This window comes from Gracilinanus agilis, chromosome 2 (assembly GCF_016433145.1).
Source record: "Gracilinanus agilis isolate LMUSP501 chromosome 2, AgileGrace, whole genome shotgun sequence".
Taxonomy (NCBI): domain Eukaryota; kingdom Metazoa; phylum Chordata; class Mammalia; order Didelphimorphia; family Didelphidae; genus Gracilinanus; species Gracilinanus agilis.
In genome coordinates this window covers 435,447,742-435,512,497 of record NC_058131.1, presented here as the reverse complement: position 1 = coordinate 435,512,497, position 64,756 = coordinate 435,447,742, and the positions used below count along the sequence as shown (strand labels likewise).

The 64,756-nt window shown below is 36.5% G+C and overlaps 1 pseudogene and 3 gene segments (V, D, J or C); 1 reads left to right on the top strand and 3 right to left on the bottom strand.

Annotated features, from left to right (window-relative positions):
- Window positions 1-9,678: 9,678 nt before the first annotated feature.
- LOC123233935 lies at window positions 9,679-10,202 on the bottom strand. The segment is given in 2 exon segments: window positions 9,679-10,048; window positions 10,159-10,202. Coding segments are annotated over 2 exon segments (414 nt in total).
- A 10,694-nt stretch (window positions 10,203-20,896) lies between these two features.
- LOC123233934 lies at window positions 20,897-21,422 on the bottom strand. The segment is given in 2 exon segments: window positions 20,897-21,288; window positions 21,377-21,422. Coding segments are annotated over 2 exon segments (438 nt in total).
- Window positions 21,423-45,156: 23,734 nt separating this feature from the next.
- LOC123235733 lies at window positions 45,157-47,256 on the top strand (annotated as a pseudogene).
- A 578-nt stretch (window positions 47,257-47,834) lies between these two features.
- On the bottom strand, window positions 47,835-48,417 carry LOC123233933. The segment is given in 2 exon segments: window positions 47,835-48,232; window positions 48,344-48,417. Coding segments are annotated over 2 exon segments (444 nt in total).
- Between the last annotated feature and the right edge of the window lie 16,339 nt (window positions 48,418-64,756).

Here is a 64,756-nt window from a genome sequence, read left to right as displayed (position 1 = left end):
TTGATACTGTCAATTTGGTTTTCTTCTTTCCTTTTTTTTATTGGATTGACCAGTACTTTGTCTATTTTATCTGTTTTTTCAAAATACCAGCTTCTAGTCTTATTTATTAAATCAATAGTTCTTTTACTTTTGATTTTATTATTTTCTCCCTTGATTTTTTAGTATTTCTAATTTAGTTTTCATCTGGGCATTTTTAATTTGCTCACTTTCTAATTTTTTGAGTTGCATGCCCAATTCATTAATCTCTGCCTTTCCTAATTTGTTAATATATGCATTCAAGGATATAAATTTCCCCCTGAGTACTGCCTTGGCCGCATCCCACAGAGTTTGGTAGGATGTCTCATCATTGTCATTCTCTTCAATGAAATTATTGATTGTTTCTATGATTTCTTCTTTGACTAGCTGGTTTTGGAGGATCATATTATTTAATTTCCAATTAGTTTTTGATTTGCCTTTCCAGGTGCCCTTACTAATTATTATATTTATTGCATTATGTTCTGAGAAGGTTACATTTATTATTTCTGCTCTTTTGAATTTTTTTTTTTTTTTTTTTTTTTTTTTTTACATGGTCAATCTTAGTGAATGTACCATGTGCAGCTGAAAAGAAAGTGTATTCCTTTTTGTTCCTATTTATTTTTCTACACATTAAATATAATTTTTCTAGGACTTCATTCATATTTCTTACCTCTTTCTTATTTACTTTTTGGTTTGATTTATCTTGATCTGAAAGAGGGATATTTAGATCTCCCACTAGTATGGTTTTACTATCTATTTCCTTCTTGAGATCTGCCAGTTTCTCCTTTACGAATCTGGTTGCTATGCCATTTGGTGTATACATATTGAGCAATGTTGTTTCCTCATTATTTATACTGTCTTTAATCAGGATGTAATGACCTTCCCTGTCTTTTTTAATTATATCTATTTTTACTTTGGCTTTGTCAGAAATCACAATTACCACTCCTGCCTTCTTTTTCTCATTTGAGGCCCAAAGGATTTTGCTGAAGCCCTTTACCTTAAACCTGTGTATGTCCACTTGCCTCATATGTGTTTCTTGTAGACAACATACGGTAGGATTTTGGTTTCTAATCCACTCTGCTATTTGCTTCCTTTTTATGGGTGAGTTCATACCATCACATTCAGAGTTATAATTATCAGTTGTGTATTCATCAACATTTTGGTATCCTCTCCTAGTTCTACCCCTTCTTCTTACACTATTTCATTTTAAACCAGTGGTTTGCTTCATCCCAGGAATCCTTGTCCCCTCCCTTAATTTACTTCCCTTTCTACCCCCTCCCTCATTATTCTTCTCTATTTTTTTAAGGCATAATGAATTTCCTCCCCCTTTTTCTCCACTTCCTTTTATATCCTCCCCCCTCCCCTGCTCCCCTTGGTTTATCCCTTCTGAATTTATCAGTAGGGTTAAATAGAGTTTTATATCCCAATGGATCATATAGCTATTCTTCCCTTTCAGGGTTAATTACACTGAGAATAAAGTTTAAATATTACCTCTTAATGCTCTCTTCCTCTCCTTATAATAACATTCATCCCTTCCCCTTCCCATGCCCTCTTTGTGTGTAATAGAATATCCTATTTTTCTTATTCATTCAAGTTTCTCTTGGTGTCCTCTCTATTCATCCCCCTCTTTCCCACCCCCATATCATCTTAGACCATTTAGTATTCCATCCTCTCCCTATGAATAATTCTTCTATTTACTATAATAGTGAATACTATAATAGTGAATTGAGTTCCTTACAGAGAATTATACATAACATTTCTCCACATAGGAATGCCAATAGTTAGATCATATCGAAGCCCTTAAAGAGGCAAATTTTAAAAATACGAGTTTTCTTTCTTTCCCCTCTGTTTCTTATTTACCTTTTCATGTTTCTCTTGATTTTTGTGGTTGGATATTGAATTTTCCATTTAGTCCTGGTCTTTTCTGTGCAAATACTTGGAAATCTTCTATCTTGTTGAATACCCAAACTTTCCCCTGGAAGTATATAGTTAGTTTTGATGGGTTGGTGATCCTTGGTTGTAGACCCAGTTCTCTTGCCTTTCTGAATATCATATTCCAAGCCTTGCGGGCTTTTAGTGTGGAGGCTGCCAGATCCTGTGTGATCCTGATTGGTGCTCCTTGATATTTGAATTGTCTCTTTCTGGCTTCTTGCAAAATTTTTTCTTTCTGGTGATTTAGCACCAATTAAGACTTCTTATTTAAACATCATAAGGTTTTTTTTTCAGACTAAAGTCATTTTTATTAATATGCAACCTTCTGGGTTTTTGTTCGTTTTACAAGGGAAGTACAGAGTCTAAACAATAGCAACAGAGAATAAAATATCTTTAAAGAAGTTAGACAAAATTGCACCCAATCTGCCTCATTCTGAAAATGGTCCCTTGTATTATTTCCTCCTATATAACTTCAGTTCAAACTAGAATCACCTCTGACTAAGGTCAGATTAGTTTCCAAGATTAAATTTTCATAACTGTAAAAGGGTGAATTATGATAGAATGAAGTGTCAGTTGTACACGTGCACCATATAACTATCTGCTCACTTAAAAAAAGGTTAAAAAATGAGATGGTGAACTTGTGGCTCAGAGTACCTAGGGCTAGGTCCATATACTACACACACAACAAAGAACTGGTCAAATTTATTTTAAATCGTCATTAACAATTCCAAACAATTATTAAAATACAATGATTCAATAGAAAGGCTGGAACTAATAATATCTTCGATTATTCCATACATGACCCCAGTGCTCAAAGAAATAAAGCAAACTATAATGAAATGGAGCAAAATAGAGTAATATTTCATAAAATAATTACTTGCCCACCCAAAGAAAAACTTTTTCACAGAACTTTCACTGTATTCTTATTTTACATAAGACAAACAAAAGGGTACAGAAAAACTTTTTTTTTACATATTTAACATTTTTTTCTTTTTAATAGCCTCAGTAACCAAGATGACTCTCTCTTGTCCTCTTTTAGAAACCGATTTCCAATGGCTCGTTACTATCTCTCCTCCTTATACTTTCAGATTGAACATGACAATGAATGGGTTTTGGCACATGTCCAACAAAAGTGACCAGCATTTTACACATGTACATTAACAATATTATTTGGTGTAGTTTACCAAAGACACATGAATACAGAATCCATTTGAGATTTACTCACAAATAACTGCCAATTATTCTTGAAGTATAAAGTTTCTACTACTACAGCTGTTAACAGTCTGATGAATAATACAAATATCAACTTCAAGTGATGAAATTCTAACTCATTTTTAAATTACTTAAATGTTTCTCACTTGATTCCTGCAAAAAAGCCTGCTTACATTTCATATTGTCTTCATCACAAGATGGTAAACAATTGTATACATCATATTTCATAGAAAAGTGTAAAAGGAAGCAGTCAAGTAGATGGTCAATTTTTTTAGATTAGAAAAGAAGATACTATTTTATGACTTTATTTTTTGATAAGGCTTTTAACTCCCTCCACATTGACAGGGATCATGTAGCTGTGAAAATTAAATCCAACTTAAATTCCAAAGAAATTGGAATTTTAACACCCCCCCTAACACACAAAAAAGGTACTTTACTGCATTTCCCAGTGGAATGCTAACTACTAAGGTTAATTAAAGGCCATTGTTGCTTCAGTGGGAGCACACAGAATTTGATGAATGTTTTAATTATTAAAAGCTTGCACAATAGTTGGTTGTAATTGGCATTTAGAGTTCATTCAACTCAGTAATGCCCATTACAAATAACTTAACTGTACAAAATGGATAATAAAAATAATTGGCTAACTTAAAAAATAAAACACCTTGTTTAATAACTGACATAAATATCTTAGAATGAACAACATGACTGGGATAGTGTAGAAACTGCTTAAGGTAGTTATAATATATCATAAGGTTTTACAAAGATCGAGGCCTTTGTTAAATGTTGATCTTTAGAGTGTATGGTTTATGGTATGTCATAGGTTCCATTCATCATTGCAGTTTGAAAGTTACAGTAACAGGAATGAGAATATGAGAGCGAATCTGATCAAGGTACAATTTTCAGTCATCTTTCACTGATGCTAAAAATAATAGACTGACATAATCAGACTTAACTCACTATATTGACTCTCTGGGTTCAGTCAAGCTGGGGCTCTTAACATTCCAAAACTGATTTTTAAAAAAAAGCTCTTAATTTTATTGGTAGTTGTATTCTTTTAATACTCCACACTATGTCTATCTTTTTTTCTACTATGGCTAATATTATATTATTATTATATTTGATATCTTAATTTATGTATATATGTTCTATATATACATACATATGTATATATATGATAGTATTGTGGCATCCCAGGTATATTCTAATTTTGAAAGTATTATTGATGTATTAATATTGTAACCTATGTGCTCACCCACCAGACTCATTGTCATATTATTTCTTGATCATTGTATTTAATTGGTATTCTCTTAATTCTGACCACTCTCCAAATGTACAATCCAAAGGTCAGGAGAATTCCTGGGTAGGACATTAGCTGCCACAGGGTCCTAGCTCCTACCTTCACAGATCAGATTCCCTACCAGGTCACATGTTTGATTAACCTCCTCCTCTTTGATCTCGTGGTTGTAAAGTCAATGTTGAATGATATGCCATATCACAAGTTCATTAGCTAACTCCCATTCCCCATTCCTTGATTCTCCAATAAAAGACTGGGGACATGTGTGGCACTCTCTCTCTTTTCCACCATCTGTTATGAGGAAAATTAGGGTTTTAGACATTCTAAATGTCTTTTAGAATGTCTAAAACTCTAATTTTCCTTATAATACATCAGAGGAGCATACACACTGGAGTCCATGTTTTTGAACTTTTCCTCTCTCGGGATTTCTTCCTTTATTGTGTTCCCTCTCTCTCTATTCCCTTCACCCATTTTCTCTTGGTTTATAATGTCCCTTCTCAGGTGTCAACCCACAAATATATATATATATATATATATATATACATATATATGCAAAATGTATGTATATAAATAAACAAATATATTTAGGATTAGAATAAATTTAAGGCAGAAAGAAAAGGACTGGGCAAAGGAGTTAAGTGACTTGACCAGGGTCACACAGCTAGAAAGTATCTGAGGACAGATTTTAATTAACTGAGGTCCTCTAGATTCCAGGTCTGGGGCTGAACAACTTAGCTGCCCTGCTTGAGACTCCTTTTGAACACAGGTATTTCTAATTCCTGATCCACTGTACCATTAGCTATGTCTAGAAAACTATTTCAGTGGAAAATGAATTTTCATTAATGCTTACCTTTTTATGTTTCTCTTAATTTTCCATGTTTAAAGTTCAATGTATCTACATGGCTCTAGTCATTTTATCAGGAATATTGAAATTCTGCTATTAAATCAAAGTGCTATTTTCAGGTTTTTATTCCATTTTGATGAGTAAGTTATTCTTAACGGCAAGCCTTTTTATAATACTGTAATCCTAGCTTCCTTTTTTTTTTTTTACAGTGGTGGCTGATAAATTGTTTAGGATTCTGACTAACTACTCAGTACTTGAATTTTTTCTTGCTGCTTCTAGAAATATTCTTCCCCCCCCCTCTTTTTTTACTTAGACTATTTTACATGGTTACATGATTCATGACTTCCTCTCTCTCTCTATTGCTTCCGCTCCTCACAGAGCTGACAAGCAGGTCAACTCTGGATTATACATATATCACTGTTCAAAACATATTCAAAACCCTAATCACATCCATATCAAACTACATGAATCAATTATATGTTTTTCTTCTGTGTTTCTACTCCCACAGTTCTTTCTCTGGATGTGGATACCGTTCTTTTTCATAAGTTCCTTTGGATTGTCCTGGGTCATTGCATTGCTGCTAGTAGTCTATTACATTCAATTGTGCCACAATGTATTTTATCTTCTTGTTCAAGGGTCTCTGGGAAGTTACCATTGATTTTTCGTAATATGATATTCAAGTTTTTTTCTTCATCATGGTCTTCAGGTAATCCAATAATTCTCAAATTGTGGCTCCTAGATCTATTTTTCTAGGTCAGTCATTTTTAAATAACATAAAAAACATTTCATGTTTTCCTCTTTTTTCCCATTCCTTTAATTCTTCTTTATTGTTTCTTGATTTCTCTCAAAGTCCAAAAAAAAGCAAGAATAAATGAAAGCAATACAAGAAGAAATGGGTCCATTTCTTCTTGCATCACTTTCATTTCTCTTCCCCACTTTTCCTCTGCCCCTCTTACTTGGTTATTTAAGTCTTTTTTGAGCTTGGTGTCCAATTCATATTTTTCTTTTGGACTTTAGGTGTGTTTCCTTTGCTTTCACTGTCCCCTTCTGTGTCTGTACCTTGCTCTTTGTCTCCATAAAAATTCTTTAGAGTTAGGTGCTTTTTTGATTGTTTGCTCATTTTTCCTTTCTAATTATAGATAGGTTCTGTTTTCTGGGAAGTTGGGGTACCCTCTTAAACTTCAGCCCTTCCTTGATGCTATTTTTAGCTTATTTTCTGGATTGTTATTAGTTTATCAGATGTTCTGAGGACTGAGAGCTCTGAGATCCCCCTCCCCCTAATGATTCAATTGACACTTGAGATGCTGATAGCTTAAAGATTTTCGTCAGACTTAGGTGTAAGCTTTTGATCTCAATCTGAACTTGATCAGGTCAGAGGCTCATCAAATTCTAACCCCAGGTTTAGACTTAAGTGTTTTGTCTCATGGTGTACTTTATTCAAGCAGGCACATCCTTGATTGACCTGTCCTGGAGCTCTACCCTTACTTTTGGGCAAAAAGTTTTTTGAGAGATGGGGACTCACCCTGAGAACTGTGTCTTCAGCCCAAACCCTCATCTCAACCCCAGACTGGGATTCCTGGCTTCACTTTGGGCCCACACAAATCAGTCCCTTTCAGTCCAGATTGCCCTGGGCTGGGACTCTAGACTTCTTCATACTTTTGAAAGTTCAAGGGGTGTGGGTTGGCTTGGACCACTATTTGCCCAGGCAGGATGTCAGGGTCTGACTATTATCTAGGGCTTAAGTTTGAAACATGTGACAGCAGATGTGGGCTGGGGGTGAAGTTATGGAGTTGTGGTTTGCTCTTGAATTGTTCTTCATTCCCTGATATAGCCTCATGCTTACCTCTATTCCCCTCTCACCTCAGTTCCCCAGATGGTTGCTGACTACATTTTCAGTTTTTCTTTCTTGAAGGTTGTTTCACTCTGTCTCCTTATTGGTTCTTTCATTCATGTATTCATTTTGTGGTGATATTTTAATCTTGGTTGGAGAGAATTTTTGTTGTGAAATGACACTGCTGCTCTAGTTACTCCTCCATCTTGGCTCTTTAGGAATCTATTCTTGACCCAGAAGTTCTAGATTTTAGTTAGAATATTTCTGGCAGCTTTAATTTTGAGTTTCCTTTCAAGAAATGACTGATGTATTTTTTCTATTTTTATTTCACCCTCTGACTAAGAAATAAGAGCAATTTTGATTTGAGATTCCCTGAAATATGGTTTTTAGGTCCTTAAATTATATCTCTTCAGTCTATTTTCCAGGTCAGTTGTATTTTGCATTGATATTTCTTCAATTTTTGATATTTTTATTTTATTTTAATATTTCTTGTTTTTTATTGTCATTGGCTTCTATTTGGTCCATTCTAACTTTTAGATATTTATTGCTTGAGCTAGGTTTAATAACTTTTACTCCAAGTTATTAATTCCATTTCTAAATCTTTCTTTTATCTTTCCCATCTCTATTCCAGGATTCTAGTTGAATTTGTTCTCCAAGTTCAGTTTCTCTTCCAAGTCTGAGGCCATGCTTGTAGATGATTTGCAATCATTTTCTTCAAGATTTTTGTCTTGAACAACTCTTTCCCCTTACTGACTTTTTATTGTGTTTCTTTTTTCATTTACCCTTTCTTCCAACTGTCCCTATGTATTCACCTTGATGTTATGACCTAGCTGGTCATTTTTCTGTTTTCTTTGTGAATTGACTATTGTCTTTTTGTAAGATCTTTGGAATTACTAAGACTGCATGCTTTCAGTGCTTCTGAAATAGTCTGATAAAGGTAAAGTCTGATGGTTCAAGTAGTCTCAAGCAGAAAATCAAAACCATCTCTAACTGAGATCTGTCAAACCACTCCTAGACTTTGACAAAGAAGGTCAATGACAGGAGAGCAATCCCCTGGGGAGAAGATCAGTCTAGCATGTTTCTTTGTTTATAGAAAGGGTCTTTGGTTAAACTGATTAAGTAGCAGATATCCTTGGAGCTAGAAGTGATACACTTTATTCATCCATTCCTTTAATTCTGACTGAGAGGGACTGTCTTTTGAGCTAGAGTGAGAAATGGGGTTTGACTACATTACAAAAGAATAATATTATTTAATATGCAAAAAGCATAATATTAATTTTCAGAACACAGTGTATATAAGAAGGCTACAGGAGGCATATGGTGAATGTTGAATCATTCCTGAATTGTCATGTGCCATGTTTCACAAGTTCAGGGAAATCAGAGTCATCATGTACAAAATATGTAAATGATGGAAAGAACATATCTCTCCTTTTCTGGAAGGGAAAAAGACATAACTGGAGAATTTACAATGATTTCCTGAGCTTCTATTATAGTTCCTTTATGATATCACTAGAAGTCCAGACCCCCAACCTTCTCCAATAACCTGAATTGAATAGAAAAATTTGGATAATAACCTCTGGTTCCTCATATTCCTGATAACCTGGTAACCTTTGGACCCCAGACCTCCTCATTTGCTTGACTGAAAAATTACTCTGACAAGCTCCTAAACCACATAATAGGTATCCTATAAAAGAAGAATGTTTTGTAACATACATCAGATCTCACTCCTTTTGCAAGTTCTCATCTCTCTTGGGAAATCTCACAAGTCCTTAATTTAATCTGAGGTGACCCAAACCCTCTTAGTCTTCCTCCCTATGGAAGTGACAATGACAACAGAAATGAATCTCACCAGGATATATATTTTATATCTTTAATTGATCCTATCACTAACAGTCTGATATAATCAAAATTAAGAGCTACTTATATTGATTATAAGACCTGAGATGCCTATTGTGGATATAAATCGTATACAAGAGTAAATACCACTTTGGCAGTGAAAGAAACCCCTGATCTTACAAATGACACCAAGGGTCCCTGTTATCTTATCAGGACTAAGTTCTGAATACTGTTAAACAATCCATGTAGTGTACATCACATTCCAAATGGACAATGAACATTCCTGTTGTAGGAATTATAACTCCTCTAGATTATTATATAAACTTAAGTTTTGTCTAATTAGTAAGCTCATTTTTTTTATCTGGAGTCCCACATATGTAATTGGGAATTCTTTTTCTCTAAGGAAATAAACATGACTGCTATGGAAATGGTTTTCTCTCTGAATATATTTCAAAGGTTAAAATGACTATACTGTCTTAAATAAAACTCAGATTGCTGTGACATCTCTCAGTGAGGGGCTTCATGTTTCTCTGAGACATGCACACCCCTTTCTGCCTATGTGTATCAGAAAAAGCAAAGACTCTGAGACAGTAAAAAGATAAGAAAATGATTATTGGAATTTGGAGGAAACTATAGACCTGAAATCTGTCCGTCTCAATCTTCACCTGTTAATGTAACTGGTCTCCTTGTATTCAATATGCTTGACTCTCTCAGTCATTCTCCATAAGAACTCTCTGAAGTAGGAGGTTTATGTCTGCTCTCACTCCTCTCCCTCACTGTGTCTCTTGCACAGTAATACATGGCTGTGTCCTCAGCTTTCAGGGAATTCATCTGCAGGTGCAGCAGGTTGTTGCCATTGTCCCTGGAGATGGTGAATTGGCCTTTCACAGAGTCTGCATAGTATGTATCACTTGTACCAATTGCTGAGACCCACTCCATCCACTTTTCTGGAGCCTGGTGAACCCAGTTCATCAAATAGTGACTAAAGGTGAATCCAGAAGCTTTGCAGGAGAGTTTCAAGGATCCTCCAGGCTGTCTCATGTCTTCCCCAGACTCCACCAGCTGAATATCACAATGGACACCTGCAAGCAAAGAGTCATTAGAGAAAATAGTCACCAAAATCTATCACTTCAAAGACTGTTTCCTCCTTCAAAAAACAAAGAAACAAAAAACAAAACTTGTAAAAACCTATCTTGCAAAACAGTCAGAATCAAAATTCCATTGAGTCCAAATCCCATGGTTCAGGCTCTGCAGTATCAGTCCTTAGGAGGGAAAGGCCATACAAGCTCCTCTCCCAGAGCAGCAGACACAGGTTTTGCACAGGTTTCATGGCTAGAGGGAGGAGCCTCATTTGCATGTCTTTCTCTGTTTAATGGGAGGAAGAGCAGCTGCCTTCCTTTGTGATGAGTGCCCTCCCTGAGCTGCAGAGAGAAGGATTCTCTAAAATCGGTTCTAAATTTCTGGGAAAGGTTGATAACACAGAAAAACCAAGTATCACTGGTATGATCCAGTCTCTATCCTTTTCCATCTCTCTAATTAGTCCACTCTTAATACCAAGAGAACACTCATTAACTTTTTCTTTGTTCCTGACATTTTCTGAGTTGATGCCCATATCATTTCTGATTAGGAAGCCACCCCAACCTTTTTATCAATTTTTTTTTCTTTAGTAGAGACTGAATTTACCTTATAAGTTCATTTCTTTTTCTTTCCTTTCTTTGTTTCTTTCTTTGTTTCTCTCTTTGTTTCTTTCTTTGTTTCTTTCTTTGATTCTTTGTTTCTTTCTTTGTTTGTTTGTTTGTTTCTTTGTTTCTTTAAAAGAATTTCTGGTTCTGCTCCTAGGTTCCTCTGCTTACTTATGGGGCTATTTTTTGCTCATTCTCCTTGTGATATGGGAGTATAGGCTTGCCCTAGATATTCCAAAACTCCAGATTTTATCCCTGGTCAGAGAATACACAAAAGACTCATTTTGCCTTGCATTCCTGAAATGCTAGGGAAGGTGATTTTGATCTAAGAGGAAGATCCCCTCTGGCCTCTCCCCTCATTCTTGGTGGACATAGATAGGCACCTCCCATTTTATACCTGATAAACATCTATTTTATATCCCAGATATCTGATTATCCTCTAAACTGAACAGTTCACCCCCTTTTGATTTTGAGGCATAGGACATAACAACATGACCTATGTCAGGTTCCAGAGACCCAGTTAACATGCCATAATCATCCTATCTCTATTCACGTAGGCCCTGCTGTTGAAAGGATATAAAAAACCCAGAACACATCTCCTCTAGGAGACAGCATTCCATCCACTCCGCCTCCCTTAGCTGTCCCGTTTAACTTAACCATTTGACTTACATTCAGATTAATAAATCTCTCACTTTTAAGCTAGCTATTGGAGTCTGTCATCCTTGATAAGGGTAACCTTTCCAGAGACAGGGTTTTACTTCAAAGCTTTCCCACAACAGTTGCAACTGGATTTCATGTGGATTATTTACCACCAGTTTCAGTCATGTTTCCTCATATCTAGGGTATGCTGGAGCCAGCTTCATGCTGGCTTGAGGGAGATGATTGTTAAAACTGTGGAAAGCCAATAAGAGAGTAGATAAAAATCTGAGACCCCTCTTTTGACACCTCTTATGATCCATACCTTTTCTTATTGGAAAAACATTATAGACTTATTGAAAAGCTTTGAGTTCTTAGCAGACCAATAACTACTGAATTAAAAATTTCTCTCCTTGATAATTAAGAAGCCTGAATCCTAACAAACATTACTTAGATAAGACTGCATTACTTAGATAAGACTGGAGCCTGACAATTTAGTCCAGACTTTATTTGACCAGGTGCAAAACCTGTAAATCAGGTAGACAGGACTCAATCTTCTGAAGTATCTGGTGACAGGTACAGACTGAGACTCAGAACCTCCTTCTCAGAGCAGCCATGTCTGCAACCACCTATTCTGTAATTCACAGTGGTCTCATGACAGAGAGAGCTCTTTTCTTACTTATGTCCACTTGACATTAATTCTTACTCAGCAGGAAAAGTGCATTCTCATCATCTTGGGGAACACAGGGTCCCTCATAGGGTCCCTATTGTGATAATTAGATTAAGTCTTCATTGCTCATCTTTAGATTTAATCACCAAAGGTGAGAGCATCTCTAATTCTGGGAGGTCCTAACCCACGTGTGCTAGAGTGAGTAATGAATCAGAATCAATGGCCTGCCCCCTACGCTTTCTATGAGAAAGTATCTATTTTGATTGTACACGCAGGTTAGGGGAAGGCACTGGAAGTGATGTATATGTGACCCCTTTAAAAAGAGGGAGTTGAGTGAGTGAAAGTCTTCTGGTTTGGTGAAGGGGACCTGAGGGAGCTTTGCTGGTTCATGACGGAGACTGTTCCACGTGGTGAGTTTAAAGACTGAATCTTCCTAAACTTCTATTAAGAAACTTTTTTTTATAGACTCTGTGAATGAAGTTTGCTCCGTTCACCTCCAGGTCTCAGGCCCTTTAACCCTTGGCTGAGGGTTAAGATCTCCCTGGACTAATTAGTGGGATAGATTCTTATTTCCTTACTTTCTCCCTCTCTTCTCATGTAAATAAATTTCCATAAAAGTCAATTTTGATTTGAGATTATTCTTAATTGAGGATTGATAATAGTTCAATCCTCTGGTGACCATCTTAATATATTGAACCCATAAAACCCCTTTTTTACCCTTACACCACCCAAAATATAAGTTACTTTTGAATTAGCATTTTTAATTTTAGGACAAACCTTGGGATACATCCACAGTTAATGTGCAACATATGTCTGAAGGACCAGACAAATTGACTAAAATGTATGATCAAACTGATTGTAGAAAAAAGCAAGAAAATACAGATATGGGCAATGTACAAATGGTGGAGAAACATAATGTTTATTGTAAAGGGATACAGGTAGGTACAAGGGCAGAGGATTATTTTTAATTTTAGGACAAAGCCTTGGGGTACAATCCACAGTTAATGAGCAATATATTTCTGAAGGACCAGATAAATTGACTAAACTGTATGGTCAAACAGATTGTAGAAAAAGCAAGAAAGTACAGATATGGGCAATGTACAAATGGTGGAGAAACATAATGTTTCTTGTAAAGGGATACAGGTAGGTACAATTCCAGAGGATTATGGGGGATTCCCTGAAAGAATGCTGAAAAGGCTATGGGAAAGAGCAAGAGTCTGGTTCACCAGTATATTCTAATTGAAACTAAGTCTTTGAGAGACTTTGAAAGAGCAGATCATTGAGGGTATAAAAATCAGTTTTGCATTCTACTTTTGTGCCAAAGTATGCTCAGATAATACATGTATAATCCAGTGGAATTGCTTGTCAGTTCTGGGAGGGGGGAGGGTAGAGGGAAGGAAAAAAAATGAGTCATGTAACCATAGTAAAATATTTTTAAAAGAAATAACAATATTAGGTTTTTTTAAACATGCTCACTGTTTGCAAATAACCAACCATAAAGGAATGTGACTAGCCTTGCTTACAAATACCATCAAATAATGTACAGAAATATTCTCATACAAGTAGAGGAAGAGTAGGTTGGTGAGGAACAGAATGACTGACTGTAAGATGGGCCACAGAAATGAACCAGTCTAACTCCAAAAGGCTTCCTATAAGAAGCCCAACCAGGAGATTTCAATAAGCTCAGATATCTAAGATTGAACAAGATCCAATTCATGTTCTTCCACCAAGAAGATTTATACTCTCCTTTGAGTGTCAATAAGGACATCTAATGTCCATATTAGTGTTGGTATTTTTTGTTATGGCAGATATCTGGGTCATGGAGACAGAGAGAAAGATGCTGGGAAATGAAGATAATGTAACAATAAAAAATAATAATTTAACAATAAAAACCAAGCACATAAACAAACAAAAAATATTTCGTTCACATCTCTTACCTTTTCTTATTTATTTTTTGGTTTGATTTATCTAGATCTGATAGAGGAAGGTTCAAGTCTCCCACTAGTATAGTTTTATTATCTATTTTCTCCTTAAGCTCCACCAATTTCTCCATTAGAAATTTGGATGCTATACGTTTTGGTGCATACGTGTTGAGTACTGATATTTCCTCATTATCTATACTGCCTTTTATCAGGATGTAATTACCTTCCCTATCTCTTTTAACTAGATCTATTTTTACTTTGGCTTTGTCAGATATCATGATTGTGACTCTTGCCTTCTTTTTCTCAGTTGATGCCCAATAGATTTTCCTCTAGCCTTTTACCTTTATTCTGTGTGTGTGTCTACCTGCCTCATGTGTGTTTCTTGTAGACAACATATGGTAGGATTTTGGTTTCTAATCTTCTCTGCTATTTGCTTCCATTTTATGGGTGAGTTCATCCCATTCACATTCAAAGTTATGATTACCAGCTCTGTATTCCCCAACATTTTGATTTCTTCTCCTTATCCTGCCCTTTCTTCTTTCACTATTTCCTTCTACACCAGTGTTTTGTTTTTAATCAGTCCCCCTAATCCCCAAGCTTATTTTACTTCCCTTTCTCCCCCCTCCCTTCTTATTCTCATCTTATTTTTCTTTAGGGTCTTTCTGAGTTACCCCCCACACTCTCCCTCCCTAATATTGCTTCCCTCCGCTCCAGTCTGTTTGTTACCCTTCTACTTCTCTATAGGGCATGAGTCAGTTCTCTGCCCCAATGGATCTGATTGTTCTTCCCTCTTTGAGTCAATTTCAATGCACATAAGAATTAAGTATTTCCTGTCTCCAATGTCTTTACCTTTCTGTATATTGGTCTTCTCCCCTGCTCTCACCATGCACTTCTTTATGAAATATAAATTTACCGCATTTTGTCTCTTTTCCCATTTCTCTTAATATTATCCTCTTTTTACCTCTAGTTTTATATATATTTATACATGCATGTATATATCTTGACATTTCATCCTATACAGTTTGTCACTGTTCCCTCTAAGTATACTTCTAGCTGTTCTGATGATAACAACAAATTTTAAGAGTTACCAATATCATCTTTTCTTATAGAAATACAAATCGTTTGAACTTATTGGGTCCTTTAAAAAAAGTTTTGATCTTTTTGTTTTTTCCCCCTCTCTTAATTACCTTTTGGTGATTCTCTTGAGTTCTTTGTTTGGACATCAAATTTTCTGTTTAATTCCAGTCTTTTCTTTATTAATGCTTAGAAGTCTTCAATTTTATTAAATGACCATACTTTCCCCTGTAAGAATATAATCACTTTTGCTGGGTAGTTGATTCTTGGTTGTAGACCCAGTTCCCTTGCTTTTCAGAACTTTTGGTCCTTCAGTGTAGATGTAGTCAGATCCTGTGTTATCCTAACTGTGTTTCCCTGGTATCTGGATGACTTCTGTAATGCAAGGTGGCTAACAGAAAATTTTTGCTTCTGTAATTTCTAACGGTCACAAAAAGTCGGTTAAACATCTTAGAATGTTCAGAAAGTCAGTTAGAATTTAATGCTATAAATAGAGGTGAAGTTTGAACTGACGGGGCTTTTGCCTTCTGGCTTTTGTTTGTGGTTGGAGGTTTTTGCTTTGGCCTTTCAGCTTTGGCCTAATTGCTTCGGCCTTGGCCTGTGCTTATTTTGTTTTGGGGAAATTTGGACCTATCTCATTTCTCTGGACCTCTCCTAGATCTCCCATCTCTATCCCTCCCCTTCCCTGATTTTCCTTTGGGTTCTGGTTGGAAGGGAGTGATTGGTGATTGAACATTGTGGCTTTTAGTTTCTTTAGATAATTGGAGTATCCCCAAATAAGTTACCCCTAGATTTGATAAAGACTTTACTTAAAAGGCAGTCAAATCTTCCTGACTGGGAGAGCCAGGCTCTCTCTCTGTCTAAACCTCTCTGTGACCCACACCCCACCCTCACCCCTCTCCCTAGCAGCAGTTAGAAAATCCTGAACCCCTCTGCCCTTCTGACTGACCCTGGTATTAATAAATCCCCTTGTTACCTATTCAAACCCTGTGATGAGTCATTGTGTCAAAAATTAAGACAAGTGCTCAAGAGGAAGGAATCATTTTTCTTTTATTTCTTGAGAAAACTTGGGCATCCATCTTGACAGGAAGTACCTCCCCGAGACTTCCTCCAGCCATCATTTTGACTGGCAGGGAGGGGCCTCTTGAATCCTCCCAAAAGAGACTGGAGAAACTAACAAGAGAAACCCTCCAGTAAAACCTAAACATTTCTTCTGGCCCTAGTTTCCTCCCTGTATCCTATGTCTCAAGCCTCTGAGAATAAACCTATTTGAGTTGCCCTCTCCTACATACCCCATTTCCTTTATCTCCTAAATACCTTCCCTTACCTTCTTTCCTCCCCAAATCACCTTATAATCCCATATTCCCCTTTATCCTTCCTCACACCCAAATTGCATTTTGTTTGTCCTACTCAGATTATTTACTATATTTTTGATAACACTTCTTCTTAGCAGCTTGTAATATTTTTTTAAACCAGAGCTTTTCTGTTTTTAATATTTTGTATTTGCCAATTTATTTTTATTTTATCTATTTATTTGTTTGTTTTTAAACCCTTTTAGGCAGAAGGGCTAGGCAATAGGGGTTAAGTGACTTGCCCAGGGTCACACAGCTGGGAAGTATCTGAGGCCACATTTGAAACTAGGACAGCTTGTAATATTTTTAACTTGGTCTGGTAGTTTTTTAACTTGGCTATAATATTCCTGGAAGTTGTCAGTTGTGGATTAATTGTAGAAGGTTATTTGTGGATTCTTTCAATCTCCACTTTTTCCTCTTGTTCAAGAATGTTGGGGCAGTTTTCTTGGATAATTTCCTATAGGATGATCTCCAGGCTTTTTCTTTTGTCATGATGTTCTGGTAGACCAATAATTCTTAAATTGTCTCTTCACAATCTCTTTTCCAGATCTGAGGTTCTGTCAATGAGGTGTTTCATATTTTCCTCATTTTCTCTTTCTTTTGATTTCATTTTATAGATTCTTGCTGCATTGTTAAGTCATTTGCTTCTAGTTGTTGGATTCTAATTTTTAAAGTCTGAATTTCATCCCCTGCTTATTGGTCAAGCTTCTGGTCTGATTTTCTTTGTAGGTCACCTTTCACCTTCTTTGCCTTGTTTTCAAGCTGGTCAATTTTGGCTTTCAAGTTATGATTTTCTTGTTTTAGTTCATATATTTTCTTTACCCAATTGTCTTTAGCCTCCCTTGATTGTTTTTTGAGTTCTTGAGTTAATTGAATTTTGAGTTCTTGAGTTAATTGAATTTTGAGTTCTTCCAAAGCCTCTGTCCAATTCACTGGAGTTTCTGTGTTTTGGTCTGGTGTTCCTTGGTCCTCCTCTGTTCCATTTGCTTTTTGTTCACTTCCTGGGTAGAAGCTGTAGATTGTAATTTCTTTTTTCTTTTTCTGTTGTTTACTCATATTTTTTCCTTCTTCCCCCTACCCGCTGCAATTGACTGTAATCTTGCTCCTCTGATTATTTTCTGGATTTGTGGGTTTGGGCTATTCTGTCCTGAAGGGGCTTCTTCTCTGCTCTGTTGATTGACTAGGTTAATGAGCCCTTAGGCCAGATCTTCCCTAGTTTGAAGTAGAAGCTGAAGGTATGATTACAGCTGCTTTCATTGCAGTCTATGGGGAGAGGTGTTAGAACTTCCCTGCCCTCTGAAGACTTCTTATCTACCTTATTGATAAAATTAAGGTAGGGCAGAGTTGATATGCAAAACTGGATGTGCCCTGAGGCCAAAACCTTGAGAAATGGGGGATGGGGCAAGATGGAGTGTTTTGGCTATGACTAGGCTGCCCTCTCTGACCTTCTCCTCTATCTGCCTCCCTGCTGCCTGTGTTCAATGCCCTGAGCCTGGCACAGCTTGCCAGTAAGGCACTCCCTCTGGATTAGCAACCTTGCCCTCCCAAAGATTCCAATCCACTGGAGACTCAGCACAGTAGGTGGGGGAGGGGATATGGAATCTTCCTTCTTCCTTTCCCTCTAACCCTACAGTTCAACAATTCAGACTTTTTCTTTCTCATACCTTTTTAAGTTGGGTCCAGCAGGAGGATCTCCCAGCTCTATCCTGTTGTTAGATTTTGTTTTTTGTACCTTCAAAGCACTTTGTATTTGACTGCTGTGGAAGGATTTTCAGAGGTCTGGAGTTTTGCTGCTCCTAAGCCAGAATCTTCCCAGAATCCTCCGTTGCTTTTTTTTTTAAACAAAATCTTTTTTCATTTCATGGAATCAAAAAAAGCCATTTTACTTCCTATGATCCTCTCCATCTTTTATTTGGTCATAAACTGTTCCTTTATCCATAGCTCTGATGCTACATTTTTCTGTGTTCCTTGAATTAACTTATGAATCATCTAATGTCTAAATCCTTTATCCATTTTGATCTTATTCTTTATACAGTGTGAGATATTGGTCTATGACTAGCTTTTGCCAAACTACTTTTCAATCTTCTCAACAATTTTGACCAAATATAAGTTTTTGACACTTAAACATTGTTCTTTGGGTTTATAAAACACTAAATTGCTATAGTCACTTACTGTTTTTTGTGTCCCTAATCTATTCCACTCATGCACCATTCTATTCCTTGACCAGTACCAGATAGTTTAATGATTACCACTTTGTAATATAATTTGAAATCTAGTACTATAAAGCCACTTTCCTTCACTTTTTTATTGACTCTCTTGATTCTTGACTTTTTGTTATTACAAATACATTTTGTTATTATGTTTTTGAGGTCAACAATATAATTCTTTGTTATATTTTCATTGGTATGGTGAATAAGTAAATTAGTTTAGGTATAATAGTCATTTTTATTATATCAGTTTTGCCTACCCATAACCAATTAATAATTCTCTGATTGTTTAGATTTGTCTTTATTTCTGGGAAAAATGTTTTGTAATTGTGTTTTTATAAACTTTATGTTTGTCTTGAAAGGAGATTCCCATGTATTTTCTAGGGTTTTCAATTAATTTAAATGGAATTTTTCTTTTTTGTCTTCTGTTAGTTTTTGTTGGAAATATATAGAAATCCTGATGATTTTAGTTGGTTTATTTTATATCTTGCAATCACTAAAGCTTTTAATTCTTTCAATTAGTTTTTTAGTTGATTATCTATGGTTCTCTAAATATAATATCATCCTCAAAGATTAAGTTTTTTTCTCCATTCCATATTCTAATTCCTTAATTTCTTTTTCAGTTCTTAGTATAATGAGTAGCATTTCCAGTGAGACATAGAATAATAGTGGTAATAATGAACATTCTTATTTCACCCCTGATCTCATTGGAAATGTAATCTGTAACCTTCATTCCAGATAGTATTTGCTTTTAGTTTTAGGTAGGTATTCCTTATTGTTTTTAAAAGGTTCCATTTATTCCAATGCTTTCTGGTGCTTTTATTCAGGTAGGTGTTACATTTTGTCTGAAGTTTTTTTCTTTATCTACTGATATAATTGTATGATTTTTGTTCTTGTAATAGATATGATCAATTATGGCTATATTTTATTTAATATTGAATCATCCTTACATATGTATCCCTGGTATAAATCCCACCTGGTCATTCTATCATCTTTGAGATATATTACAGTAATCTTCTTGCTATTATTCTATTTAAAAATATTGCATTGGAGCAGCTAGGTGGCTCAGTGGATTGAGAGCCAGGCCTAGAGATGGGAGGTCCTAGGTTCAAATCTGGCCTCAGACACTTCCTAGCTGTGTAACCCTGTGCAAGTCACTTAACCATCATTGCCTAGCCCTTACCACTCTTCTACATAGTGTTGATTCTAAGATGGAAGGTAAGGGATTTTTAAAAAAATTAGAAAAATTAAATATTGTTAGGGAAATTAGACTATGATTTTCTTTCTCTGGTTTCGCTCTACTTGATCAAAACCACATTGATGTCACAAAAGGAATTTAGCAGGACTACTTTATTTTCCAAGGTTTTAGGGTATCAGGGTACTTTCTCTTTTTAATTTCTTGTGATATTGCATATATGTTTAAAAAATCCTTGCTTTTAGGTAGTTTAATAATTCTAAAATCATTTCCCCTTAACCTAAATCCTTTTGTAAAAATTTTCTTTTCTTTTTTCCCCTTTTTTATTGTCATACAAAACACATTTGCATACTGGCCATTGTTTTAAAAGCACACTCATACATAACCAAAACCCCCAAATAAAACCAAAGACACACTGATGTGAAAGACTTAACCTATATATTCTTTTTTGTTTTTGTTTTTTTTTATATTTTTAAACCCTTAACTTCTGTGTATTAGTTCCTTGGTGGAAGAATGGTAAGGGTAGGCAATGGGGGTCAAGTGACTTGCCCAAGGTCACATAGCTGGGAAGTGTCTGAGGTCAGATTTGAGCCTAGGACCTCCCGTCTCTAGGCCTGGCTCTCAATCCACTGAGCTACCCAGCTGCCCCTTAACCTATATATTCTTAAGTAAATTCTTGAGTTGATAGGAAGCTTCTTGAGATTATTTATTAATGAGATAACATGGTGCTACCTGTGCTTGAGGTATATGACACAAGAATCATTGCAGAGGTGAAGAGAATCTTTTTTTTAATGAGAGAAACTTTTTAGTGACAATATGACAAGTCTGGTTAAAGCTTCCTTTCCCCCCCTGATTCAAGTTCTGTAATACTCCTATATATTATATGTTTGAATGTATCTGAGCACGCAATGCAAATAAAAAAGTCTACATGTACAAAGTATATATAAAATAGCTCATGATGCTTCATATAATTTCTCTGCCTCATTTGAAATTTCAGAGAAATTATAATGACTATGTAGAAAACATAAATGAAGAAAAAAGTCTTTTGATTGCTGAAAGTAGTCAGAAATAGGAAAAAGTCTCAGAGACAGGAAATAGATAAGAGTCTCTGGAGTCCATACTCATAAGTAATTGTTAGGAAATCATGGACCTTGAAACAGAAACTGTTTGGCATCCTTTATCCTGTTACTATTACTAGCCTTCTTGTGCTCTGTTCTGGAACTCTAAATCATTCCCTTCAAGCATCACATTTGTGTCTGGTTTCATATTCTCTTCCTTCACTGTGCCTCTTGAACAGTAATACATAGCTGTGTCTTCAGTTTTAAGAGAATTCATTTGCAGAATCAGCATGTTGTTGACAGTATCACTGGAGGTGGTGAATCTGCCTTTCACTGAATCCGCGTAGTAAACGCTGCTTCCATAAGTACTTGAGACACTCTCCAGTCCCTTTCCTGGAGCCTGGCAGACCCAGATCATCCAGTAACTGCTGATAGAGAATCCAGAAGCTTTACAGGACAGTTGCAGAGATCCCCCAGGGTGTCTCACATCTCCTCCAGACTCAATGAGTTGAGCATCACACTGGATACCTGCAAACACAGAATGGTTTAGATTAAAGACAAAAGTCTTAGAAATAAACCACTTTTTAATAGTATGTCTACCTCTCCAAAAATCTACCTTGGAAAATGACCAACATGAAAATCCAGTTGAAGTCAAATCCCATTGTTTTATAGGGTTAGTCCTCAAGTGAGAAATGGAAAGGGGAGACCACACGAGGTTGAAGTTCCTCTCCCAGAACTACAGGCACAAGTTTTGAGCTGCTTTTCATACCTAGAAAGAGATCTCGATTTGCATGTCTTCTGTTTTATAGGAGTGTGAGCTCCCTGAGTTGAATGCTTTTCTTGATCTTGAGAGAGGTTTGTCCTACAATTAGTTTCAAAGCATAGGTGAAGAATTCAAGCACATTGTTGACCAAATTCAAGTTCTTCCTGCACCAACATTTAGATCCCCAGAGAATACTCACTAGGTCTTTCTGTGTTTTTGATATGTTCTTAGTCAATCCTACTCCAATTTCTGGTTAGGATGGCATCCCAAAGTAATTTCAAATTTTCAGGTGAAATTGAATTTGCTTCATGGACTGTCTTCATTTTTGGAGCTCTGACTGTCATTTGAATCATCTGCTTCTTTTTGGGGCTATTTTTGTTTCATTCTCTTTGAAATTAGATTTAAGATAGATTATTTTTCAAAGTTCCTGTCTTACCTCTTCTATCTGGTATGATTAAGGCTTGAAATGAACCAGGCATCTTAAGAAAGATCCCACCAAATTTCTAGACTCTCAAAATGTCTCATTTTCTAGCTTCTACATTTTATGTAAGAAAGTAGTTATTCCTTGGATATGTCTTTCTTCTTGAGTATCTGGGTTGAGTCTGAGATAGGAAGGATATGTCTCCTCAATCAGGGCCACCAACTTGGTTGAGCATTGGCATATTTCACAGGGCACAAAGGAGATCAAGAGTTTTTTTTTTGCCCTTAGGGTGAGTACTTTCTCTGTCTTTTCTACTGAAGAAGGAATAAGAGATCATTGGATTTTTGTCCCATTGAGGGTTCCACAGTCAATGGGATAATGCAGATGCCTTTATGTAACAATACAAGCTATTTATGTAACATGTCCTGTTGTGTGAATTATGGCTCCCCAGATTACTATATAAACTTGAAGTTTTGTCTGTTTGGGTAGTTCAATTTACCTGGACTCCCACATATATTTATGTGAATTCTCTTTCTCTAAGGAAATAAACATAACTGCTGTGGAACTTGTTTTCTCTTTTATTTTTCCAGGGGTGATAAGCAAGTCAACAATCACTTATTAGATGTTAAGTATCAGGCACTGTGATAAGGCCAGGGGAACACAAATACAAGCAAAAGAAAAAAAGGCCCTATCATCATGAAACTTACATTCCAAAGGGGAAAATGACATGTAAAAAGTATTTTAAAAGCTAGAAGAAATGAGAGATAAATTACTCATATGGAAGCATGACAAAGAAAGAAATCCATTAAGTTAGGAATGTTTTCTGGAGAAGAATGGAGAGAACCTAGCTGTCCAGGGCATTTTCCTTAAAACATGGTCCAGGAGCAAATGACCCATCAAAAGAGGAATGTACAGGGGAAGATTTATTTGTTGGTTTCTAATTTTTAAGAACATACATTCAGTTAATTAAGTCTGTCCTATTGTGTTAATGTTTGTTTTAGGTATTTAATTTTTCCCTTAAAGAAACTTGACTGCTTTAGAGTTATCTGAGAAATTTTGATACATCATTTCATCATTATTGTTTTTCACATAATTATTAATTGGTTTTTTTATGATGTAATACTGTCAATATCAAAAACAGTATCTATTGAAAACCAAACACAAGCATTATATGTCATGTCATTTATTTTCCAATGAAAAGGAGTAAATCAAGGAGGTTCTCCCTCTCCATTATTATTTTATATTTTTTCTGGAAACATTAAAAATAGTTTAAAGGCCAGAAAATAAACTAAAGGTATGGATATAAAGATTTCTTTATTTACTATTAATATGATGATTTATTTAGAACATTTTAGAGAAATGATAAATATAAAGGGGAAATTATTGGATTCAGTAGAATTGTAGGCTATGAAGGAAACCCCCTCCCCCAAATCAACAATATTTCTGCATAATAATACAAAATCCAAGTGCCAGTAACAGAAAGGTAAAATTCCATTTGAAATGAAACAAAGACAAAAGGAGCAAAAGGCTATGTAGGCAACATGTGACCTCCTTGTGTTGCAAGCTATGGTAATGTCTCATTATTTTGGAGTAGAATTATTTCTCTTGAGAAGAAAGAGCTCTGATGGATCTGGTGACACACCCAGCATCCATAAGGACCATGGAAAAAAGTTTGTCCAACTTGTCTATGGACTTTTATAATGGTATCATCTCCAGTCCATTCATAGGAGAGGAGAAAATTAAAGACAGTGTAACAGAACATATAGCAAATAACCAAAACATAGTGACTGAAAGTGACATAGTGTAATGGAATAATTTAGGTTAAATTAATATGCAAACTTAAAAACAAAATTAAATCTTAAAACAATCAGCAATTACAATAAATGTGACAGGATACAGTCATTCAGTGTCAATAGAAAGTACCCATTTTATATGTGAGCAATGAGTACAAGAGACCTTTTCTCCAATTTTGATAGCTGTTGGAATGTTTAATAGCACTTGAAACAGACCTTTCCAGGCATGTTGAGTAACTCCAGTATGATGGAAGTTCTTTATGTACAGTTTATCTCCTGGGTGTACGCCATGGAGTGAAAAATCCATACATCCTCCTTGAACTGCAGCTCCAGGTTCATGGAGTTCTTGCAATTTGACCTGTAAGTCCTGTATGTATGAAACAATAGAAGTTCCCCTCCTCCCCCGTCTATAATGACGTGTACATGGGTTAAAAAGGATTAGCCTGTATGGAGGGATGTCCAAAAAAGAATCTCAAACGGTGAAATATGTAGATCTCCCCTGGGCTTGCTTTGAAGATAAAAGAGAGCTAGGGGGAGAACCTCAGGCCATTTTAAGTGAGTCTTGGTGCAAAGTTTTCCAATCATATTCTTAGGATCTCTATTCATTCTCTCAACATGACCTGAGCTCCAAGTATATGGTACATGGAATTAGGGAGAAATCCCCAAACAAGAATAAATTTGAGAAAAAACAGAATCAGTGAAATGAGTTCCCCTGTCTGAATTAATTCATTCTGGTAGGCCAAAGCAAGGAATAATCTCCCTTAACAGCACCTTGGCAACAAAAGTTGATGTGGCTCAGGCCCTAGGAAATGCTTCCATCATCTGGTAGGCTGATCCATTATGACCAGTCAAATTTTATAATGTCCAGCCTCAGGCATAGTAATAAAGTCAATTTGTAAATGTTCTAAAGGTGTGTAAGCCAGAAGACACCCACCAAAAGCTTTGCATGAAAAGCATGTTGATTGTATGCCTGGCAAGGGACAGGTTGCATACATTTTAGAGGCTATGGTAGTTATACCAGGGGCTATCCATACTTTCTTAACAGAGTCTACAATACCCTGGGTGCCAAAATGACCATTTTTGTGAATGGATCAGCATATTTGGTTATAAAAGCTTCTAGGGAGTCAGGTTTTCCTTCAGATGACACCCATTGATCTATTTTGCTTTTAAGTTTTTTCCCATTTTTCCACTTCCTGTTCATTATAAGAGAGAGATAAGGCAGTGAGTTTTGCTGCAGTATCTGCCTGGTGTTTCTAGTATCCCTCTAGAAACAAGGTCAGTAGCACCTGCATGGGAAGAACAATGAACTATAGCTAGAGTTTCAGGTAGCTGGAGAACAGAAAGCACTTCATTAATGATCTCTGCATTTGCAATACACTTTCCAGCAGAGGTATGCCATAGCATACCCACTGCATAATATATTCCAAAGACATATCTAGGGTCTGTATAAATTGTTGCTTTCTTAGCCTTGGCATGTTTTAGAGCTATCAGTTCTGCACCTTGGGCACTTTGAGAACAGTGATGCTGACCACACAGTGGCAAATTCTGTGACTGTAGCAGCTCCAGTGTAGTGTATGCCACCCCTCATAAAAGAAGAACCATCAATAAATAGAATGTGTTGTCTAAAGGAGTGTCTAGGAGATTATCTTGAGGTTTTTCAGCCAGGACACTAAAGATTCACAATTATGCAATGGTTCACCTGAAACTGGTAAATCTGGAAGCAAGGTATCTGGATTAAGGACTGTATAGTGTTTTGAGGTAATATTTTCATTACCTAACAAGGTTACCACATATCTAGCAAGTCTTTGATCTGAAATGCCTGTGTTTTATATCTTAGTAACAATGCCTTGACTTCACGTGGACATATTATGGTTAATGGGCACCCCAATACTAAATCAGCAGATTTAGTTACCAACAAAGCTGTAGCAGCTCCACCTCTAAGATATGGTGGGGCTCCTGAAGTTACTGGGTCCAGCTGGGCTGGATAATAAGCAACTGGGCTCTGAACATGCCCTAAAGTTTGAGTTAAAACCCCTGAAGTTACCCCTCACTGTTAGCATACATACAAGGTAAATGGCTTTTTGCAATCTGGAATACCTAGAGCAGGGGCAGAGAGGTTCATGGACTAAATTTTTTGTCAAAGCTATAGGAAGATTAGTGATTTCCCCATAGCAAGGGATCCACTGCCTACAAAACCCTGTTGCTCCTGAAATTGCCCTCAACTATTTCTTAGTAGGAGTGTGTGTGTGTGTGTGTGTGTGTGTGTGTGTGTGTGTGTGTGTGTGTGAATTTCTGAATATCTTCAATGAGCTTGGGGAAATGGAGTGGGCACCAGCAATTAAAATAAATCCTAAATATTCAACTTTGGGGAGGAACCACTGAAGCTTTGCTTTTGAGACCTTGTGGCCTCTCCTAAGTAGCTCTAAGACAAGATGCTTACTATCTTCCTGGCATACTGTGGCATTTGGTGAGGCCAAGAACAGTTCATTTACAAATAGTGTCAAACAACTCTCCTGAAACTTGATATTCTCTAAATCCTGTTTTAAAATTTGTGAGAACAGGGTCAGACTATTGACAAACCCTTGTGGTAACTGGGAGTATGAGCCCTGGGAACCTTTCCAGGTGAAGGCAAATATATTCCTGGAGTTTTCATGGATAGGGTTTGAGAAGAATGCCGAGCAAAGATCCACCACAGTAAAAATCTGTGCTATGCTTGGGCTGGGTTGGGAACCACAGGGTACCTTTTTATGACATCATTACTTACAGCCCTTAAATCCTGTACCAACTGATAAATAAGTTTTCCATCTGGGCCTAGATTTGGCTTTTTTACAGGGAGAATAGGTATATTATATTATATTCAAATTTGCTTGGGATTATTATTCCTTGTTTAATTAATGAGTCTATCACTGGGGAAATTCCCTTAATTGCCTCTTTTGATAGGGGATACTGAGGAAATCAAGGAGGTGGACCATCTTTTGTCTTAATCTGAACAGGAACAGCTGATTTGAGTAGGCCTACATTGGAAGAAGATGTGGCCCAGAGACGCTCAGATATATTAGCTGGGATTTCAAAGGTGGGGGCACCTTCGCCTCTTGACTGTTTAAAAGAAGGAGAGGAAACACATTTAAGGATTCCTCAGGTAATTTTAACATTATAGTCATCTTGAGAACATATTATTGTGGCTAAGTTTGCACAAAATATCTCTCCCTAACAAATTTGTAGGGGAATCAGCATTAAAAGGAAAGGATGTTCTACTGATAGAGGTCCCACAGACACCATTTGAGGAGAAAGCTTTGGGACCTTTAGAGACAGTCCTGACATTCCTACTGCATTTAAAGAGCCAATAGAATTGCATTCAAAATCAGATTCACTCACCAAAACTGACCTGGAAGCTCCAGTGTTATAAAAATAATAAGCAATGAATTGACTATTGATTATAAACTGATTGGACACACTTGCTTGCTGTGCTTACAAAGTATCTTCAGTTTATATAAGTGAAGTGAAGCTCATAAATTAACTTCTCTTCAGGGCCAGGTGAAAGGACACTAAGGAGATTCTTGTTATATAAAAATAAAATATTTATTGAGAATAGAAGGATATAAAAGGATTTCTAATGCTAAGGGATTCTAACTCCACCCAAATAAAACTCCCTGGTTCTGTAATGAACTGCTTATCCTGTTTCCACAGGAACTGAGTAACCCAAATTTTCACTATTCTATAATAAACTATTATCCTTATAAGAAATATAGAATTCTCAACTCTGTCTCCAAGTTATAAAAATAACAAAGGCCAGCTGGCTGAACCTCAGTAAGAACCAAGTTAGGACTCTAAGCCTTAGGAGACTCAGAGTGCAAACTAAAGACCAGGTCTTTCTTTGGTCTTCTCAGAGGTAAAATAATTTATGAAACAAAAATAGACAGTCACTAGTGCTGCCCAAGTTGGAAAAGGAAATCATTTACCTCCTTCAGGTTTTTCCCTTCTTTCCTTTTACCTCAGACAGTGAGGAGAGAAAGAAAAGAAGATATCACCTGCTCCCAGCAGTCAGAGAAAGATTAACTGCCAACTACCTCCCAGAGAGTAACCGCCACAGAAAAAACATTATACCTCCCCTAAACACTATCAGCATTTGAAACTGACACTGTCTCAGATCTGTTTCAAACTGCAATTCTTTCTCAAGCCAGATTCTCTGCTTCTTATCTCTAAACTAATATAATAGGACTTAATTTCTAATATCATCCTTCTAGTGTCCAAGAGGCAATCATAATATGTGTTCCCAACCTTCAGGATTACATGAAGTTCATTATTTTGTGAGGAGGATGGATTGGGATAACTGGCATTAAGACATTGAAGTCTGGGAAATTGAAGGATTCAACCCCTGATTCCAGAGCCCTTTTCCCCCTTCGCATCATCATAAAGATCCCTGGATATTCCTCTGGGGTCCCCCATACTGGGGGGGGGTTCTCACACTCTGTGTACAGTGCGGATGAACCATATTTTGGGTGTTTTAGTGTGAGTTATGATTTATCTCATTGGAATTACTATCCTATATGAGTTCCTATTATCATTATTTTTTTCTCAAGCTTCTATTTCTATTTTCCTGATTCCTCTTCCTACAATTCATAATTACATGACCATCTTTCCATAAAAATAACATGTTAGTGGTTCCTTTGTGGATTTCCATAAAGGGGCTATGGCCACTCCCTGATTTACAGTTTCTTTTTCAAGTTTTTCAGTGAATACTTTTATTTCCTTCCTTAATTTTCCCACTAAGTCAGTGTTCTCTTTATCTTTCTTTTCATGTCCATCAAAAACATAAACTGTCATTCTTTTTAATTCCTTGAGATCCATATTAGTCCAGTTTGGGTAGTTAGTCTTAAAATAGTTCTTAACTACTTTACAACTATTTTTTTACAAATTGTCTCCTGATTGGTCTAACATCTCTTTCCCTGGAAAGATATATATATATACACCTGCCTCCCAGCTCAACAAGCCTATCCATAAACTGTGAGGGGTTTTCATTATCTTTCTGCTTTAGATTTTCAAATTTAGTCCACATACCAGGTCTATCAAAGCAAACTCTCATTGCTTTTAGTAGTGAATTCCTAGCCTGACAATAGTTGTAAGTAATCTTTCTCTACATTCAGGTCCCATTTAGGGTCTTCATGTGGCCAATAAATTGCTCCCTCTCCCTGGGCCTGATTAATAAGAGGAATAATCTTATTTTTTCTCTTTCCATTAGCAAGGCATGGAACAAACTTTCAATGTCAAGTAACATGGGATTATAAGTGTGATAAATACTTTCAAGCTTGTTTATGACTACTGTTATAGGTAATTTATAGGGTAGAGATTAATTTTAGAGTAAGTAAGCAGACAGGCTTGGCTGAAACCCTGGCTGAGACTGTGGACATTCTATTTTAGAATGTACAGAGGGCTTTGTACTGAGAGTGTCTTGGCTGCAGTTGAGAGAGAAGGTTTTTGCCTAGGAGTGTGGAGAATTGTCATCTTTACATCCAAGCCTCTAAGCCTGTGATCAGTCTTTGGGATCTTTGGGATCTCACTAGGAAGAGATTAATCATTAAGCAAAACCTTGGTGGATTGAGTGCATGCCTGATTGTTGGTGGACAGCAAGCAAGGAGCCCTTTTCTCCTTGGTTCCATTTGGATTATTTTGCTGTATCAAGTGTTCCTGAGGAACACTTGGAAGTCAATGAGGACATGTGTGTGAGAATCCCCAAAGCCCCTGTCTCACCCAGCTAAGCCATTGCTGGCTGGCTGTTAGGTATCTTAAGATTAGTCAACCCAACTGCCACCATTCTCTGGCAATCCTTAGTAAACAATTAAACTTAACTTTGATACAATTTCCTTGCCATTCTTTCCCCCAACCACCAAAATCCACAGAGATTTGAACTGTTTCCTTGGCTATTGTGAAAGTTCAGTTACTGTTATATTTTACCAATCTGTTTCCCATTTCTGTTGCAGTTTCATTAACTTAATTGTTACTCCTTTTCCCCAGTGGGGTCTGTGTGCCTCATTGTGTGTCTCCTGAGTTTTCAGTTTCTTCCCTGTCTGGTGAGTTTCCATTCTTTCAGTTTATTCTTTCACTACAATGGGCTCCTCTTCCAAGGAAGGAGTCTTCTCCTGGAATCTCACTATCTTGTGGAGAGAAAGGCGTATGATGTCTAATGTTCACTAATTTCTCTCATTTATTGTAAGTGAGAACTTCCCTTGGGAGGAATAGGCCTTTAATTGAATTGTCTTTGATTACTGCTGCTTGGTGTGTTGTTTGGTTGCAATGGAGTGTGTGAGGGGAGGGTGAGAGATGGTTAGGATAGGATGAGAGGTGGTTTGAGCAGGGTTGGGCAGGACGAGGGATGAATTGAACAGGTCAAGGCAGAGACTGGGTAGGCTTAGATGGTAAGGGGTGGATTTTTCCTTCTGAGTCTTGAGATTAATCAAGCTATCTTTCCATTGTTTTTTCTTGGAGAGGAATGGATAAACTACAAGGTATCCTATTAGTACAAGTACAACAAGGAAGGGTACCAAAGACATTCTGAAATTGTGAGCTGTGCAAGCTCAGTAATGCTCTCTGGGAATGGGAGCTGTTTGAGATAGCAAGGAAACTGCACTTTCATAATGTGGGCCATGCTTTTTAGCACCATCCTTGATCACCTACTTGTTTTTAAATTTAATTATTAAGTTGCCTGCAATTCTATTTCCTATCTGTAGGTGGTGCTACCCTAGTGTGTACTGGTTAAGGGTTAGAGTTTCACAAGGTTAAAAGGCAGGGTCTTCTAAAGACTAGGAAGAAAAAAATGGTGTGGGTACAGATTACCACTAATTTACTAGTCTTAAAAAAAACCAAAGACTTTTTACTTAAGGCAAAATAAAACACTTTCTTATAAATGAAATCCCTCAGGGTACAACCTGAGTTTTAGCTAAAAAAGGTGGAAAGAGTTCTCTACCTTCCCCTGCCACCTCAAAAGTGAAAAGCCAAGGACAAAGTGCTTCCATGTGGGTAGAGAGCCCCTTCATTGAGCTGGCCTAGGGATGAAAAAAAGCTTGAGTGGAGAGCACAGGCTGTGGTCAGGGATCCCTCCTGGGATTTTTCCCTTAGTAGGCCTTGAAATGCTTTGCAAGGTGTTGTGTGCAGATGCAAAGCATGGAATCCCTGCAAAGGTACAGGGAGAGCCTCAGCCAGAATTCCAGGGCTCCCCCCCTGGAGAACTTTGGGTGAGGGGCAGTTGAGAAGGGTTGAAGACAGTTAATTTGTGGGAGTGGATGTGAGCAGAGACTCTGCTTGCTTCTCCTAACTTGACTCTGCTTGCTTCTCCTAACTTGAGGGTTTCTCCTGAGGTGGCCATTGTAGCATAAGCTAGTGATTTCTACTCATAGGGTTAGCCTATTTGTTATTACTATTCTTCATTAATATAATTATATAATTACTTAGTGATTAGAGAGTAAGATATTTATCAATAGTAAGAGAGCCAGTTTTAGTTAAATGCTTCATCCCTTCCAGTGAGGAGGGGGAAGGGGGCATCAATTTAACAGTTCAGGGTCACCTTTCCTTTATCCTAAACCCTTCATTAACTTCTCTAATTTTCCTTGTTAATTCCTAATATAACGTTTTACCTTCAAATCTGTGCCTGATAATTATTTGGGAAGATACTTACAATTCAGTCTGTATATTTAGTTTGAATCCTGTTGGCTGCCAGTTTAAGATCTCCTCTGTCCTCAACAGTTAGATAGCTAGCTGTTATATCTCCTCTAACTGACCTGAGAGGAATATAAATTAATGAAAAGGAACACTATTGGGGTTTTAGCCATAACAGAAACTTACCAGAAGAATCTTATTTCTGCCTTCATTACCAACTGAAGCAGAAGCAGTTAGAGGGGGAGGGGTTTGAGAATCAGGAGTGTTTTACCCCCTCCTTTCCTCACTGAAGCCTGTCAATCTCTGGCTCTTGACTTAAAGCTCTATTTGGCCCGGACACATTTATCTGCTTCTCCAAACTATCTGTTATTATCATCATAACAAAGGTCAAGGGAACAGCTTTAGCTATCTTGCTGCTGCTCTCCCCAACTGCTCTCCCCAATGCCCCACCTCCTACTTAAGCTAGAGGCACATGGGGGCTCAGAAAGGGCCTTGAAAAATAAAAACAGACTCTTAGAAGCAAGGTACTCTCATTTAAAGGGCTTACAACTATGGAGATTTGGATTAGATCTGGTTTTGGGGTCAGGAAATCAGAGCTTAAATCCTAGAATCTGGCTCTTTTTTGGGAAAAAAGAAAACTAAAAATTAAACTTATTAACCTCCCAATACTTAAAACCTTATAATAAAAAAAGGAAGCTGAAAACTAAACTTGTTAACTTACCCCAATACTTAACTCCTTCTCACCAATCTGGAGTTCTGGCCTGTGAGATAGTAGCTTATGAGGGAAGGGATAGGCTTAGCAGGAGGCAGAGAGCTGGGGGTGGGGGTAGGGATGGGGGTGTGTGTGTGGGGGGGGTGGAAGAGTCTCACCAGGTGAATTCCTGAGGCTCATCTGATTGTTGCTATTAAAAAACAAACAAACCACCACCACCACCACAACAACAACAAACAACCAGCTTACCAGGCAGCAGCAAGCAATGGCTGGCTACTCAGCTGTTTTCAGTTTAAGGAAAAAGGCATTATCTCATCCATCCTCACAGAATGGAGGCAACAGCAGCACAGCTTATCTGTCTAAGTGAAGGGTCTCCAAATTGTTCCACAGCACCAGACCAACAGCTGTAGCCATGAGGCTAATCTGGCCCCCTCTCTATCCCAAACTGCTCTACTGACTTAGAGAGGATCAAGAGCTCTAAACTCCAGACTTAGCTACTAACAAGTCTATTCAAGAATAGCTTAGGGAAAATAAAAAGTAAAGAAATTAAAGAAAATGAGAGTACTCACCAAACCTTAATGGTCACCAAACTGTAATATTTAAAAGAGGTAGTCACCAATTCATTAACAATTAAAACCAAAACCACAAGGCTGCCAGTGGCTTTACCAATTTCATATAATAAACATAGAAAGATAATAAATGGAGGAAAATACAGAAATGTAGTAAAGAACTACCTAGCCTAACACCCTAAAGTCTGCTTTCAATAAAATCACCAACAACAGAGTCTGTCTCTGAATCTCAGTCTCCATCAGTCTCCATCAGTCTCCATCAGTCTCCATCAGTCCCCTCAACTTCCTTCTGGGTCTCCCCTTATAAGCAGTTTTCTTCACCCACTAACTTTTCCCATTACCTCCCAGGAATCACACACAGTTTCTCAATTTGCCTGGCACCACACAAGGGGGCAGTGCCTGTGGGATCAATTTCCTGTCTTTCAAGGTGTTGCTGACTGATTTAAGTTAAAAACAAGAGGAGGTGAAGCCCTAGTCCCTGATTGATTAGATTAAAAATCAATTCCCTTGTCACATTGTGAATATTAATCCATCTCAGTTTGTCTGTTTTACAAGCATATAATTAGAGAAAATTGTGCATAACATTTGCTTTAATTACACCTTTATTAGTAGTACATTCAATATAAGTATCACTTTTGATACTTATAATTTAATTTCCCTATTTCTTTTTTAAAATCAAATCAATCAATATTCTTTCTCTTTTTATGTATGATCACCAATAAAACCAGCTCCTAGTTTTATTAGTTCAATGTTCTTTGTACTTTCACTTTTTAAATTTTTCTTTGCCTCGGGATCTATGCTCTTTGGGTATCTAAATTAGTACTATTCCTCTGTGCTTCTGCTCCCTTGGGACAAAAAGTTCTTATTCTTCTCAGGGCCCCTCTTCCCTTGTAGCTACTAACATTCTTTTCTATCCTGGAATGCGACTGGGAGGTGCAAATAGGAAATGTTGTCAAACAACAACCTGTCCTGTGCCTATTGCTAATTCAGAGATCTCCTGGAATCTCTTTCTGATCAGTTGAGCTATTCTTTTACTAACTCTGGCTTAAGGTCTTTGGAAGCTATTTCAGCTACTATCACTAGGATAAATGGTGTTGTTATGTTGGATCAGCTCCTACTCCAATGACAGAGTCCTCTCCTTCTGACCTTCTAAGTTGTTTTGGACTGGAAAAATATCTCACCCCAATCTTTTGTTGGCCTTGTTGCTTTAGAAGTTAATATGAGACATTATTTTAAAATTGTTTGGAGGGGAAAGTTGGGAGAGTTCAGCTGCTCCCTCTGCTCTGTCAACTTGGCTCCCAGGGACTGGACTTAATATCATAAAAAGCATTTAACTAAAGCCAAAAGAAAATATGCTATGCAATGGGGCTATACTAGAAACTTCCATTAAATGTAAGAATAAAGTAAGACTTCCCATTCATTCCACTGTTGTTTAATATAGTATTGAAAATGCCAGACATAGCAATAAGATGAGAGAAAAGAATTACAGGTAAGTGGCAAATTTAGTGGAAGAGAAGATATGGGGAAGTAGCTTTGAAGAGTTGGAATAATATTCACACTCAGTCAGCTTTAGAAACCTACCTTATCCTGTAGGGAAGTATAGGAAGAATAAGGATTGGAGAGGACGGACAAAAAAGAGGGTGAATTGGGGGTTGCAGTAATCAAAAAGAAATCATGTGTGAACAGGGAAAGGGTAAAAGGGAGAGATAAGAATCAACAGGGGCAAAATAAGATGGAGAGAAACACACAATTAGTAATCATACTTATGAATGTGAATGGGATGGACTCATCTATAAAAAGGAAGAGGATAGCAGAGTGGATTAAAAACCTGAACCCCACAATATGCTGTCCATAAGAATTATATTTTAAAAAGAAGACACAAAAACAGTGTAAAAGTAAGAGGCGGAAGGAATATTTAATATGCCTCAGCTAAAATTAAGAAAAGAAAGGGGTAATAATTATAATTTCAGACAAAGCAAAAGTAAATATTGATCTAATCAAGAGATAAAGAAGGAAATTATATCATGATAAAAGGCACCACAGACAATGAAATAATATTGGTATTGAACCTATATGCATAGCATCCAGTTTCCTAAAGAAAAATTACAAGAGTTCTAGGAAGAAATAGTTAGCAAAATGTTACTAGTGGAGCACCTCAACTTTCCACTCTCAGATGTAGATAAATCTAACCAAAAAATAAACTAGAAAGCAGTTAAGGAGGTAAATAGAACTTTAGAAAAGCTGGATATGATATACCTCTGGAGAAAATGGAATTGCAATAAAAAAGAATATATTCAGTACATGATATCTTCACAAAAATTGACTAAATAATTAAACATAAAACCTTCTCATCCACTTCTAGAAAAGCAGAATAATAAAATGAATACTTTTAGTCTACATTGCAATAAAAACTGTGCTATACAAAGGGTAACAGAAAGAAAGACAAAAAAAGTAATTGGAAACTAAAGAGTCTTATCCTAAAGAATGCAATCAACAAGTTCATGTTTATGTTTATCAAAATTATGATGTGTTTATCATAATTGATGATATGCAGTCAAAAGCAGAACTCAGAGGGAAAAATCATGTTTCTTCATGCTTACATTTGCAGAAAATTGCAGAAAAAGCAGATCAATAAATTTGCCATGCAACTACAAAAAACTACAAAAAGAACAAATTAAAAATCCCCAATTAAACATTAAATTAGGTTCACTGAAAATCAAGGCAGAGATTAATATAATTAAAAGTAAGAAAACCAAAGAACTAATAAAAAAGACAGGGAGTTGGTTTTATGAAAAAATAAAAAATATATATGCCATAGTTAACTTAATTAAAATAAAAAGAAGAAAATCATATTTCGTGTATCAAAAATGATAAAGATGAAATTACAACCAAAGAAGGATTAATTAATGCAATTATTGGTAGTTATTTTGCACAACTATATGCCCATAAATCTGACAATCTAAATGAAATAAATGAATACTTACAAAAATATAAACTATATATATTAACAAAAGAAGAAACATAATACTAAAACAACCCCATTATGGAAAAAGAAATTGAACAAACCATCAAATAACTCTCTAAGAAAAAGGTTTCCGGAGCCAGATGAATTCACAGGCGAATTTTACCAGACATTCTAAGAACAATTAATAAACTACATAAACTATTTAGAAAAATGAGAGAAGAGGTAATCCTTCTAAACTCTTTTTATGACACAAATATGGTATTGATAGCTAAACCAAGAAGAGCTAGAATAGAGAAAGAAATCTCTGTAATGAACATTGATGCCAAAAACTCAAATAAAATACCTGCAAGGAGATTACATTTTGTCACATGAATAATATACCATGATCAGATGGGTTTTTTGCCTGGAATGCAGGGATGGTAGGAAAATCATCAGCATAAAATTCCATATCAATAACAAAACCAACAGAAATCACACGATTATTTCCATAATTGCAGAAAAAAAGCATTTGACAAAAAATCCACTTATTTTCTATTTTAAAAATTTAGAACACACTGGAATAAAGAGAACTTTCATTAAAGAGATAAATAGCATCAATCTAAAACCACTAGCAGGCATTATTTGTAATGGGGACAAACTAAGACCCTTCCCATTAAGATCAGGGGTATTGCAAGGATGCCCAACTTAACCAATATTATATAATATTTTCCTAGAAGTGCTCTCTAAAGCAATAAGAGCAGAAAAAGTAACTGAAGAAATTAGAATAGGCAGGGAAGAAAGACCATATGATGGTATACCTACAGAATCTTAATAAATGAACAGAAAAAATAATAGAAATAATTAACAACTTCAGAAAAGTTGTAGATAACCCAAATAAATCATCAGCATTCCCATTTACCACCTACAAATTTCAACATCAAAAAGACAGAAAATGAAATTCCATTCAAAAAATTCTAGATAATATAAAATACCTGGTGGTATACCTACTAAAGCAAACCCAACAACTATAAGATCACAATTACAAAACACTCTTCCCACAAATAAAAAAAATTGTAGAAGTATTAATTGCTCATGAAGAGGAAAAGTTGAGCCAAGACAGTGAAAATGACAATTTTATTATGTGTGTGTGGCTGTCTTTTATGAAGTAAAATATTTATTTCTATGGGCTCCAATGTGGCATTGGAAAAAGACAATGAATTCTTGAAGAAGAAAGAAGCTGAAAGAATGCTATGCTTCAAATATTGGGATGTCTCTCAGACCATTGAGAGGTGGGAATTTTTGCATCTCAGCAAAATTATTTTTGTAGTCATACCTTTTATAGCAGGTTTTTTTTGGGGGGGGAGGTTGAGGGGAAGGGTCTTTATTATATAGCTCAGAAGTTCCAGTTTTCTGCTTCCAGGCATCATTATCTGTAAAACAATACTCTCATTGGTTTTTTTTTTTTGTTCCCGTTATGGCTCTCCTATAATTAAACTTTGTAAAAACCTCTTACAAAGGAAAAAAAGTTATTGTTCTGCTGAGAAAGTGGACACTCACAGTCATGCTTAATTTAAATTAAATAAATAATTTGAAAAAATCAATTAATCTATGCTCTACTCCTTTTCCTTTCAAAACATCTGAACTATCTTCTTTTATAGTTTGGCAGATTAGATTATGTAGAACAAAGCAAATTATTCCCACCATTATCCCCATATATAATTTCAAGGTGGGGAAGTTTCTGACAGAGTGGCCTGAAAAGTTACTTTTTACATACATTTATATGACAATCATAAAAGGTCTAATTCAGACTTGAACTTCTTCAAGTTTTAACTTAGAAAAATTCCAGTCTGCTCAATATACTGTCCCCATATTTTAAATTAGAATCTGGTATATGATTATTTTGAACATGCATACGCCTTGTGTAGAAACTTAGGAGAAGAAAGAAGCAAGTGGTAGTTGACAGTTCCAATTACAGGGCACTAATATTTTTTCAAATCAAATTTAAATTTTAAAAAATTGATTTTGATAAATTAGTGGCACCTGAGTATAGGAATTTCTATTTGAGAGGGAAAAACTAAGTTAAAGATATAGTGTTTTCTCATTATAAAAGTAGAATGTGTGTGTGGGGGGCAGCTGGGTAGCTCAGTGGATTGAGAGCCAGGCCTAGAGACAGGAGGTCCTAGGTTCAAATCCGGCCTCAGACACTTCCCAGCTGTGTGACCCTGGACAAGTCACTTGACCCCCATTGCCTACCCTTACCACTCTTCCACCTATAAGTCAATACACAGAAGTTAAGGGTTTAAAATAAAATAAATAAATAAATGAACGAATAAATAAATAAATAAAAAGTAGAATGTGGGCTATCTTTAAGGACTTACTTGAAGAGTTCATCTAAAAGTACAGGAGTTCTGGACCTTTGTTGTGTCAAAGACTCTCCTGCCAATCTGGTAAAGCCTAATATTATTGTGGTTTCTTGCCTACATTGATAATTTAGTGAAACACTAAATTTTAGATAGAGATCAGTGAAAAAAAGATATTTTCCCACCAAAGTTTATAGACCTTTTAAAATCTATCCCCAAGCCTTTTAGGATTTCATGAACCTGGGGCAGCTATGTCGCTCAGTGGATACCAGGCATGGAGACTGGATGTTCTGGGTTCAAATCTGTCCTCAGACACTTCCAAGGAGTGTGACCCTGGGCAAGTCACTTAAACCTCCATTGCCTAGCCCTTCACTCTTCTGCCTTAGAAGCAGTATATAGTATTTATTCCAATATGGAAGGTAACATTTCTCTTTTTTTTTTCCAAAGGGTCCATGAGCCCCAGGATAAGAACCTTTCTTTAAATCTGCTATATCACAGTTACAAAAGACAGCAAAGTCACAGTAGAAAGAGCTCTTCACCTGGAATCATGAAGACCTCAGGTCAAATCTAGCCTTAGATACTCTGAAGCTATTTGACCCCAGGTAATCACTTACAACCATGTCTGCCTCAGTTTCTTCAACTGTAAAATGAGAATAAGAACAGCTCCTATTTTACTTGGTTGTTCTGAAGTTCGAACTGAGTTGCTTGGTAAATAGATGCTTAATAAATGCTTATTCCTTTCCTCTTCCTGTCTGAAGTGGAAGATGTAAGAAATAGTAAACTCATTTTTAGTATCATTAATGAATCCTATAGTCCTTATACCTCAGTAGTAATCATGACAAAATTAAAAATATATGAATGTACATAGACTATTGATCTTTAAAAATAAGGCCTAAAGTATATCCTACCAAAAACACAAAATAACTTAGAAAAATCGTTAGACCATCAGGAGTTCTTGGTTTTGTACTCCTAAGTGACTGCTAATAAATTCTAATATCAAGAGAAGACAATGACAAGTCAACATACATATATATCACCAGGATTTTTTTTTTCTAGTTTGAACATAACAATGGACACTTCCAGAAAACCCTCATCTTTTCAGAAGCTGATAGAAAGGGTAATTGGTGGAAGTGTTGAAATATCTGGATATTAACATTGTATCTGAAAAACAAGACATTAGGCAAGCATATTAAAGTCTGGTGGAAATGTTTAACTATAAACAGAACTGATCTAAAGTTATCAGTTGAAAAATACCAATTTTATTGAGTGTCTATTAAACGTATGGGTGGCATAATATCTCAATAAGATCACTGAGCCCATAAAGAATGAGGCATGAATGAAAATACTCAAAAAATCTTGTATGAATTTAAGGATTTCCTAGGTTCAGAGATAATATTGTAAATTCGTGAAGAATGAAATCCTTTGATCCTAGCTGAGAAGTAAAAATGAGAATAAGTTTTTAATGGTTTTGTCAATTGCCTCACAAATGGCTCTTACTGAGAGAAAACTTAGCAGGGTCACATCCAAATAGCAGCCTTAAGTGAAACAAGCCCAAACAAAGGTCAGCTTATTGAAGTCAGAGTTGGAATTTCTCTCATTGTCCTGAGACAATCACAGAAGAAACTCTCTCTGGTTTTTTTTTGTTTTTTAGTTTTTTTATCTGAAAATTTGTATTTAATTAATTAATTGATTTAGAATATTTTTCCATGCTTACATGATTTTTGTTCTTTCCTTTCCCTCCTTTAACCCTCCCTCCCCTGTAGCTAATGAGCAGTTCCACAGGGTTTTACATTTGTCATTGATCAATACCTATTTCCATATTATTAATATTTGCATTAGGGTGATTGTTTAGAGTCTACATCCCCAATCATATCCCCATTGACCCATGTGATTATCTCTTAGTCATTGTTGACAAGATTCTTCCCAGAGTCTTCACCTGGAACATGGTCACATACATGAAGTAATGGTACCAAGCACTGTGGCTTCAGAAAGGCCTGAGGCACAGTTGAGATGGTATTTGCTGTCAGAGAACTCTAGAAGACATGCCAGGAGCAGAACAGAGCATTTGTCAATCTGACCACGGGTGATCAGCCCTGAAAAGAGCTCAGCAGGCCCTTGCATCGGAGGTTACAGCTCTTTCTGAACACTCCATATATATACTACCTTGAGGAAGTAATGGCAAAGATTAAATATTAAAAGTTAGAGACATAAAATTATAAGGAATTAAGTGTATTTCCAGATGTCTTTTAGATTGAGCTAAGTGAAAATTTTTATTGTATATTATATTGTGATGCTAGTAGTTACAAAACCCATATTTGATGCATTAAAAAAAATATCCTAAATCTAAATAAGGATGTGATTTCAAAGATATTTCTTGATTAGTAAAATTATAATAGCCCTAAGAACAAGGAATTATTCCTTTAAAGAGGTGGAAATTATAGACCCTTATGAAGTATCTGAAATAATTTGGCCTTGTAAAGAAAATAATAAATAACAAAAATTTAAGCCTCCTTATGATGTAGAGTAAGTTTTATCTAAATTTTTTTCATTGGTTTATAACTTGTAAGGCATATGTAGTTCTACCTATAATAGTATATAAGGAAGTTTATGTCTTGAGCCAATTTGGTAGCTCCGTCTTTGTTAGTCTGAAGTTTACAGCAATTGACCCATGTTTTTCTAGGGTTTTGAATAAACTATCATATATTCATCTATGTAGAATTCCAGATTATAATTGTTCTTTTGATTTCTAGTGTTAGATTTTATACCTATGTGTGGAGTGGACTTCTTTGTGGGATACCATCTCCATAAATCACTTTAATGAGCAGACAGGAGACTTAGATAAGATGGTGACAAGAAGTGCCCTTCATTAAAGAAAAATCAGGCAGCAGGTTATATTACCAGGTTGTCCACTGACTTACAAAAAGAATCCTTATTTTATAAGAAATCTATACAATATTATCTTGACTAAATACCACCTATGTTTGAGTCATTGGTTTTCTTATCTGACATACTCCTTACTATCTTTTTGGTTCCCATATCATAAGAGCATTTCTCAAATCAACACTTTCTCAGTTTTAGTCATAATTCAGGAATGTGCAAGGCCAGAGCCACAGTCTTCACAACAATATTCTAGATGGGAGTTTTATTCCCATGGGATATCCTTTTACTGTATCTTCTAGGCTCCATGGCCTTCTCATTGGACTGTAATTACCCATGGGATTTCATTTTCTTAACCCTTGAAATGCAAGTAAATTGAGAATCAATAACAAAGAAAAGGAAAGGTGTTTGTCTGGATGCTTTTAAAAGTACTAAAGGCAATCAGAAAGGGGATTTGGGTGGGGAAAGGGTCTATTCACTTCTGGGAGAGGATGTCTCTACTGTTTATTATGCAAAGATAGGCTTCTTTTCTCTCTTCCCAGAAGGGCCTAGCTGAAATAATCTAAACTGGACAGGGATAATTGATCAGAAATGATCACTCTTACTACTGTGTAGAGTAGAATTTGAGGGGCTCTTTCACCCCCAGAAATCACTCTAATGAGCAGACTGGAGACTTAGATAAGATGCTGGCAGAGAAAAGGTGGCTTTATTTGGAGAAAACAGTGGACAGCAGGAAAAGGGGGTGGGGGGAGGGGGAAGGAAAGGGAAGGAAAAGGAATTCTGCCCACACAAGCTGCTTGGTCTGGGCAAAAATGACCTCTCTCCTATGTACAATCACAGACTTTTATAATAATCCTGATGCAACATTCTCCTCCTTCCCTCTCTTCAATTCCAAGGGTTGGAGTGGGTGGGTTTTGGGTTGTGATGTTTCAAATCTTGAGCGTGTGATTTATCATTACATATCCCTAAAGACCCCCATGATCAAAAAACCCGTGACTATCATGGGATTTTCAGCCTGGGACAATAAAGATGCTTTCGAAACTCCCTGTTCTTTCTCATAATTGGCATATTTCCTAGGCTATAGATAAACTCTTCTCAAGGTTTTTGAAAATAGGTCAGAAAAACTAAAAATTTTATGGGGGGGGGAAGTTTTAGCCTAAAGAATAGTAATACTCAGGGGTCTTGAAAATTGGGGTTACAAGCCAATACTACTCTGAGAATTATACACTGAATCTCATCCCACACACTACTAATCCTAATGCTAATCATAATTGTGAATAATGCACTACTAATTAGTCATTTACTCCATAAATCTAAATGAGTTTCAACTCTAGGAAAAGATAATGGTGAATTTTAAGATATGATAAAGTTTATTATTGTAACACCAGGAAAGAAATAATAAATTAACACTAAACTATAAATGGTGAAAAATTTGCAATTTGGGGAAAAGTTTCTTGGGACTTTAATGTACTGTTGTTCTAAGTACTGATTTACGTATATTAACGCTATATTCTGTATAAGAACACTTTTCCTTTTTTCAGGGGAAATTTCATGTATTCCTGTAATCTGAGGGCTACCTCTGGGAAAGTTGGATGAACAGTCTTGCTGAGGTACAGGTAGGATTCTCCTAGTTTACTTTTCTTATTATATAAAGTAAGATCTGAGCTGGACTAAATCCAGTGTCATAGTGAGCCTTTCTGTGACTGACTCATACCTGAATTTAAACAGGACTAAAGAAAATTACTGAGACTGCTCTGCCCCTTCCCTTTTCCTTTTTTTCCTTACATAGTAGATTTCACTTATAAAGGCAAATATATGTAGGTGTTTTCTATTTTTAAATGATAACTGCTAGAGTGAGGAATCTTTTAAATTGTCTTTTGAAATTGCTGATAGAAAAGATACTTCCCTGACCCCAAATGATAGAGTATTTAACTTACAGAAGAGCATTCTGAAAAATTCTTTTTAATATTGTCTTCTTAAGGGAGAGGAATAAAGCATATAATTTTTAAAATGAGTTTTAAGATCTGTCTTGTTAGGGGCATATAGCAGGATAACATAACTAACAGTTACTTTGTACTTAATTATAGGTCATCTTTAAGAAAATCAAGGCACACGTCCCCAACTTTTTGGAGGATTTCTTAACTCTATGGCACCTTCTGGAAGGCATTCTCTTGCCTCTTATTTGAGATACTATAATCATTGTAGACTTCATAGTAGGTTTCGTTTGAATAGCTAAGCTATTATTGCTCCTGTTTAATTTTTGTATCTTTATCATACTTTGAAAACTTCTGTTATCTTGTTATGTATGGTACTAAAGCCTGCCTGATGATCAATGATGGCTCTTGAAAAAGCCACTTGCTGACCCTTTGGCCAAGGAACTCCAATGACTGAAAGGGAGAATGCTAACTTTGGATATTTAAAATGTAATATGGAAAACTGTCACTTCTAAAATTGTAATATACAGTATGTATGATTGGGAAAATGTCCTACTAAATCCAGCCTCACAGGCCACCATGACTTTCATTCCAGACCTCCTGGTTGCCATGACGAGATTAGTTGAAAAGACAACCTCTAATCAGATACTCTAAGGCAGTGATGGGCAAACTTTTTACAGAGGGGGTCTGTCTGTTTCTAAGGCAACTCTTTCTAAGTTTCATTGTATTGTATCCTACTCATTGTATTCGTCAGATTAGGAATAATGTCTTGCGGCTGGATAGAACATTTCAGGGGACCGAATCTCGCCTGTGGGCTGTAGTTTGACCATCATTGCTCTAAGGCAATGATGACGAACCTTTTAGAATTTTCAGGGACCCCATGCCATGCCCCACCCATACTCCCAGACTGCAAGCCCATGCCCCAGCCCCCATTGTATGCCATGCCCTTCCTCCAACTGCATGCCCCACCCTCTGGCTCTATGCATGCCCCATTCATCCCTGCACAGGGGGCAGGGCTGGGAGATGACTGCAGGCTGGCCAAGCCAGGACCAAGCTCCACAGGGTGACTCCAGTGTCCCATACCTTCCCATTGTGTTTGGAGGACTGGACTTGGCTACTGGCCTCGGGCTGTCATGCTTGCCCTAGTCCCCCACTCCCCTGAGGCCCCCCATCCTCATTCAGAGGCAGGGCCAGACTTCAATTGGAGTGATGCAGAAGGACAGACACTAAGTTTGACCAATGATGTTTGGATTCTCTGGATCACCAACCTTCCCCAGGGCTTTAGAACAAACTCTATGGGATCCTTCTCTCTGCAACTCAAGGAGAGACTTAATCACGGTGGGAAGCAGCTGCTTTTCCTCCCATTAAACAGAGGAAGTCATGCAAATTGGGCTCCTCCCTCTAGGCATGAAAACCACAAAATCTGTGTCTGTAGCTCTGGGAGAGGAGCTTCTCCTTGGTGAGGATTTTTTCCTCTAAGTAGGTACACTGTGGAGCCTGAATCATGGGATTGCATTTGGGGACAGGGCCAGCCTCCCAACTGGCCAAACCAAGGGCCTGCACATGCCCACAGAGAGGTCTCTACATGCCATCTTTGGCACATGTGCCATAGGTTTACCATCACAGTCCTAAGGGCATCCTCCCTCATGATGCTAATATGCAAGGGCAACTCCTAATCCCACCTCCTGTTGGAATATCCTGTCTTCCTCTTCATTTCTTATTCACAAACTCTTCACCCTCTTCTCTTGCTTGGGCATTCTGCCTGTTCACAAACTGATCATCAACTGCATCCCCTTCTAACTTGTGGTGCTAACCTTTAAAAGCCTTGGTCACAAACTCCAAAGAGGATGATCTTCCCTGCTGAGTAAGATTTCAGCCAAATGCAAATTTAACCTACCTTTCTCAATAAATCCACCTTATTTCAAGACAGTTTTGCCCAAAAACTTGTTTTCAAATTAACAAAAACTGGAAAATCAGAGGTATTACTAAGCAAGTCATATTGATAATCACACGAAAGAGCACAGTATAAATTTTCCTAAGTGTGCAGACAAAATGGCTGCAGAATACATACAATAAATGTTGAATCATTTATGATTTGTCACAAGTCCATGTCTTGTGCCCTTATGTTTAACAATTTCAGAGAAATTAGAGTTACCATACACAAAACACATGACTATTAAAAGAATACATCTACTTTCTGTATCTATGGGAATCAGAAATAGGAAAGGGGATGGCGACCGGCTGACCCAGCCTGTGGCGAGTCCTCCCCTTCTCCCTTTCCCCTTTCCTTCCCCCTTTCCACTCCCGGGGCATCCTCAGACAGTGGAGGACCCGCATCTTGTCCCTGTGGCCACGCGGGAGGCCTGATTTCAACACTTAACTCCCACAATGTCCCTGAAACCAAGGGTAGTGGATTTCAATGAAACATGGAACAAACTCTTAACGACAATCAAAGCCGTTGTCATGTTGGCTTATGTTGAAAGAGCAACTTGGAATGATCATTTTTTCAGACATCTATTTTATGTGTAGCCTATCCTGAACCTCTTGGGGAAAGACTTTACACAGAGACTAAAATTTTTTTGGAAAATCACTTCTGCCATTTGCACAAGAGAGTTCTGGAGTCTGAAGAACAAGTATTGGTTACATATCATAGGTATTGGGAAGAATATAGCAAGGGGGCAGACTATATGGACTGTTTATACTGGTATCTCAACACACAGTTTATTAAGAAGAATAAATTGACAGAAGCTGACCTTCAGTATGGTTATGATGGTGTAGATATGAATGAACCACTTATGGAAATAGGAGAGCTACCATTGAATATGTGGAGAAAATTGATGGTTGAGCCACTTCAGGCAATCCTTATAAGAATGCTCCTCTGAGAAATAAAATATGATCACTGTGGTGAAGACCCAAATCAAAAAGTAATCCATGGGGTTATTAACTCCTTTGCTTATGTTGAACAGTATAAGAAAAAAAATCCCCTTCAAATTTTATCAGGAAATTTTTGAGTTGTCTTTTCTGACCGAAACAGGGGAGTATTATAAACAAGAAGCTTCAAATTTGTTACAAGAATCAAACTGTTCACAACATATGGAAAAGGTCCTAGGCAGATTAAAAGATGAAGAAATGCAATATAGAAAATATTTACATCCAAGTTCATATAATAAAGTGATTCATGAATGTCATCAGAGAATGGTGGCAGACCATTTACAGTTTCTGCATGCAGAATGTCACAATATTATCAGACAAGAGAAAAGAAGCGACATGGCAAATATGTACACCTTGCTTCATGCTGTGTCAAGTGGTTTGCCTCATATGATTCAAGAACTGCAAAACCATATTCATGATGAGGGTCTCAGAGCATCTTTCTCAGGAAAATATGCCAACTCAATTTGTGGAGTCGGTTTTGGAGGTGCATGGTAAATTTGCCCAGCTTAGCAACACTGTTTTGAATGGTGATCAACACCTCATGAGTGCCCTGGATAAGGCTTTGACATCAGTAGTAAACTATAAAGACCAAAGCTATTTGTAAAGCACCTGAACTGCTGGCTAAGTACTGTGACAACTTACTAAAAAAATCAGCAAAAGGAATGACTGAAAATGAAGTGGAAGACAAACTTATTAGCTTCATTACTGTTTTCAAATATATTGATGATAAGGATGTTTTTCAAAAGTTTTATGCCAGAATGTTGGCCAAGCGCTTAATTCATGGCCTAAGTCTATGGATTCTGAAGAAGCCATGATCAATAAATTAAAGCAAGCCTTTGGATATGAGTTTACAAGCAAACTCCATCAAATGCATACAGATATGAATGTCAGTGCTGATCTCAACAGCAAATTTAACAATTTTATAAAAAACAAGGACACTGTAATTGATTTAGGAATTAATTTCCAAATATATGTTCTACAGGCTGGTGCATGGCCACTTATTTAGTCTCCTTCCTCTACATTTGCCATCCCTCAGGAACTGGAAAAAGGTGTACAGATGTTTGAATTATTTTTCAGTCAGCATTTCAGTGGAAGGAAGTTTACGTGTTTCAAAGAGCTTCATGACATCACACAGATGAATGAAAAGGAATTAGTGAAAATGATCAAATCATTACTTGATGTGAAAATGATTAACCATGATTCAGAAAAGGAGGACATAGATGCAGAATCTACTTTTTCATTAAATATGAATTTTAGCAGTAAAAGCAGTAAAAGAACAAACACCACAGGAAATGGAGCAGACCAGAAGTGCTGTGGATGAAGACAGAAAAATGTGTCTTCAAGCTGCTATAGTCCACATCATGAAAGCTTGAAAAGTGTTGCGACATAATGCTCTTATTCAGGAGGTTATTAGTCAGTCAAGAGCTCAATTTAATCTGAGCATTAGCATGATTAAGAAGTGCATTGAAGTTCTGATAGATAGACAAACAGTACATTGAAAGAAGCCAAGCATCAGCAGATGAATATAGCTATGTGGCATGATGATGCTGGCTGCCTGCAGGTGTGCTTTTAAGAAGATCCTAACTCACTATTTGGTGTGTTCCTGTGGGAAGAAGCAGGCTTGTGCCTCTATAGTTGGTCACTTGGCAGCCTCTGTTTTTCTGCTGTTTGCAACATCACCAGGGCCACGTCATGAGTGTCAATGAAAATGCCTATAGATATTTCAACTCATGTCATTGTGACATTTCTTAAAACTTTACTAAATGAATGAGTGAAGTATTGCTAAAATGTGGAAATTTGGTTTTTTTTTTCTCCTCACGTTTGCAGTTGATGTGTTTTTTTAAATATATCTTAAAGGACATAAAGTAAAAACCTAAATATTGTAATATGACAGATAACCTAATAATTGTATTTACATTAAAATAACAAACATGATATTGCTGCTTGTCGGAATAAAAAATTTTTAAAATAAAAAAAAGAAATAGGAAAGGATCTCAGACAGAAAGAAGACAAGATAGATGGAATAGGTGTTCCCTGGGGAACTGGAGAAAACTACAAACTTGAAAATAAATTTGTCAGCCACACTTTTCATATTTTTGTTGCAACTGGTTTCCTTGTATTCAACATTCTTGAATTCTCTCTCTAAGTCCTTCTTCACAAGGCCTCTCTATGAAGGGTTTTATATCTGATCTCATACTCCTTTCCCTCACTGTGTCTCTTGCACAGTAATACATGGCTGTATCCTCGGTTTTAAGAGAATTCATTTGCAGGTGCAGCAGGCTGTTGCCATTGTCCCTGGAGATGGTGAATCGGCCTTTCACAGAGTCTGCATAATTTGTATTGCCATTAGACCAAACAACTGAGACCCACTCTAGTCCCTTCCCTGGAGCCTGGCGAACCCAGTGCATGTGACTGCTGCTGATAGTGAATCCAGAAGCTTTGCAGGATAGTTTCATGGATCCTCCAGGCTGTCTCACATCTCCCCCAGACTCCACCAGCTCAATATCACAATGGACACCTGAAAACAAAGAGTCATTAGAGACAATAGTCACACAAATCTATCACTTCAGAGATAAACTTTGGTGTTTCATTCAACAAAAAACCCCACAGAAACAAAAAACAAAACTACCTTGCAAAATAATCAGAAAGAGAATTCCATTCTTTCCAAATCCCATGGTTCAGGCTCCACAGTGTACCTACTTAGAGGAGAAAGTCCTCACCAAGGAGAAGCTCTTCACTCAGAGCTGCAGACACAGGTTTTGTACTGGGTTCCTGCCTAGAAGGAGGAGCCCAATTTGCATGACTTCCTCTGTTTAATGGGAGGAAAAGCAGCTGCTTTCCACTGTGATTAAGTCCCCTCCTTGAGTTGCAGAGAGAAGGATCCCATAGAGTTTGTTCTAAAGCCCTGGGGGAGGTTGATGATACAGAGAATCCAAACATCATTGGTTGGACTTAGTGTCTGTCCTTCTGCATCACTCCAATTGACCCCCCCCCCTCATTACCAAGAGAATGCTTATTGGACTTTTCTATGTTCCTAATATTTTCTGTGTGGATCCCAGAACCATTTCTGGCACTTAACACTTTGTCATTTCTGCAGAGACTGAATCTACCTTAAGAATCCATTTTTTCTAGGCCTCTTAGATAATTCTGCTTGCTTGCTAATGATGTCATTTTTTGTCCTTTCTCTTTAGAACTGTATTTCATGTGCCTTATTTATCTTCAATCCCATTTATATCTAGGATATGCTGAAATCAGTTTATTCTCACTAAAGAGATGTTTTGATAAGCTTTCTGTGTGATCTTTTACATTTTAGAAATCATGAGAATAAAAATCAAGGCTTTACATATTTTCTTTTTGACAGTATTGACTCAAGAAAAGGGTGGATGAATTGTTTTTAATGTAGATTAGATTTAAATGTATTACTCATAGGTTTTCCAGTGTACACGTACTCAGTGTAAGTAATCTCCTCAAAGTTACTAGTGATCTCTTAAGTATTCAGTTTGATGGCCTTTTAGCAATAATCCTCTCTGAACCGATCAGTACCGTTGCACACCTTTTCCCCTTATAACCTTTTTTATAAGCTTTTGTGACACAGCACTTTCTTGCTTTTCTTGCAACCTTTATCTTTTATTCATTTCAGCTAGTTCCTCAGACACAATGCCATTGATGGCAAACCATAAAACATAAATGTATCCTCGCATTTAAGTACTAGTATATTAAATATAGATTAATAATTAATTAATGAATATGTTATATATAAGTATATTAAACAATAGAAGAAGAGTAGTCTCATGAGGAGTAGAAATGACTGGCTATACAATGAGTCACAGAAATAAGCTTATTCAATCCCAAAAGGTCTTCCTGAGGAATTCAATTTTATAGAGCTCCATCACTGGAAGAGGTCCCCAGTAGGAGGACTTCTGACAGCAGGGGCTTCCAGGTGTTGGAGGATTTCAAAAAGCTCAAATATCTGAGTGTGAAATGCTCTTTCTCCAAGGAGGTACACAATTCCTCTTGAATGGCAAGTAGGGCATCTAAAACTTGACAATTCTGTAAAATAACTGTGCTGAGATCATCATTGTGCTACTAGAAGGTTAATAGTAAAGTCTATCAAGTTTAGTCTTTCAACTAAAGTTGAAAGAGAGGTTGGTGATGAGTGTTAGATTGAAGATAGAGTGCTCTAAAATTAGGATAAGTAAACCACACAAGAGAGCAGACATGGGAAAAATGCTCAATGAGATCATTGTAATTTTAAAAGCATCTTTGAGCATTCCAAAGGGACAGCAGAGCCCTAAGTCAGCATTGGATAATAGTGATTCCTATTAAGAACAGCAGGTTTGGGGTAGAGGGGGACCTAGATTAAGGATATATCTTCTCTTCTTGGTCAAGGCTGGCATGAATGGGGTAATCTCACACCTGCCCCTTCCCATAGATTGGGAAATCCACATATATTAAACTGCCACATATAAACACATAGTCACCACTGTCTGCAAGGGAGAGTGAAGGACCCACAGAACTGGTGACATTTAGATGTTGCACAAAATATTGACAAGGCATGGAGGTTTGTCGAAAGTTTTATTATATGCTATACACAAAAAGGAAAGCAGGAATTGGGTTATAGGAGAGACTACAGAGGAATACATGGTCTTGAAGGGACCATCTGGAGGTCCTCCAATCCATAAATTTAGCTAAAATATTATTGGGAGCTTTAATTTGGGAATTTCAGGAGGTGATCAATGAATTCTTTCAATTTCTATTTTTTCCTTCTTGTTCGGAAACATCAAGGAGAAGTTCCTTAATCATTTCTTATTTATTTATTTCTTGTTAAAAGAATTTATTTCCAAGTATCTCAGCCTCTTCCTCTTCTCCCCATATCATAGAAGGCATCAGCCAGCAAACGGCTATGTATATGTGTTTGTATGTGTAGGATTTTATGATCATATCTTTTGTGTTTGCATTTTTCACTTCATTCTCTAGAGATGGATATTAATAAGATATTCTTTAAGTATTAATTTCTTAATTATACATTTTTTTCTTGGTTCTATTCATTTCATTGTTCATTATCTTATGTGATTCTTTCCAAGTTTTAAAAAATTAGTCCACTCATTGTTTCTTACAGTGCAGTAGTATTCCATCATAATCATTTACCACAATTTGATTAGCCATTCCTCAATGGATGGATATTCCCTCCATTTCCAGTTCTTTGCTGGCACAAAGAGAGCAGCTATAAATATTTTTTAACATATAGAGACTTTTCTTAATTATTTATCATATGATATCTAGACTTTTTCCATCATGGCTTTCTAGTAAATAGTTCTTAAATTACCTCTCCTGGATATGTTTTCCAAGTTAGTTTTGCATTTCTTCTATTTAAAAAAATTTTTTTGTTGTTGTTGTTGTGGTCAATCAGTGTCTCATGAAATCCTTAGCTTCCATTTGTCCAATTCTATTTTTTAAAAAAATTATATTCAGTAAGTTTTTGTATCTCCACTTCCATTTGGCAGAATTTTACCTTTTGAGTTCTTTTCTTGAATGGATTTTTGTACATTATTTTTCATTTGGTCATTCCTCCTATTAAGGAGAGGTCTTCAATTGCATTTGTGTGCTCTTGTACCTTTTGATCTTTATTTAGGATTTTTTTTAGATGTTATTTTCTTCAGTATTTTTTGTGCTTCCTTCACACTTTTTGACTCTTAAAAAGTTTGTTCATTTCCCTTTTTATTGACAGTCATTTTATATTAAAATGGGTTCATGGCCAGCCTGGGGGATTAAGCCAAGATCGCAGCTTAGTAGCAACAAAAGCTGAAACCTCTCTGACAATCCTTCCAAATGAGAGTCAATATCCAACAGCAGTTGGAGTGAGAAGGCTCTCCCACTGAAAACAACTTGAAAGATAGGCAGAAAGATTTGATTTTCATGGGATAAGGGGTAACTCAAGCAAAATAGCACACAGAGGAGTGTTGGCCAACACACCCCACTCTCTCCTATTGGGCCAGATTTTTAATCTGTGCATAGGCCAACTTCAGGATCCTGGAATTCAGGTTTCTCCAACAAAAGAGTGCCTCAGACTCAATCCCTTAAATCCTAGGTCCTAGCACTACCCTGCAGCCTGGAAGAAGTTGATCATACTGGGCCCTTTCTAGCCTCTACAGTTAGGATGAAGACTTAGTCCCAAGATAAAATAGTTCACAGTACCTAATCCTGCAAGCCAGTGGAGGAGACAGAATCATCAATCAGTTTTCAGAATTCCCAGTTCATAAGCAAAAAAAAAAAGCTGAGAAAATGAGCAAAGAGCTGAAAAAACACTTAATAGTTGAAAACTTCTCCAGGGACCAAGAGGAAACAATAGAACCAAACAATCACATGCAAAACTTTAAAAAAAAGGCAGGGGAGAGAGGGAATTGATCCCAAGCTCTGGACTAACTAAAAAAGGAATTCAAAAATTGAGAAGAAAAATGGGAAAAAGAAATGAAATTAAAGCAAAAAGAAAGTAATGACTTAAAAAACAAAATTGGTCAACTGGGAAAAAGAGGCATAAAAATCCAATAAAGAAAATTTTTTCCTAAAACCGAATTGATCCCCTGGGGAAAAAAAATCCAATGAAAAAAAAGGGTGCCATGAAAAGTAGAATGGACCAAATGGAAAAGAACAATGAAAAGGTCATGGAAGAAATACAGTCTTTAAAATTAGAATTGGGCAAACAGAACCCAATGATTTCATGAGACCCAATAAACAAAATCAAAAGAATGAAAAAAAAAGAAGAAAATATTTAATATCTCATTGAAAAAAACAGCTGACCTGGAAAATAGATCAGGAGAGGTAATTTAAGAATTCTTGGACTACCTGAAAGTCATGACCCCCTACCCCAAAATCCTAGACATCATGTTATAAGAGATAATCCAAGAAAACGGCCCTGATATTCTTGAACAAGAGGGTAAAGTAGAAACAGAAAGAGTCCACAGATCACCTCCTGTAATAAATCTCTAAATGACAATTCTCAGAAATGTTGTAGCCCAAGTTCAAGAGCTCCTAGGCCAAGGAGAAAATACTGCAAACACCCAGAAAGAAACAATTCAGATATCATGGAGCCCCAGTTAGGATTACACCAGATCTGGCAGCTTCCACATTAAAGATGTGGAAGGTGTGGAATGTGAATTCCAAAAGGCCAGGATACTGGGTTTATAATGAAGAATCATCTATCCATCAAAACTGACTATATTCTTTAACAGGTATACTTAAACAGAAAATTTGATTTCCTAATACAAAATAGAAGTGAATCATCAGAAGATAAATAAGAAAGAGAAAAAATAAGGGCTTCAGTATATTCAGATTGTTTATATTCCTATAAGGAAAAATAATATCAGAAATTCTTAAAATTTTTTTATCAACATAGTAGTTAGGAGAAGCATACATAAATAGAGTTTGTGGTAGTAAGCTGATGATATAAATGATATGTAAAAAAAGACAGGGTAAAAAAATTGTTCTAAGACAAATGAGAAGAGAGAAGTAAAATGGGATAAATTATATCACATAAAGAGGCACAGGATGAAAAACTATTATAGTGGAGGGGAGGTTAAGGGTGGTGATGGGTAATGCTTAAACCTTACTCTCATTGCAATTGGCTCAGAAAGGGAAGACAAGCCAGATTCATTGGGGTATAGATTCCTATCTTACCCCATAGAGAAGTAAAAGGGGAATAAGAAAAGGGGTGGTGTAGAAGGGAGTAATATAATGGAGAGAGACATTGGTGGGGGGTAGTGATTAAAGACCCTATAGAGAAGTAGAAGGGAAATAAAAAGGGTGGTTTTGGTAAGGGAAGTTATATAAGGGAAGGGGAAATGGGAGAGTGACTAATAGAAAAACACTGGTGTGAAGAGAAAGAATGAAAGGAGAAAGGACAGGATTAAAAGAGGAGAAATAGTGATGGAGGGGAATACACAGATGGTAATCGGAATTGTGAATGTAATGGGATGAACTTACCCATAAAAGAGAAGCAGATAGCAGAGTGGATTAAAAACCAGAATCCTACCTTTTGTTATTTACAAGAAACACAATTGAGGCAGGTAGACACAGAGTAAAGATAAGAGACTGGAACAGAGTCTACTGGGCTTCAACTGAGACCAAAAAAAGCAATTAGAGGCAAAAAAAAAAGACAAAAGACAAATCATGATCTCATACAAAGCTAAAGCAAAAATAGATCTGATTAAAAGAGATAAGAGATAATTGACCAAAAGCAGTATAAACAATGAAGAAATATCAGAACTTTAACATATATGCACTAAATGGTATAGCATCCAGATTTTTAAAGGAGAAACAAAAGGAGCTTAAGGAAGAAATAATAAAATTATACTAGTTGGGGACCTCAACATTCCCTTATCAGAACAAGATACATCTAATCAAAAAAGAAATAAGAAAGAAGTAAGGGGAGTGAATGGAATTTTAGAAACATTAAATTTAATAGACCTGTGGAGAAAATTGAATAGGAACAAAATGGAATGTATGCTCTTTTCAGCAGTACATGGTACATATACAAAGATTGATCATGTACTAGGGTGTAAAAACTTCAAAACTGAATGCAGAAAAACAAAAATAATAAATGAAACTTTTTCAGATCACAATGCAATAAAATTATAATAATAAAGGTTCTTGGAGAGGCAAATTAAAATTTAATTGGAAACTAAATAATCTAATTCTTCAAAACTGGTGAGTCAAAGAACAAATCATAGAAACAATCACTGATTTCATTGCAGAGAATGACAATGAGTAGACAACATATCAAAATTTATGGGATACAGCCAAAGTAGTACTCAGGGAAAATTTATATCCCTGAGTCAAAGAATTATCAAACTAATAAATAAGAGTAGGAATTGGTTCTATGGGAAAAAATAAAAGAGTTAATTTGATTTAAAAAAAGAAAGAAGACTACCAAATTGCTGGTATCAAAAATAATTAGAGGTGATCACCTGTTATATTGAATCTCTGGGAGCTTGAAGTTCATTCAATGATTGACAGATAAGTCAATTGGATGGAATGTTCCCAGGGAGGCATGCAAAAGGCAGGAGGGGGAAGTTGAGAACCCTGAGCAGAAGTTCTGGGTCTTGTACCTGTCCTGAGGCTAGAGATTGGTGGATCCTGGTCTTGGAGTGAGAGGGTGCAAACATCTCTCTGCAAGCTCTTCCTGTACTTGATATACCATTATTAACCTGTACTTGATCACTACCTTGGTGTCTATTGTCCCTAGATATTAGGAATTTCATCATTTATATATCTAGGCTTCCCAGGACCTGGGAGGGATCCGGGAAGTGGGAAGGAGACAAAGAAGAGGGTGGAAAGGGTGGATATATCTCAACTGTTAGGCTTAAGATATACAGAAGAAGAAGCTAAAGATTTCCCAGCAGTTTACCAACTCTGGTTTAGTCCTGGCCAGGCTGAACCAGAGGGAAGCTAACATTATTTCTTCATTTGCCAGCAGTTGAGAGTTTCATTAGTAATAATTAAAGTAGGGTCTCCTATACCTCAGTCCTTTACCCTTATCCTTCTTATTAATATATAAAGTTTAAAGTACCTTCCTAAATCAGTTTCAAAGCTTGTTTGGGAAGGGAGACAACGCAGTCAGAATATCGTCATTATCCTAGCTGAAGAGCCCATATCAATATATCAATTAACCTCAGGTAGGTCCTGAAGGGATAAATCTCTTTGACCTGAAGGATCCTGCCTGGGCAACTGTTATAAAGGAGAAGTGTCATCTTATCCTCTCTGTACATCATTTCTACTACCTCAAATAGATACAAGTGACCTCCTTTAATTATAACACATCTCTAAAGCAGAGGAAATTAAAGCAATTATTTGGGGCAATTTTGCCCAATTACATGTCAATAAATCTGATAATCTAGGTGAAATGGATGAATATTTACAAAATATATATTGTCTAGAGGAACAAAAAAGGAAATATAGTACTTAAATAATCCCATCTCAGAAAAAGAAATTGAATAAGCCATCAATGAACTTCCCAAGAAAAAAATCCCCAGGTTCAGATGGATTCACAAGTGAATTCTATCAAACATTTAAAGATCATTTAATCCCAATACTGTACAAACTATTTTGAAAAATAAGCAAAGAAGGAATCCTACTAGGTTCTTTTTATGACACAAATAAGGTGTTGATACCTAAGCCAGGAAGAGCAAAAACAATCCTCAAAACAACACTCATTTTTATTGAAAACACTAAAAATCATAGGAATAAAAAGATATTTCCTTAAAATAATAAGTAATATTTATTTAGAACCATCAGGAAGTACCATCTGCAATGGGGATAAGTTAGAAACCTTTCCAACAAAATCAGAAGTGAAGCAAGGATGCCCATTATCACCACTATCATTTAATATTGTACTAGAAATTCTAGCTTTAGCAATTAGAGAAGAAAAAGGAATTGAAGGAATTGAAGAAGGCAATGAGGAAACTAAACTATTATTCTTGGAGATGATATGATGTTATACTTAGAGAATCCTAGATAATCAACTAAAAGCTAGTTGAAATAATTAATAGCTTATGCAACATTGCAAGTTACAAAATAAACCCACATAAATCACTAACATTTTTCTCTATTTCCAACAAAACTTAGCACCAATAGGTAGGAAGAGAAACTCCATTTAAGATTATTCTAGACAATATAAGAAATTTCAAAATCTACTTGCCAAGACAACACAGGAATTTTATGAATATAATTACAAAAAACTTTTCATGCAAATAAAATTAGATCTAAACAATTGGAAAAATACCAATTGCTTATGAGTAGGATGAGCTAATACAATAAAAATTACAACCATATCTAAATTAATTTACTTGTTCAGTGCCATGCCTATCAAACTAACAAAAAATATTTTTAGAACTAGAAAAAATCATGACAAAATTCATCCAGAAGAAAAAAAGGTCAAGAATATCAACAGAAGAAATAAAAACCAATATGAAGGATAGGAGCCTGGCAGTACCACTTCTTAAACTGTAATATAAAGTAGTAATCCTCAAAACAATCTGGTGCTGGCTAAGAAATAGAAGAGTGAATCAATGGAATAGAATAGGGTTAAATGACCTCAGCAATCTAGTGTTTGATAAACCCAAAGAACTCACTATTTGACAAAAACTGTGGGGGAAAGTGGAAAACAGTATGGGAAAAACCTAGGTTTAGATCAGTATCTCTCCCCTATACCAAGATAAGTTCAAAATGATTTAAACATAAGGAGTGATATTATAAGTAAATTAGGAGAATATAGAAGTTTACTTGTCAGATCTATGGAGAAAGGAAGAATTTATGACCAAACAAAGGATAGAGAACAATACACAATGTAAAATGAATAATTTTGATTATATTAAATTAAAAGTTTTTATACAGGGGGCAGCTGGGTAGCTCAGTGGATTGAGAGCCAAGCCTAGAGACGGGAGGTCCTAGGTTCAAATCTGGCCTCAGCCACTTCCCAGCTGTGTGACCCTGAGCAAGTTACTTGACCCCCATTGCCTACCCTTACCACTCTTCTGCCCTGGAGCCAATACACAGTACTGACTCCAAGACTGAAGGTAAGGGTTTAAAAAAAAGTTTTATACAAACAAAACCAATGCAACCAAGATTAGAAGGGAAGCAAAAACTGGGAAATAATTTTTATAACAGTTTTCTCTGATAAAAGTCTCATTTCTCAAACATATGAAGAACTAAGTCAAATTTATAAGAATCCAAGTTATTTCCCAATTGATAAATGGTCAAAGGATATGTAGAGGCAGCTTTTAGATGAAGAAATCAAAGCTAACAATAATCAAAAGGAAAAATGTTTTAAATCCCTCTTGATTAAAGAAATTCAAATTAAAACAACTGTGAGGTGCCGCCTTATACCTGTAAGATTGACCAATATGACAGTAAAGGACAATCACACATGTTGGAGAGAATGTGCCAAAATTGAGACAATTGCTAGTAGAGATGTGAATTATTTCAACCATTCCAGAAGGTAATTTTGAATTATGCCCAAAGGAATAGAAGAAAGCACATACCTTTTGATCTCGCAATGCCGCTACTAGTTCTGTATCCCAAAGAGATCAAAAATTGGGAAAGGACTTTTTTGTACTAAAATATTTATAGCTGATCTTTTTGTGGTAGCAAAGAATTGGAAACTGAAGGGATGTTCCTCCGTTAGGGAATTGCTGAACAAATTGTGGTATATGGTGATGATGGAATACTATTGTGCTAGAAGGAATGATGAACAAGATGATTTCAGAAATAACTGGAAAGACCTATGTGAACTGATACAGTGTGAAATAAGCAGAACCAGGAGATTATACAAAGTAATTGAAATATTGTGGAATAATCAAATGTGATAGACTTTGTTACTAATAGCAATACTATGATCCAGAACAATTCTGAGGGACTTATGAAAAAGAATGCTACCCACCACTAGAGAACGAACTTCTGGAGTAGAAATGCAGATGAAAACATATGACTTATCACTTGTTTATTTGGGTATATGATTTGGGGTTTTATAAGATTATTCACTTACAAAAATGAATAATATGGAAACATATTTTGCTTGGTAATACATGTGTAACCCAAAGAGAATTGATTGTCAACTCTAGGAGGGGCAAAGGAAGAAGGAAGGGAAACAACATGAATCATATAACTTCAGAAAACTTATATGGAAATTTGTTATTAAAATAAAATAAATATAAAAAAATTAAATGGGCTTCTATTCCCTGGGTGGAGGAGGCACCCTCCTAAACTTTAGGTTTTTCATGCTGCTATCCTTAGAGCGCCAGTTCTGGATATCTACAAATTTTAGTTATTCCAAAGTGATATGATCTCAGAAGAGATGTGATCATTACTCTTCTGATCTGTACTCAACTCTGTGATTGATTATAAAATTGCCTTTCTAACCAGGATTTGTGACCAAGTCTCTTGCTCCTGCTAGTGCTCACCCTTTCCTTGGGATTTTAAATTGAAATACCTGTGGACAATGCAATGGAGTTGTCCACTCAGTGCCAGGAAATAGTTGCCTTAAATCTCCTTCTGACCAGTTTTCTAACTCACTTCATATTACTGCAAGTAGGCTGAGAGATCTGAAGGCACTTCTAACTGCTGCTGATTCAGTTGCCCTAGGACCAGTATGGAATGCCTTGGGCTAGGCTTCAGGATCTCACTGCCAGCTTGTGCCTGGACTCAGGACATCAGCAGATGAGTTTGGAGGTGCCTTGCTGCTGTCTTGATATAGCTTTTGAATCTAACTACTACATTCCTGGAAGTTGCCTTTTGAGTATTTCTTTCTGGAGGTGACCTGTGACCTTTCAATTTCAATTTTATTTTCTTTTTCAAGCATCTCTGGGCAGTTTTCTTTGATAATTTCTTGTAATGTAATGTCCAAAGTTTTTTCTTGATGATGGCTTTTAGGTAGTCCAATAATTCTCAAATTATCTCTCCTAGAATGCTGGTTAAGACAAGCTGGGTTCGATGAGCCTTGGAGAGTGAATTCTATCTACAAACAAGCCAAATACTACTCTGAGAATAATACATTGAATTTCATTCCACACAGATGACTAAACCAAGACAAAGTTAAGTGACTTGTTTAGGGTCATACAGCTAGGAAATGTCTGAGTCAATTGTACCACCTAATTACCTTAGGAAGCAAGTACAGAGTCTTTGTCTTTTCAGATCTAGACACAGTTTAAAGAGCATATAGAAAAGTGTTAAGGTCTTTTTATATTCCCACAGACCCTGGTTTCCAGTTCTCTAATATACGAATGGTTGAAGTTCTCTAACATAAAAGGATTTAAATATTCGTGTTGAGGTGTATATTTTTCATTCTAGGCAATATGGGATTTTGTTTTTTCTATTTATGCAAAGATTGTTTTTCTTTCAAAGAAATGGAAAGGAGAGGAAAATAAATGCTTTTCTATGAAGATTTATAAAAGATATATTTCTAGACTAGTGCAAAGGCACTCTTAAAAATTAAATTAAAAATATATATTACTCCTTTCTCCATTTGCATTATCAAATAGACTTTTCTAAATTTTACACTTATCTACCTTACCTTATTCATTATTACAATAGGTAGCCTTGAGTAACCTTAACTGAAAATATTTTTGAATCTGTTTTACCTTCATTTCATCCTTGCACAACTGCTCTTCAACATTTCCTCCCTTTTGTCTCCTGAATTTTCCCACAACAGTGTATCTCCTTACATTTAATAAAAAAGAATGGAATGAAACAGAAAAACCTGTAATAATCCTTGACCCTATCCTGGGCTTTGTAATTCTTTCCTTGAATTTTGTTTTATCTGACTTCTCACTTTATAATATACTTTTCCAGCATGATATCTAGTTCAAGAGTCTTACCCTATACCTGTGAGGTTCATTTTGCATTCTGGGACTCAGATATTTGAATGGAAATATTGGAAAGTAGCCTGGTATTCAATAACAGAAAACAACAACAACAAAAAGCCCAAGTAAGTTGAGAGGGAAAGAGATATCTTTAACATATCAAGGGCTCAGTGATTCACTAGGAAATGCCTAAAGAAAATATATTTGAAGGGAAGAGCTTGCTCTCACAAATTCCAAGGATATTTCTAAAAAACTTTATCCTTATGAACCTTAATAACTTTTAAAACAGTGTGGAGAAGTCAATGTAATCCAGAGTTCACAGATCAGGGATCTGAGGCACAGACAGATATATCCAGTCAAAGCAAGAGGATCATTTACGAAATGAGAGGAATATGATATTTTTCTTCAATTAAAACCATTTAACACACTTACAGTAAGGGCTCGAGATAAAAAAAAAAGCTAAAAAAACAGTTTCTGTCTACAAGGAGCTTATAATGGCAGATATAAGATGTAAATAAGTAGGTATAAATAAGATATGTATAGAGTAGTTGGAAGCAAAATATTAGTGAATTAGGAGGAATTACCTTCATGCTAGCCTGTTTGCTTATACTCACCATGAATACTACCATGAAAGGAGACAAAATATCCATGAAAACATATTTCTTGTTTCCTTTGTATTCCCACTGAGACTATTTTCACAATTCCTGCTTCTTCTTCTCTTAAGTATCAATAAATAATTCTTTCATGAAATAGGATATTTGTATACCTTCTGCTTTCATTTATAGAAAGATAGCCAATATGAATATAGTTCATAAAGTAAATTAACTTTGGTAATCTAAATTTTGCATAAGTTTTACTATATGCTTTTCCTTTTCCAATATTCTGTCCACAACTAACAGAAGGCTGTCTATTCCACAGGAATAAAAATGCCTGTTACAGCATATCTTCACTCGGGAATTTTGAGAGCATGGAAATAATATCCAACTAGACCAGCAGAAAGACCACTTTCCCACAAAATCTTCATTCAAAATTGCAAATGTGAAGACATGTATTTTACTTTTTTTGATTACAAGTGTCTGTCTGTAGTAGTTCTGAATTTGCAGCCCAATTCTGCTTTATCTTTAACTCCAAACTCAAGGTGATGTTTTTGGATTGTCTTTGGTTCCTTGGAGCTATGAATTTAGAAGTAATAAAAGAGTCCTCTAGACCAGTGCAGCCCAGAGAGCCAGCAGGAAAGATTTGTCCCACAGGGGCTACAGGGAAGCACAGTAGGAGCAGACTGACTGAACAGTAGGCTGTATCCCAGCCAGTGAAAGGAGAGCTCTAGCCCACCTAACAGGAAAGGTTCAGTCCAACTCTAGCCAGAAAAGTGAGTTGTGAGGTTCCATCTCTAGCAAGGGACAGGAATTCTGGGAATATGGAGGCTTAGAAGCAGCAAGGCTCCAGATCTCTGTAAACCCTTCAACTCCTATCAAGGTCAAAGGGCTTGGAGGGGACAGAAAACAAAATCTGACAACAAAACAGAGTTGGGGGATCCTCCTGCTAAACTCAACTTAAAAGGTATCCAGAAAAAAAGCCTGAAAGTTTGAACTGTTGGGTCTGAGGGGAAAGGAAAAAGAAGATTCCATGTCCCCTCCCCCACCTAATGTACTGAGTCTCCAGAAGATCCTGGAATCACTGGGCGGGCAAGGGCGCTATTCCGGAGGGAGTAACTCACTGGCACAACTGTGCCAGACTCAAGGCTTTGATCACAAATGGCAGGGATGCAGCTGGAGGAGAAGCACAGAGAGAGGGCAGCCAAACACTCCATCTTGTGATGCTTCCCCCCTCCATTTTTTCTCCAGATTTTGGCCTCAGGGTACATTGTGCTCTGCAGATCAACTCCACCCTGCCTTAATCTTATCAATACTACAGATAAGAAGTCTTCAGAGGTCAGGGAAGCTCCAACACCCCTCTCCCATAGACTGCATTGAAAGTAGCGAAATTTTTAGCTTTTACTACCAGTGGGGAAGATCTGGCCTCAGAGCCAGTGAGTCTACAGTGAGTCAATTTAATGAGTCAACAGAGCAGAGAAGAAGTCCTTCAGGACTGAATAGCCCAAATCCAAAGATCCAGTAAATAATCAAAGAAGCAAGATTATAGCCAATTACAGGGGGAGAAAATGGAAAAATATGAGTAAAACACAGAAAAAGAAAAAAGAAATTACAAGTGACTGCTTCTATTTAGGAAATGAACAAAGAGCAAATGGATGAGAGGAGGACCAAGGAACACCAAGAAAAAGCACAGAAACTCCAGTGAAATGGACACAGGCTTTGGAAGAACTCAAAATTCAATTAACTCAAGAATTAAAAAAAAAACAATGAAGAGAGGCTGAAGACAATTGGGAAAAGAAAATAAATGAACTTAAATAAGAAAATCATGTCTTAAAAGCCAAAACTGACCAGCTTAAAATGAGGCAAAGAAAGTGAAAGATGATTTACAATGAAAATCAGACCAGAAGGAGAAGGATAATCAAAAAGCCAGGAATTCAGTCTTTAAAAATTAGAATCCCAACAACTAAAAGCAAATAACTTCACAAGGCAGCAAGAATCTATAAAACAAAATCAAAAGAATGAAAAAATTGAGGGAAATATGAAACATTTCATTGACAAAACCTCAGATCTGTAAAACAGATCTAGGAGAGACAATTATTGGAGTATGAGAAGAGCATGACAAAAGGAAAAGCCTGGACATCATCCTACACAAAATTATCTAAGAAAACTACCCTGCCATTCTCAAACAAGTGGGAAAAGTGGAGATTGAAAGAATCCACAGATCACCTCCTACATTTAATCCCCAACTGACAATGCCCAGGAATGTTATAGCTAAATTCAAAAACTACCCAGACCAAGAAAAAAATATTACAAGCTACTAAGAAGAAGTCATTCAGATACCATGGAACCACAGTTAGAATAACACAGGATGTGGCTACATCTACAGTGAAGGACCAAAAAACATGGGATACAATATTTCAGAAAGCAAGGGAACTAGGCCTACAACCAAGAACTACCCAGAAAAACTGACTATATTCTTGTAGAGGAAAGTGTGGTCATTTAATAAAATTGAAGACTTCCAAGCATTCATAAAGAAAAGACTGGACTTAAACAAAAAATTTGATGTCCAAACACAGAACTCAAGAGAATCACCAAAAGGTAATTAAGAGAGAGGGAAAAAATCTAAACTTTTTTTAAGGGACCCAATAAATTCAAATAATTTGTATTCCTATAAGAAAAGATGATATTGGTAACTCTTAAAAATTGTTATCATCATCAGGATAGCTAAAAGAAGTATACTTAGAGGGAACAGTAACAAACTGTATAGGATGAAATGTCAAGACATATACATGTATGTATAAATATATATATGTGCACACACACACACACACACATATATATATATATATATATATATATCATGAGGTAAAAAAGGGAATAATATTAAGAGAAATGAGAAAAAAGACAAAATGGGGTAAATTTATATTTCATTAAGAAGTGCATGGTGTGAGCAGGGGAGAAGACCAATACACTGGAAAGGTAAAGAGTTTGGAGACAGGAAATACTTAAGTCATATGTGCATTGAAACTGACTCTAAGAGAGAAGAAGAATCAGAACTATTGGGGCAGAGAATTGATTTGTGCCCTATAGAGAAGCAGAAGGAGAACAAATGGACTAGTGGGGAGGGAAGCAATACTAGGGAGGGAGGGTGTGGGGCATAACTCAAAAAGACCTTAAAGGAAAATAAAAGGGCAATAAGAAGGGGTGGGGGAGAAAGGGAAATAAAATAAGGGTGGGGATTAGGGGGACTGATTAAAAACAAAACACTGGTATAGAAGGAAATAGTGAAAGAAGAAAGGTCAGGAAAAAGAGAAAATCAAAATGTTGTAGAATACTCAGCTGGTAATAATAAATCTGAATGTGAATGGGATGAACTCACCCATAAAATGGAAGAAATAGCAGAATGGATTAGAAACCAAAATCCTACCATATGTTGTCTACAAGAACCACACATGAGGCAGGTAGACACACATACAAAATAAAGATTAAAGGCTGGAGCAAAATGTATTGGGCATCAATTGAGAAAAAGAAGGCAGAAGTTGCAATCATGATATCTGACAAAGCCAGCAGAAGACAGCAGCAAGGTCTCAAAGGGGCCCAAGCCTCCAGCTGGAACAAGGCTTCTATATGGCACAAACCACCACAGCGTCCCTGCCTTTAGCACAGGTCAACAAGAGGGCCCCAACCAGGACCAAGCCTCCAGTTGTGAGCCCCCAGTCCAGGACTCCAGCCAAACCCAGTGAAGATCACCAACAAGACTCCCCACTGCAAGCCAGCACTGAATCCCCATCCACAGGAACAAGAGGAATATGATTTTGATAATATGAGAAGTCTGAGAAAAAGCCTCATACTCCCTCCAATTACAGCTTCATGTTCCTCCTATATATGTATATTTGTGGATATATAAATATATATATATATATTTTTTTTCTTTAAAGACTTTAAGGACTTGTATCATACAAGTGCCATTTACAAATGTTCACCTGGTTGTCCTCCTCTGGGTCCAATATGAAGGCAGTTAGCTTCCCAATATAAAATATGGTGCCCATATATGAGGAGGATCATATATATATATATATATATATATATATATATATA